Source organism: Odontesthes bonariensis, chromosome 10 (genome assembly GCF_027942865.1).
Source record: "Odontesthes bonariensis isolate fOdoBon6 chromosome 10, fOdoBon6.hap1, whole genome shotgun sequence".
Lineage (NCBI taxonomy): Eukaryota > Metazoa > Chordata > Actinopteri > Atheriniformes > Atherinopsidae > Odontesthes > Odontesthes bonariensis.
Genome location: NC_134515.1, coordinates 5,610,450 through 5,682,538, shown reverse-complemented (window position 1 = coordinate 5,682,538; position 72,089 = coordinate 5,610,450). Strand labels below are relative to the sequence as shown.

At 42.0% G+C, this 72,089-nt stretch overlaps 1 protein-coding gene and 1 long non-coding RNA gene across 3 annotated transcripts; both read left to right on the top strand.

The window, feature by feature from the left end:
• The first annotated feature begins 18,085 nt into the window (after nucleotides 1-18,085).
• On the top strand, nucleotides 18,086-18,936 carry LOC142390534 (uncharacterized). Its single transcript, XR_012770487.1, has 4 exons — nucleotides 18,086-18,206; nucleotides 18,377-18,526; nucleotides 18,633-18,720; nucleotides 18,828-18,936. It is a non-coding gene; the product is annotated as an uncharacterized LOC142390534 (long non-coding RNA).
• An 11,974-nt stretch (nucleotides 18,937-30,910) lies between these two features.
• LOC142390532 (tumor necrosis factor receptor superfamily member 14-like) lies at nucleotides 30,911-71,418 on the top strand. Of its 2 annotated transcripts, XM_075476020.1 has the most exons (11): nucleotides 55,598-55,761; nucleotides 63,540-63,624; nucleotides 64,548-64,690; nucleotides 65,842-65,935; nucleotides 67,689-67,814; nucleotides 67,980-68,129; nucleotides 68,236-68,323; nucleotides 68,431-68,618; nucleotides 68,696-68,727; nucleotides 68,836-68,920; nucleotides 69,012-71,418. In XM_075476020.1, the coding sequence occupies exons 3-11, from the start codon at nucleotides 64,646-64,648 to the stop codon at nucleotides 69,026-69,028; spliced, it is 825 nt and encodes a 274-aa protein (XP_075332135.1). In that variant the 5' UTR covers nucleotides 55,598-55,761; nucleotides 63,540-63,624; nucleotides 64,548-64,645; the 3' UTR covers nucleotides 69,029-71,418. The 2 variants fall into 2 exon arrangements, with proteins under 2 accessions (XP_075332134.1, XP_075332135.1); XM_075476019.1 differs by lacking the exons at nucleotides 55,598-55,761; nucleotides 63,540-63,624 and adding an exon at nucleotides 30,911-30,992.
• Nucleotides 71,419-72,089: the final 671 nt, after the last annotated feature.

The window sequence follows — 72,089 nt, the reverse complement described above, 5'->3', positions numbered from 1 at the left end:
AGCCAGGACCTGCTCACTTGGAATCAATTAAATCGATTTTGATTGATTGAATAGAGGAGACAGTTGCAACACTTTTTGCTTATGGCTCTGTTGCTTAGCAACCATTTGAATTTAACAAATGATATTTTAATAAAATAAACTTACATCTGTCAGCTGTTCATCAAGCCAATTTAAAGATGATTACCTTATGTATATTATTCACAGTTTTCATTTGAATGTAAGATGGCAAATGTTGTTGCAACTGTCCCCGTAATGACACCCATGATAAAAACTGATATGCTAGCTTATGATGTTCACCGTTATCAATGCTAAAGACTGTCACAAGCACCCTGACAACAATAGAGGGAATTTCACACGTCTGTGAGTTGGGTTAGCAGTTTGAATAGGTCACTTTTTCCCTCAATGTTGTTTTTGTGATATTGTCCTTTCTAAATGTGTTATTCGGCATACAGGGCATTTGAATAACGTTGATAACGGTCCAGAATCTCAACGCTGATAGGCTTTCTGACGCGAATATTTCGCCAAAGTTGGATTTTTTTAACTCGCGCGGATTCGCATCTTTTTATTCACGCGGCAGCATTCGCCTCATCGCACCACGGGCTCGAATCCGCGTCTATTTGCGTCTTTGCGTTGACTTTGTATGTAATCACGTCGCGCGAACGATTCCGGTGTGAACGCACCGTAAGAGCTCTGAACGGTCGGTTCGTTGAAGGCTTTAAACTTTCAGCTTCATCAAACAGCCTGTTCAGCACCAGTAAGATAACCAGCAGGATGTTATGAACTCGGTCAAAGTTATTCTCTGTTCCAGCAGCAACACAGAAGTGTGAACTTTACATGGAAGTTAAATTAAAATGTGCAGATGAATCTGTTGAATCTGAGGGGAAGGTACATTTAGGGTTGATTTAATAATGTTTTCTGAATGAGGGAGCTTTTTCAATTGTGTGAAACGTTCAGGAAAGGAAGTGGTTTATTTATTTAAGAAAGTAATAAAATAAATCTCTTCGTGTCATATTGAAACCAGTTAAAACCAGTACTCAACAATGTGCTGTAAGAAGAAAGAAAGAGACATTCAACTCAAAGTGAGCTCTGAAAACTTCAGACTGTGGCAGGAAAGAAACCGATAAAGTTAAACTAATCTGAACTTTGAGCTGAAAAAGCTTCATGGCAGATTGATTTTCACTTTGTCTCAAAGTGAAACGAACAATGTTTGCACCAAGTTTCAGGCTGTTAACCAGTAACCAGAGTTCCTGTGGGTTCATGCAGCTTATGCAGACATCCCAAGTCTCCCGGAAGTTCCGGGAGTCTCCCTGATACTGATAGTTAATCACGGATGCCCGCGAGTCGGATAAAATATCCCGGATTTTAGACTATGCGAGGGACTGTTTTTTTTTTGTTTTGTTTTGTTTTTTCAATGCGAGTGAGAGCGTGCAGGCAACACAATAACTCGTGCACCATGCGCGTTTCGACTGCGCAGGCGAGAGAGAGAGAGAGAGAGAGAGAGAGAGATCGACTGCGAGAGAGAGAGAGAGAGAGAGAGAGAGAGGTGTGGGCCGTGTGGAGAGGTTGCTTGTGAAACCTGTGCGTATCTGTCCAAAGCGATGCTCTGCTCAGGGCGACTGCTGGTCAGAGGGCGCGCTGATTGGTTTAGTCAGCAAAATAAGCCAATAATGTTCAGTGTGGGAGGGCTTCTATTTACCCTCTGACAGTCACCTAAGTTACCACTCAAAACTGTGCATCCTGCCAAATAGCAGAGGGTGAATCCTCGAGTAAAAAACGAAAATATAAGACTCATTTTACAGTAGAATATACTATATATCCATGTCTAGTGAAGGTGAAGAATGATGACACCGTGCGAGGTGCACTGTATGCAATAGTGACTTCAGTGTTGCCCACAGCGGACTTAATGACTGTAAAAACATGTGGATGTAGGTGAACACACCATCATCTGCATTTTATTTCTGTAGGTTAAATGCGGTTAGAAAATAAAGCAAAACGTATCAAAGACTTATTTAAAGTATCAAACACATTTAGTTACTAAATTGTGTAGGCCTATATCTAACTATCTATATCCAGCCTGTCTAAGCCTTTAAAAAAATCCCCAATTTAATTAAGGGCCGGGCGCGGGGGGGGGGGGGGGGGGGGGGGGGGGGTGTTTCGATAAGCATCTCCCTGAAACGAGTTTTTGGAACTTGGGATGTCTGCTTATGTGTAATTTCCTTTTTCTTTGCAGATTGTCGTTGGTGGTTTTTTCTCATTCCGACTAATTTCATCCCAAATCTCAGTGAGGTGGTGTCTCCAGCTGCAGGAAACTTTAAACCTGCATCATAAAATGATTTTAAGAGGAAAAGCTTTGGCAGCAGCTGCATCTGTGCTGGTAACGTTCCCTGTTACAGAAAGTAGACAGCAGACACTCTGATATGTCATAGAATCAGAATCAGTTTTATTGCCATTAGTGAACAATGTTCACTAACTAGAAATTTGCTGCGGCGTAAGGTGCAAACATATAACAGAGGAATACATTAAGGGGAGCTGAGCTATCCATAATGTAATTAATCCAACTTGTGGTTTTCTTGCTCTGAGAAGTTAAGATGTCTGCAGTTAGAAAGGATTATTAAGGAAAGTTTGGATTTAAAGTTTGTTTTCACACAAAAGTCAGTGAAAATAAGAGATTAAAGCTGCTGCTATGTTTTAAAAAGGGGCTCAATGCAGGATGAGGGAACATATCTGGTGTCTTCTAGTCTTTATTTCTCCATCATTGCTTTAAAACAGAATAAATATGGTGTCAGTAAAAGAAAACTTCAGTCATAATGAAAAACTGTGTTCTTCCTCCTCACAGATGGTTGTGATGAGAGCGTTCTCTGTCCATGCTCTCACATGTCATCCATCAGAGTATGAAATAGGAATAAATTGCTGTCCCATGTGTCCCCCTGGTGAGAGACTAACTCGTCATCTCTTTGGTTTTTACTCGTCTTCTCCTCCTGTTTTCTTTCTGCTATTTTAGCTGCTGTTTGTATTTGTATATTTTATAGTTATAGTAGTTTTTGACTACTTATTTCTATAATAATATGATTGCTCAGATTAAAATCCTTGACTTTCCAACAGGAAGTCGAGTCGAAATCGACTGCACAGAGTTCTGGAGCAGGTCATGTCTTCCCTGCACAGATGGAACATATATGGACAAACCAACTGGACGGAGGCAATGTTTTCAATGCACTACTTGTGATTCAGGTAAATGTACAGGCAGTCATATATCCATGTCAACATTTCTGTGGGTTTTACTTAAGAATTTATAAACCAGATAAGCTGCTGCATCACATTTCACCAAAGTAAAGATAATAAATCCTGTTTTATGTCTGTTGTGTCTGTATCATAACCTGTGCTTGTGTTCACGGGTTCAGGGCTGAAGGTAAAGCAGAGCTGTGCACCAACATCAGATACAGTTTGTGGAACAATGGAGGGATTCTTCTGTGTTGACCCTACAAAAAGTGGCTGTGCAGAAGCTCAGAAACACAAGAGTTGTGACCCGGGACAATACATCAGCAGCAGAGGTGTGTTTTCTAACGTTCACATTAAAGGTCACATGAGTTCAGGATCAGAGCTGAGTTTTAAACAGTGTGCTGAACTGTTTTCCACACATGATCTGTGATTGTTCAGGAACAGCCTCCACAGACTCTGAGTGCTCTGCCTGCAGCAGTGGAACATTTTCAGATGGAACATTAACATCTTGTCAGCCACACACTCAGTAAGTAGTTCCTCATCACAGGCGTGAACACCTTTAATCTGCTGGAACAGCAGGGAATCGGTTGCATCTGAACATCATCTTTAAATAACGTCCCTCTGTCATTCCAGATGTGAATCAGAAAACCTTCAGCTGATAAAAGCAGGAAATTCTTCAGCTGATGCAGAATGTGGAGAAAATACGTCCAACGGGACAGCAGTTGCTGTCGCTTTTCCAGTTGTTTTTTTCTTATTATCAGTATTACTAACAACCCTGGGTCTATTTGTAGTTTTCGGCAAAATGATCTATTCAAACAGAGGTGAGGACAATAGATTTCTGTTAATTTACTCATTTATTCTTTCAGCCCAGTCATGACAGTGTGTAAGATGTTTTATGTTTTACAGACGAACAAGCGAGTCCACAAACTCAACACCAGGTAAGAACTCCACCAGAGGTTTGTTTGTTTCTCACTTTTCTTCAACTTTGACTTTTATTACCACAATTTGTTAATCAAATGAATTAATTTAAGCTTTTTTTTTTTACCAAAAAGGTCGAATTATTGCAAAAACTGCCGTGAATTCAGAAGGAGAAGAAAAGGAGAATTTGAAGTGGATGGTTTGATTTATCGCTGACAGGAAGACAGAAGGATGTTCTGTGACTTGGTGACGACTGAAGGTCCGTTTATGGTTCGACTGTCCCCGTCAGGACTGATCTGTACTTAGTCCCTGACTCTGTTTCCTGCTGTTAGGTTTAAAACTCTCGTTTCTACCAAAAGAGAGTGAGGACAAAGAAGTACCTGGGTGTTCACCTAAAGAACAAGTTGGGCTGGACAGATAACACTGCACTGACTCTCTTTACAAGAAGGGTCAGTGTGGTTTCTACCTGCTGAGGAGGCTCTCATCTTAAAGCCAGGTTTATAGTCGGTAACGCAAGACGCAAAGCAAGACGCAAGAAGAAACGCAAGCCCTTGCGCGGTTGCAAGCCCCCCATTGCGAGCTTGCGTGTGTCACCTCAATTTTCTAAACTTCACGCAAGAAAAGACGCAAGCCTACTACTTGAAAACGGCATACTCATCGATCTGACAGTATGCAGAGCGTTTACACACAGTGCACTTCACTCCTGCCCGAGCCGAAATCAGCCAGCCTGAAAAGCTGATTTCCCTTAAGCTATAAACTCTGTAAATATATAACTTTAGCAACATTTGAAACATTTTCAGGCGAGAAAGTAGTCGTTTAGACCCCCAAGGTGTTGAAAATCTGACAAAATACCGGCTATTTACAAGAAGAAGAAGCATGAATCACTCGAAGAGGTCCTGGCGGTGAATTTCCTTTCATCATAGTAGGCTTGTCATTGAAAAAACCCGCTACTCCACCTACTGTCCTGGCGGTGAATCGTCACGCAGCACACGCAAGCGCCGGCAAAGCAAAATGAAGTATAAACGTCTCGAGCCATTAACATACGCGCAAGAAGAAAGCGCAAGGGCAGTTAAAAGAAGTATAACTCAGCCTTAAGCCTGGTTTATAGTCGGTAACGCAAGACGCAAAGCAAGACGCAAGGAGAAACGCAAGCCCTTGCGCGGTTGCAAGCCCCCCATTGCGAGCTTGCGTGTGTCACCTCATTTTTCTAAACTTTACGCAAGAAAAGACGCAAGCCTACTACTTGAAAACGGCATACTCATCGATCTGACAGTATGCAGAGCGTTTACACACAGTGCACTTCACTCCTGCCCGAGCCGAAATCAGCCGTGTAGGAGCCATACATTGATTTTGAGTTGTTTTACTTTGTATTATTCTATTTCTTGTGTGCACATGCATGACGTCAGCGGAGGCTGTCGCCGGTGTCTGTGGGTGGCACTTTGGGGGTGTTTTTCCTTTAAATGAGCAGGTGAGCTCAGCTGTGATGGGACGAGCTTGGATCATGGCGGCTGGGTGAGCTTGGGGAAAAACTTTTTGTTGACCGTAAACGTAAACGTAAACGTAAATGTAAACGTAAGCATAATAATAACTTGCACTGTCAGAGGCATCCTTGCACGGCTTGTGAAATGCATCAAATGAAGTAAGTGTCCTTTTATATACAAGCTTGTGAGATGGAGCAATAAACAACACCATTCGTGCAATAGTTCTGCGTGACGCGTCTTCAGTAGTAAAACCCCATGTCTTAGCCGGCCGCGGCGTTTGTATTGGTTTTTAAGATTTTACGCCGCAATAATTTGTCAACAAAAAAGGTTTTGTTTAAACGCAGATTTAAGTGTAATGTCGGGATACGCTGGATGTTTGAGATCGCCTTCCCAGTTACAAACATAGACGTGAATGCGCGCTAGACTCCCATTCATTCACAATACTGCTGCTACTACACTCATTTTGTCGTCACACTCGCCTCCGTTGAAAGTTACAGTAAACATTTTGGATTAGATTTGTTGTCAATGCATGAATGTATTCCCTGCTAGGCTAAGCGGTATATTCACATAAGGTGATGTGCTGGTTTATTTGTTTGGGACTTTTGCAGTTTTTCTTTCGTGTGTCAAGCGGGTGAAGCTTTGTGCTTGGGAGTACCGCCGTAGTTCTGGTTCAGACGACCAGTCTGGTTCGAGACTATCGGTATTTAGGTACATAAATACCCACTGCTAGTATGCACAGAAGACTAGGGTTGAGATAGCTTAGCTCCACTGGAAAGTTAGAGGGAACGACAACGCATTGTACATTTTTCACGTGGAAACACAGGCGCTGTGTGGTCAGTAAAGCAGCTATTTTTGAGATGTGTTTTTTGGATTAATTTTGTGATTTATAAAAAAAAAAAATGGAGTCAAGTGTTGGAAATGAAATGAGTGAGAAGAGACAAACAAAACTTACACCCAAGGCTTTTGAACTTAAATTGGAAAAGCTCCAAGAAGAGCGCCAAGCTAAAGTAAGAAAGATCAAAGGTGTAATAAAAGAAATTAATTGCCTAATGCAAAGTGCTGACAATGCTGAAAGGGTAAAATCATATCTTGAAAATATTTCAAGTTTGTTCATAGAAGCAGCTCATCTTCATAGTGTTGTGATTCCTATGCTCCCGCCGGAAGAACAAGAAAACCAAAACACATGGTTTCACAGTGTTGGAGAACATAAGACTGCGTTTGTGGAGGAAGCAAATAAATGGCTGTTTGAAATGCAAGATGTCCCAGATGCACTAGCAGAGGATGCTGTTGCACCATGTTTGGGGTCTGTTTCAAATAACAATGAATATATGGATAACACAGTTGAAGATGACATTAGACCAAGTGACAGTGTATCTAATGTGTCCGGGAGATCAAAGAAATGCAGTACAGGGGTGAGCAAATCTTTGTCCTCTACATCGTCAGCCAGGTGGAGGGCTGAGGCTGAAACAGCTGCTCTTATGGCTCGTCAGAAGCTGCTGAAGGAGAAGCATGCTATGGAGGAACAGCAGGAACAACTGAGGAGAAAAATGGAGGAGCAGCAGGAACAACTGAGGAGAAAAATGGAGGAACAGCAGGAACAACAGGAACAACTGAGGAGGAAAATGGAGGAGCAGCAGGAACTCTTGAGAAGAAAGAAGGAGGAGCTGGATTTAGATATAGAGCTGGCAGCTTCCATGGCTAAGGTGAGCGTGTTAAAAGCTTCAGAAGGGTCTCGTGTGTCACGCAGGTCTGCTAGGTCGGATGGGATGAACTCCTATTTGAAGGAAAGCAAGAGAACGCAGTTAAATGTTGATGCTGCAGCGTTTGTGTCTGAGCTCACCACACAGCCATCGACCATGAGGGCTGAAGATCTTGTTTTGCCCTCAAGTTATGCTGCTGTGAGGCCCAAGACGCACAACAAAATGGAGCTGCCCACTCTGCCCACTGCTGTGACTGCTCTGCCCACTCTGCCCACTGCTGTGACTGGTCTGCCCACTGCTGTGACTGGTCTGCCCACTCTGCCCACTGCTGTGACTGCTCTGCCCACTGCTGTGACTGCTCTGCCCACTCTGCCCACTGCTAGGATTGGAGCTGGTCTGCATGCATCACCTGAAGGTGCGTTACATCCATCACGTCCTCACCTTCAGCAGGACCCAGCTGCATCTGCAATGGAGAATAATTCGGAGCAGCGTTTTCTCACTGTTTTGGAGAGGCAAAATCAAATAACATCTTTATTGGTTGAACAACAGTCACTTTTCCTCTTACCTAAGCGAGATCTGCAGGTTTTTGATGGAGATCCACTGCAGTACCAAACTTTCATACGAGGATTTGAGCACAACATTGAAGGAAGAACACAGAGTCACAAGGACCGTCTGTATTACCTCGAGCAATATACTAGAGGTCAGCCCAAGGATTTGGTCAGAAGCTGCCAACATCTGCCATCTTCCCATGGATACACCAAGGCAAAGTCATTACTTCTGGAGCATTTTGGTGACCCATTCAAAGTGGCTGCCGCCTACATGGATAAAGTGCTTTTATGGCCAATCATTAAGGCTGAAGACATCAAGGCTTTACAGGCCTACAGTCTGCTGCTGCGTGAATGTTGTAACTCGATGGGAGCCACTGCAAGTGACTTGAACGTGCCTACAAATATGCAGACCATCGTGAAAAAGCTGCCTTATAAGCTGCGGGATCGGTGGAGGAGTGTGGCCTGTGATATTCAGGAGAAGTTCCATCATCGAGCCACATTTCCTAACATTGTGGATTTTGTGGAGAGGCAAGTCAAAATTGCAAGTGACCCGCTTTTCGGAAACATACAAGATACACCTGGGACTGGAAGAAAAGACACAAGACTGGTAAAACCTCAGGCTAGCTTAAGAGCTAGAGGCAGTAGTTTTGCCACGACTGTAGCACCTGCCAAGAAGAAATTTGATCCTGGAAACAATAAGGAGAGCTCACATGGTAAAGTGTGCCCGTTTTGTGGAGCTGGACATGGTTTGGATATTTGCCTTCTCTTGGACAAAAGGACACAAAATGAGAAGATGTCTTTTTTGAAGGAAAATAAGATGTGTTTTGGGTGTCTGTGCATTGGGCACATGAGTAAAGATTGCAGAAAACGTTTGTTGTGTAGAGTATGCAATCTTAAGCACCCCACATTGTTGCATATCCACTCCAACGCAAAACAAAAGAGCTCAACTCAGGCTAATGATGGCTCGGAAGTGGCCAGAGAAGGTGTAGTGGTTTCTGTGCAGTCCAGTGGCTTGACTGGGGCCGGTAAACAGGACTGTGCTCTCTCTATTCTGCCTGTCCAGGTGAAGTCCAAAAGGGGACAGGAGACTGTCATTACACATGCATTCTTGGATCCGGGGAGTACTGCCTCATTTTGCACAGAGCGATTAATGAACCGGCTGAATCTGACTGGTAAGAAGCTGGGAATACTCCTCAGAACTATGGGACAAGAAAAGGTGGTGGACAGCTACATGTTGACTGATCTGGAAGTGGCTGGGTTGGATTCTGACACCTTTTGTGGCTTACCCGAGATGTTCACACAAAGGAGCATGCCTGTAAATCGAGGGAACATACCACACTCAAAAGACCTTCAAAGATGGCCACACCTGAGACATATAAGAATCCCAGAGATTGACGCAGATGTAGACCTTCTGATCGGCACTAATGTACCTCAAGCTCTGGAACCGTGGGAGGTGATTCGTGCAGTGGATGGAGGCCCCTATGCTATCAAGACCATCCTGGGTTGGTCTGTGAATGGCCCGCTTCGAGGAGACTGCCAGATCAGTGAACAGTGTTTTCAGCCAGATATCACAGTCAATAGAATCTCTGTGGCGAGGCTTGATGAGCTTTGGGAGAAGCAGCTGAAAGTGGATTTCCCCGAGAGCCTGCAGAATGAGCAGTCTGGTCTGTCAAGGGAAGATCAGCGCTTCATGGAGTTCGTCTTGGAGTCTGCCAAGCTCACTGACGGTCATTACAGCATTGGTTTGCCATTAAGACAAAGATGCCTCAAATTGCCAAACAATAAGACAGTTGCAGTACAGCGTGCATTGGGCCTTAAAAGACGTTTAAATAAAGATCCATCCTTTTTCTCTGACTACACCACATTTATGTCGGGAATGCTGGCTAATGGCTTTGCGGAGAGAGTTCCAACTGAGCAGTTGGACCGTTGTGACGGAAGGTTGTGGTACATACCGCACCATGGGGTGTATCACCCGGCAAAGAAAAAACTGCGGGTGGTTTTTGACTGCGGTGCCACATTTCAAGGGACATCTTTGAACTCTCAACTTCTGCAAGGACCAGACCTCACAAGTTTGCTGGTGGGAGTCCTTGCGAGATTCCGCAAAGAACCTGTGGCGCTCATGGCAGATGTTGAGGCCATGTTTCATCAGGTCAGGGTGCCAGCTGAAGACGCTGACTTATTGAGGTTTTTGTGGTGGCCAGAAGGAGATTGCAGTCAGGAGCTGGTGGAGTACAGAATGGTGGCACATCTGTTCGGTGCTACTTCCTCCCCTAGTTGTGCCTGTTATGCCCTGAGGAAGTGTGCTGAGGACAATAAAAAGTGTTTCAGTTCTGTGGCTATTAACACCGTACTGCACCATTTTTATGTTGAAGATTGTTTGGTGTGTGTTGGCTCTGAAGGGGAAGCTGTGTCTTTATGTGGAGAGTTGACTGCCTTGTGCGCTGAAGGTGGATTTAAGCTCACTAAATGGATCAGTAACCGACGCACAGTTCTTGCTGCTATCCCTCAGGAGGAGCGAGCCAAAGAAGTGAAAGATCTGGATCTCGATAGTGATGCCTTGCCTGTAGAGCGTGCCTTGGGCGTGCAGTGGTGTGTCCAATCTGACACATTCAAGTTTAAAATCACACTCAAAACCCGACCAACCACAAGAAGAGGAATATTGTCTGTGGTTAGTTCAGTCTACGACCCACTTGGTTTCTTGGCACCTGTAGTCTTGTCTGCCAAGAAAATCCTCCAAGACCTTTGTCGGAGACGTCTGGGATGGGACGACCCTTTGCCTTGCTCTATTACCAAAGAATGGATGTCCTGGCTGGAAGATCTTCGTCACCTTGAGAATTGGGAAGTCAGAAGATGCTTGAAACCTGAGAACTTTGGTGACCTTGCCTCTGCTCAGCTCCATCACTTTGCTGATGCAAGTGAGGAGGGATTTGGAACAGTGACTTACCTACTACTCCATGACAGAGGGCATACTCACAGTGCATTTGTGATGGGGAAGGCACGTGTTGCTCCTTTAAAACCTGTCACCATTCCCCGTATGGAACTCACTGCGGCAGTAGTGGCTAGCAGGATGGACAAGCTGTGGAGAAAAGAACTGCAAATGGACCTTCAGGAGTCTGTTTTTTGGACAGACAGTACTTCTGTTTTGAAATATATAAAAAATGAAACATCCCGATTCAAAATCTTCGTGGCAAACAGAGTGTCAGAAATACTGAAACTGTCCAAAGTAACACAATGGAGGTATGTGAACACGTCCAATAACCCTGCAGATCTGGCCTCCAGAGGTGTTAAAGTTCAGGCTTTTATGAAGACTGGTGCGTGGGTTTGTGGTCCTGATTTTCTCTGTGAACCTGAGAGCACGTGGCCTAAAAACCCAGAGACCTTAGAAGACCCTCTTGTTGGAGACCCGGAGGTCAAGGCTGTGGTTGTAAGCGCTGCTCAAGTGGAGCAGGTCAGTCCAGTTGAGAAGCTCATTGGCTACTTTTCTTCGTGGATTCTCCTCAAAAGGGCTGTTTGTTGGCTTCTCAAGTTTAAGACCTTGCTGTTGTCTTTGGTGCAACATCGACGGATGCTGAGAGAAACCCTTACTCAGTCGGGTATAAGTGCTGAGCAGTTGGAGAAGGAAGTCCAGGTCCGGGTGAGAAACATCAAAGCCCAAGTGCCAAAGTCTGTTCTGTCCATTGAAGATATGGTTGTGGCAGAATCAGTTGTTATCCGTTTTTGTCAAAGAACAAGGTTTCCGGAGGAACTGGTCAACTTGGAAAAAGGAGAGAGTGTAAGGAGAACGAGTCATCTTTTCAAGCTTAGCCCGATCTTGGATGATGGTCTTATTAGGGTCGGAGGGCGGCTTAGTAGAGCAGCTATGCCAGTAGAGGCGAAGCATCCAGTAATACTCGCTAAAGACCTGCACATCTCCAATCTGATTCTCCGACATGTACATGAAGTGACAGGCCATGGTGGACGAAACCACATGCTGTCTCGCCTGCGTCAGAAATATTGGATTCCTGGTGCGTGTGTTGCCATACGAAAGGTTCTGTCCAAGTGTGTTATCTGCCGTCGATTGTCTGCTGCCCCGGGATATCAAAAAATGGCCGACCTTCCTCACAACAGAATAACTCCTGATGAGCCTCCTTTCAGTCGAGTTGGTTTGGACTGCTTTGGACCATTTGAGGTTAAGCGAGGAAGATCTGTAGTCAAGAGGTATGGGCTCATTTTTACCTGCCTGGCGATACGAGCCATACACCTTGAAGTGTTGGCATCTTTGGACACAGACTCATTTATCAATGGTCTCAGAAGGTTTATTGCACGTCGTGGTCAAGTCCTGGAAATCCGTTCAGATAATGGTACTAACTTTGTGGGCGCTGAACGAGAATTAAGGGTGGCCATTGAGAAGCTGAACCACAACCTCATAAACGACATGTTGCTGCATAAGAATGTGAAATGGGTTTTCAACACCCCAGCAGCGTCGCACCATGGAGGTGCTTGGGAGAGGTTAATCCGTTCCGTCCGTAAAGTGCTCCGCTCCATTTTGAAAACGCAGAACCTGGACGAAGAAGGTTTGGTAACTGTGTTTTGTGAGGCTGAAGCTATTGTTAACAGCCGTCCAATAACTAAAGCATCGACGGATCCTCAAGACCTGGAGGCATTGACTCCTAACCATCTACTTCTACTCAAAACACAGCCGTTGGTGCCACCTGGAGTGTTTGAGAAGGAGGATACGTATGCTCGTCGTCGCTGGAAACAAGTGCAGTACATGGTGGATCTGTTCTGGAAGCGCTGGGTGAAGGAGTACCTTCCTGGGCTTCAGGAGCGCCAGAAATGGAATACCGCAAAGAGAAACTTCGTTTCTGGAGACATCGTGGTGCTGGTGGACGATATGGCACCTCGCAGTGCTTGGATTACAGGAAGAATTGTGAATGCTGTTCCGGATAAAAATGGACTGGTTCGAAGTGTACGGATTAAAACTAAAACAAGCTGTTTGGACAGGCCGATAACCAAAGTCTGCCTTCTGCAGGAAGCAGAAGAGCAGTGAAGACCTTTTTGGATTATTTGGACATTCAGTCATGGACCTCTTTTTTGAGCCTTTTTACTTTGACTTGACTTGTATGTTCACTCTGCATTTTGGTGTCTCCTACAAGGTTATGGTGGTGGTGGTGAATTATTACCTTGCAATAATTTGGGGCCGGAATGTAGGAGCCATACATTGATTTTGAGTTGTTTTACTTTGTATTATTCTATTTCTTGTGTGCACATGCATGACGTCAGCGGAGGCTGTCGCCGGTGTCTGTGGGTGGCACTTTGGGGGTGTTTTTCCTTTAAATGAGCAGGTGAGCTCAGCTGTGATGGGACGAGCTTGGATCATGGCGGCTGGGTGAGCTTGGGGAAAAACTTTTTGTTGAACGTAAACGTAAATGTAAACGTAAGCATAATAATAACTTGCACTGTCAGAGGCATCCTTGCACGGCTTGTGAAATGCATCAAATGAAGTAAGTGTCCTTTTATATACAAGCTTGTGAGATGGAGCAATAAACAACACCATTCGTGCAATAGTTCTGCGTGACGCGTCTTCAGTAGTAAAACCCCATGTCTTAGCCGGCCGCGGCGTTTGTATTGGTTTTTAAGATTTTACGCCGCAATAAGCCGGCCTGAAAAGCTGATTTCCCTTGAGCTATACACTCTGTAAATATATAACTTTAGCAACATTTGAAACATTTTCAGGCAAGAAAGTAGTCGTTTAGACCCCCAAGGTGTTAAAAATCTGACAAAATACCGGCTATTTACAAGAAGAAGAAGAAGCATGACTCCACTTGAAGAGGTCCTGGCGGTGAATTTCCTTTCATCGTAGTAGGCTTGTCATTGAAAAAACCCGCTACTCCACCTACTGTGCTGGCGGTGAATCGCCACACAGCACACGCAAGCGCCGGCAAAGCTAAATGAAGTATAAACGTCTCGAGCCATTTACATAAACGCAAGAAGAAAGCGCAAGGGCAGTAAAAAGAAGTATAACTCAGCCTTTATGGTGTGCAGGCCACTGCTGAGGACCTTCTACAACACTGGTGGCATCTGTGGTGTCCTACGCTGGGGAGGGGGGGGCTCCGAGCGGGATAAGAACAGACTGATAAAAAGAGCCAGCTCAGTCTGTGACTCTCCCCTGGACCAATGGAGCAGCCACGAGACAAAAAATTACCGTCAGACTCCCCGCTGTGGGGAGTACACACGAAGTGCCAGCAAGTGTCAGAACCTCTGTTTCAAGTACTCCCCTCCCCCAGAAAAAGTGCCAATCTGTGTTTGTGAAAAAGTGACGTCACTTTTTCAGCAATCGCCCCCCCCCCCCCCCCCCCCCCCCCAAATCCACAGCCACCCCGTTTCAGACACGCCCCTTCGGCAAGAAACAGGAACAGGTGTGCCTTCCAAGGCTATGAAAGCGGACTACGATCTTACATATTCTTCCCCCGGAAAGCAATGTTCGCGATCAATGGCTTTTATTTATTTTTAACAGCATCCCCAGTAGGCTACATACAACCGCCGACTTTTCCTTTGCTCTGCGCATTTCACAGGGTACAGTTTCACAAACCTTGCACGATTCCGAGCAGGCTTCAGTCGGAATTTTGCTCAGTAGAGGGTCAGTGCCGAGACTGCAACTTGGAATTAGTGATGGCAAAATGAGGCTATTTGAAGCATTGAATGATTTTGAACCATTGTGTCATAAAGTGGTTCACTACCCGAAGCTTCATTCAATTCCCTTGGGTTACATCTACTGGCAGCGATTGTTGCACCAAATGAAGCCCTGCGAATGTGACTGCTTCATTATAACCAGGGCCGGGGTGGGCCATTTTCTCAGTCCGGGAATTTAATTCAAATTCAGGCCACTCTGATATGGAGGAGGAATTTGAGTCCATGAAAAAAAATAAAACAAACAAAAAACATTCGTGTTCAGTCCGAAATGGATAGAAATCAACAAGAAAACAGATTATTCCTTTCACATCAAAGCGTCGTGCCCGCGCGGTGTCCGGATAAGTGCTCATTGCAACTTGAAAATAGAACAGCCTATTCCCTGCACGGGCGTGAGCAGGCTCAGCTCACATTATAATAAATGGGAGGGGAAGGCTTGAACATGAAACATGATGCTGATTCCCGCGGATAGAACGCGCGTGCAGACTCTCCAGTAATTAAAAAAGGCAACTAAACACCCCAACGTGCTCGCGCTGCCCCTGCCCTGCCATACTGCCCCTGTCCCTGCGCACGCGAACCATGTACAATATTTGCATACAGCCCTTCTAAATAATTATATTTATTTTAATTGCATGTTTGAGATGCATTTAATAACAAATATCAAACAACAAATGTGATCGCCCCTATTTAATATTGCGTTAGTAACCACATGTGCGCGCCTGTGGGAATGCAGGCTACAGTTGATGAGGAGATAAAGCGTGATAAAGCGTTAAGCAATTGTTCATCAGAACTGGAATGTAAAGAAAGTGTTCGGTTCTTCTTTGAATATAGGAATACACTTCTAAATCATATAAATTGTGAGATTTTACATATTTAACAACAAAAGCTGTCAGATGACAGTTGAGTTGACATTGCAAACGTTCGCCACGTTATAGCCTATTTGATCAAATTCACAACCAGGCCTATTATCCATATCTCTCAGTAACCTACCAGCTTGTCTTGAGAAGATATCTGTCAATTTGGCACATTTGGCTGCCACCTCCTGTCTTTTTTTGAGCTTAGCCCTCTCTGTTCCACCTGGCCTCTTTCTACCCTCCATCACTGACGCGCTCTGTGTCGCGCCATTGTTATTTAAAAGACGAGCCATGGGCCAAACCATCTGAAACATTTGGGAGGACAGAATTCCCTTACATGGTAGAACCTATTTAATATGCTGTGATGCAGCAGGCGGCTGCGCTGCAATGGTGAATTTATGCAGACTAGAGTTCAATTGATATTAATGCAAGAATAAGATAAGTGACAAAAATTAGTTACAACTATTTTCCCCATGGGCCAAGCAGCCTAGGTCGATGGTTTGGGCCGGGATGGGACCCGGATAATACCATTGCCAAACAGGTGTTACTGTCGAGTTTGAAGCGTGCTTCGGTGTTGGAGGTAACATCACCACTTGGAATATCTTATCATTATCTACATTTTTTTTGGACGTTTTGGACCTTTTTGTACTGCGTAAACCCACAGTGTGTCACGTGGGTTTACGCAGTAAAGATGATCTCTTACTTTCTGAATCAATAAGTTGTTCAGAATCACACCAAATGTTTGTACTTTGTAAACAGACTTTATTTCAACAGAAAGATAATCATATCATGTTAAATCTCAGTTGATCCTGAATAACACTGAGCTCAGGTGAAAAACTAGTTGGGTAACTGCGGTCATAGTCCTCGCGTTTTTTATTCTTCGCTGTGCGCGCACACATTTTAGGATTCACGTTTTTTGTTTTACGTCTGGCTTTACTGTGTTAAACAGTGAGGGTGGGCTTGATCGCTGTCAGCTACATAAGAGGAGCTTATGAAACGAAAAGAAAATGATTTTTTTTTTCAGGACTAGGCCTCGCAGAGGGTTACGTTTCCAACTGAACATGTGACGCAGTGAAGTTCTGTTTTACACCATCCACGGTAAGAGTTCTGCATCACTCTGTGTTTAAGGCTTATTAAACAGTCTGTTCTGAATCAGCCTGATGTTATGAAGCCAGTAAAAATGATTTAATGTTCCAGCAGCAACACAAAACTGCGACGCAGGAAGTGTTTGTAACCCAGCGTTTTAGAGAAGAAAGAACTGCAGCTGTGGCTGAAATGTTTCTGTGTTCAGACGAACTAAAGATGTGGGAGAATACAGCAGTCTGATGTTTCAGTTTATAGCTGCAGAGCACATACATTTAAACGGGAAATGTACAGAGAAGGTCTCAGGAATCAGGAATGTGAACATCTTAGTGTGATGTTGTTGTTGGCATGGTAACAGTCAGAGGCGAACCTGGCTAGATCTACGCCCATCCCTTGCCCAAGTTTTGTTTCTTTTGGCTTGTGCGCCCTGGGCGGTCGCCCACATTGCCCATAGCAAAAAACAGCCCTGGTTACAGGCAAGAATAACCATTAATGCTCTATAATAAACCGACTGTTTGTGGAATAGCTCGTCATCATCCTTTCTGCACGTCCTGCCGGACGCTACAATCTCTAAAGCAAAATTAAACAAACAACGTTTGCAGCTCAAGTTTCAGGCTGTTAACCAGTAACCAGAGTCCCTGTGGGTTCATGCAGCTTATGTGTGATTTATTTTTCCTTTGCAGATTGTCGCCGGTGGATTTTGTCATTCCCAATAATTTCATCCCAAATCTCAGTGAGGTGGTGTCTCCAGCTGAAGGAAACTTTAAACCTGCATCATAAAATGATTTTAAGAGGAAAAGCTTTGACAGCAGCTGCATCTGTGCTGGTAACGTTCCCTGTTACAGAAAGTAGACAGCAGACACTCTGATATGTCACAGCAGGAAGTGTGGAGGTGTCCTGATAATGAATGCATTTAACTTTGGGAAGGTCCTATGTTGAGCGTGCTGGTTCACTTTCATACATGCTTACTGGTGCATTAAGGGGAGCTGAGTTATCCATAATGTAATTAATCCAACTTGTGGTTTTCTTTCTCTGAGAAGTTAAAATGTCTGCAGTTGGAAAGGATTATTAAGGAAAGTTTGGATTTAACAGGCAGCATCTAGTTTCTTCTCTCACTCTTTCTCTCCGACCCTGAATGTAAAGTTTAAGTTTTCACACAAAAGTCAGTGAAAATGAGAGATTAAAGCTGCTGCTATGTTTTAAAAAGGGCCTCTATGCAGGATGAGGGGACATATCTGGTGTCTTCTAGTCTTTATTTCTCCATCATTGCTTTAAAACAGAATAAATATGGTGTCAGTAAAAGAAAACTTCAGTCATAATGAAAAACTGTTCTTCCTCCTCACAGATGGTTGTGCTGAGAGCGTTCTCTGTCCATGCTGTCACATGCCGTCCATCAGAGTATAAAATACGGGACGATTGCTGTCCCATGTGTCCCCCTGGTGAGAGACTAACTCGTCATCTCCTTGGTTTTTACTCGTCTTCTCCTCCTGTTTTCTTTCTGCTATTTTAGCTGCTGTTTGTATTTGTATATTTTATAGTTAAAGTAGTTTTTGACTACTTATTTCTATAATAATATGATTACTCAGATTTAAATCCTTGACTTTCCAACAGGAAGCCGAGTTAAAACCGACTGCTCAGAGTTCAGAAACAGGTCGTGTGTTCCCTGCACAGATGGAACATATATGGACAAACCGACTAAACGGACGCAGTGTTTTCCATGCACTACTTGTGATTCAGGTAAATTAACAGGCAGTCCTATATCCATGACAACATTTCTGTGGGTTTTACTTTAGAATGTATAAACCATATAAGCTGCTGCATCACATTTCACCAAAGTAAAGATAATAAATCCTGTTTTATGTCAGTTGTGTCTGTATCATAACCTGTGCTTGTGTTCACGGGTTCAGGGCTGAAGGTAAAGCAGAGCTGTGCACCAACATCAGATACAGTTTGTGGAACAATGGAGGGATTCTTCTGTGTTGACCCTACAAAAAGTGGCTGTGCAGAAGCTCAGAAACACAAGAGTTGTGACCCGGGACAATACATCAGCAGCAGAGGTGTGTTTTCTAACGTTCACATTAAAGGTCACATGAGTTCAGGATCAGAGCTGAGTTTTAAACAGTGTGCTGAACTGTTTTCCACATATGATCTGTGATTGTTCAGGAACAGCCTCCACAGACTCTCAGTGCTCTGCCTGCAGCAGTGGAACATTTTCAGATGGAACATTAACATCTTGTCAGCCACACACTCAGTAAGTAGTTCCTCATCACAGGCGTGAACACCTTTAATCTCCTGGAACAGCAGCGAATCGGTTGCATCTGAACATCATCTTTAAATAACGTCCCTCTGTCATTCCAGATGTGAATCAGAAAACCTTCAGCTGATAAAAGCAGGAACTTCTTCAGCTGATGCAGAATGTGGAGAAAATACGTCCAACAGGACAGGAGTTGCTGTCGCTGTTTCAGTTTTTTTTAGTATTATCAGTAATAGTATTAGCCCTGGGTGTACTTTACTGCAGTAAGATGATGTGTTTCAACAGAGGTGAGGAAAATATATTTCTGTTAATTTACTCATTTATTCTTTCAGTCCAGTCATGACAGTGTGTAAGATGTTTTGTGTTTTACAGAAAAACAAGCGAGTCCACAAACTCAACACCAGGTAAGAACTCCATCAGAGGTTTGTTTGTTTCTCACTTTCCTTCAACTTTGACATGAACAGTCTTTTATTACCACAATTTGTTCATCAAATGAATTCATTTAAGCTTTTTATTTTTATTTTTTTAACCAAAAAGGACAAACCATTAAAAATATTGGGAGTGAATCCAGACGGAGAAGAAGAAGAGGAGAATTTGAGGCCAGCAGCAGCAGGTGAGACAGAAGATGTTTAATGACTGATGTCTAAATGATGGGATGTCTCAGTAAATCTCCAAACTGTTTGTGCTTTAAGACAATTTATTTCCCTCCACAGTATTACACCAAATTTAACTGAGACCAACAATATATGTTCACTGCAGAGTAAATGTGCTTTAGAATTGTCTTTGTCTTTGCAGAGTCCTGAATAAAACATCAATAAGCAGATTCTCCAGCTCCACCACAGTCAGGACCTTCATCTCACAGTGATCTCACTGTTCAGACTAAAATCTGCACGGCTTGTTCATCTCATCAAATTTAGAGTAGATGTGTATCATAAAGAGACATGTGACTGCTGAAGAAGCTAATCGATGACTTAAAGGTGGGGTATGAGATGTTTTCTGGAGCATTTTTTATCATATTGTCTGAAAACCTCCTCACGACCCCATTGCACCCACTAAAATAGAATGTTTGGAAAAAAACGGAATCTTTTAGTCCATTGTAGAGAGTGTAGCAAGAGGAAATGTCTGACCAATAGAAGTAATGATGAGAGTTACTTCTATTGGATTCTGACACGCCAATCAACCGTCAGCCCCCCTCCCCCCTGCGCGTTCACAGACTCGTGACTCGTTCATGTGTTTTGAAGGCGTGGTTTCGAGGGGTGGGCTGAAGGGAGAGGCAGGGTTGTGTATTTTCAAAAATATAGCTTGCAGGAACCGTTTTTCCAAGATCTCAGACCCCACCTTTAATGTACCAACTTTAGAGCTGCTCCAGGTTTGGACTGAAAGCCATTCAGCACAAAGTTGGTGAATCTGTTCTGTATAAAACTCATTTATGGTGAAAAACACACTGCGATGTGTACAAACTGAGTTCATAAGAAAAGTACAAAGGTTGAAGAATCTCATGATTGGTCACATTTTTATGGGCTGAGCGTGATGTTGCTGTCATAGATGTTTGCATGTGGTTTATTCCTCAGACACCTGGAAGTATTTTATTTATTTATTTATTAATTAAATTTATTAATTAATGATTTTTTTTGTTTGTTTTTTGGAATGATTTTATTGCCTTCTTGTGATTTTATGTAGCTGTAAAGCACTTTGAATTGCCTTGTGTACGAATTGTGCTCTACAAATTGCCTTGGATGCGTACATGGGTACAGTGTAGTGCACCGGTAACATTAGGGAAGCCTGAGGGAGATGATGAACTTAATGCAAATACTTCAGCCAGTAGGTTGTTTTACATTACCGGCTACTGTAACTGGAGCAGCAGCCTGAAAGGACAGAGGTCGTATTTTTAATATGGTAAGATGTTTTAATTCCTGCGTTTTATCTAATATCTTGTTTGTACAGTCCTTGACTGTACAAATAATTTGTATTATTAACATTATTACCTGTCCCCCATTTTTCTGAGTCTGGTCCTATGTGGGTGTAGATCGGATGTTTGTTAGGTATTGATTAGTTTTAATGAATACCATGTTCTCTCTCATTTAATTTCATGCTCAATACGTGTGTATAGTTGCGTTTCTTTAGTTGCACTGGCACTGACTGACTGATTGATTTTTCGAGACAGTGAAAGTGGTGATATGATAACCACAGTTTTTGCTTCGTTTTTTTAGACAAGACATGAGTTGCGGGAGCGCAGAATTCTTGGTGAACATTTCTTTTCGGAGTCCGTTTCAGCCGGTCGGACATTTTTTGAGTTGCAGCTAAGCTAAGCTTCAACTTTAGCCTGCCCGGGACCAGGCTAGTTTAGCAGCATAAGTTACCATGGTTACTCAGCGGGCGTTCAAATAAGCCACGTTTATGAAACGGAACTCTCTTTAAGTTTAGCCAGAAGTAGCGAGATAAGCCAGGCTTTCCGCTAAGCCAGCTTCATGGAATACCCCTCCGGTCCCGGAAGCCGTGAACTAAACTGAAACATGAACCGCTCAGCCGTGAATCAGTGAGGTGGGTCGGAGTCTCAGGCTCCTCCCGCCAAGCACTGAACGATTCGGTGAACGAATCTTTTTAGTGAACTGATTCTAATGTTTCAGTTCATCTAAAAGAGCTGCTGTTGCCCATCAATCAACCCCAGTATGTGAGGACTCAGAGCACTGTGTCAGGCAGGGTGGTCTGCAGCACAGGGGTCCCACAGGGAAAGCTTCTGGCTCCGTTCCTTCTCACCTCGCACACTGCGGACTCCTCCGACAGCTCGGTGACGACAGAGGGTACAAAGGACTGATACTGGACTCTATTTATTGATTTTTATTGAAACAGCACATGTTACTTGAAATATCTATTTTATTTTGTCTTCCAAGAAAAAAAATGTTTGTTCTGCATTTTCTAATAAAACTATTTTGACATTTTTGACTACCCCCCTCGATTGATTGAGGGGGGTAGTTGTGCTTGGATGAACGGGTGGGACATCGTGTTTTTAGGCAGAAATATACATTCTTGGGGAAGCGCATTACGCAATCGCAAAAAGTCTAAAACGGGAGGGTTGAAATCCTGTTGATAATTCAGTAAATGACCATCATTGTCCATTAAATGTGTTACAGACCAAATATTTCCCTCAAACCAGCCTTACTGATACTGGATGCACTAACAGAATCTGTGTCCCCTCTGCAACTCCACTAAATAAAGACAAATCTTCTTTAAATGACTGTAGTTATTCTATAGTATCTATGGAGAGAGAAGAGCCGATGGTAGGGTGTAATACAAACTATGCAGAGAGGATACCAGCAGCCTCGCAGATGAATCATCAGTATGTTTACTCAAACATTGCACTGGAAAAATGCCCCTCCAAAAATAAGTAAAAAAACAGCAAATAAAAGACGTTTTTGCTTGAAATAAGCAAAGAAATCTGCCAATGGAACTAGTGAAAATCGGCTTGTCAAGATTTCTTGAAATAAGATGTGATATTTAGGACTTTTGAGATAAAAGTGATCTTGAAATTAGCTTAAAAACCTCTTCAAATGAAAAAAAAGCTTGTTTCATATAAAATCCGACTCAAAACAATTTGTTTTCAAGACTTTTTCATTTAACAAGATATTCCAGATGTATTGTCTTCAAACAAGTCCCTATATCTGGCTGAAATTGTACTTGTTAGGCAGTTGTGTCTTATATTAAGTGTAATGAGATATTTGGACTAGAAATGAGACAAATATACTTGGTAAGACTTTGATTTTTTTCCAGTATGAAAAAGCATGAGACATGTGGAACTTGGATTTTATTGATTGTAAAACCAAACAAACCAACGTAAACATCACCACGTTCCTCTGCTTAACTTTTATTTAACAAGAAAAAGTCCCAGCTTCAACATAAGTAGGCTACGAGAGTACAGTTTACATTTTTATCCATATTTTAATCCCGAATATACTAATTGAACTTGAGACTGAAAATCACCGTGGAATATCGTGACAGTGGTGCAGTCCTAAACTTCTCACAGCGTCTCACAGGTTAAAAACATTTCTTTTCTCATGTGTCTATGCATGAAATCTGCACGATATCTTTTAATTTATCTGGACTGTTGCTTGTTTTTAATCATTTAAATGATTTTATTCGTTTCTCTTTATATTCTTTTATGTGTTTTTAATGCTTCTTCCACTCTCTGCTGCAATGCTTTTATTTTATGTGAAGCACTTTGAATTGTTTCGTACATGAAATGTGCTATAGAAATCAATTTGATTTGATTTGATTGGACACCGTTTCTGTGCAGTATTCGTGTGACCGACGTGAAGACACGCATGCATCAAACCAGTGCCGTAACCAGCATTGAGGACACACAGGTCATGACCTCGGTATTTTCCCCGGTGTTTTTTTTTTTTTTCATTCAGAGAAATGAAATTAATATAAGATGAAAATCGTTCTGACTTTGATTGGTGGAAAGATCAGCATGCATTCTCATTTGTTTTTCTGAAAATAAAGTCCACAGAATCCCTTTATTATCACGTTATATTTTAAAACTGAGCGGGAATACGCCACCCGACATTGGAAACATGTTTATCATATTACGCAGCTTCGACGCGAAAGTCAGCTAGGAAATGGAAGCAAGATGAAGAAATCTACTAAACAAACTAAACTCAGCTTTGGAAAGCCAACTGGCCAGGGGAAAAGAAAGAGAGAAGGAGGTGAGTTCATTTCGCCAATCGCCAGTGAGAATGAGTGACAGATCATAATGTTCATATTTGTTCAAAGCGCGGCTAGGAATAGGAGGATGCTAGATCGTTGTCCTCAGCATTTCAGGCAACAGTCACAAAGCCCCTTGGTTAGGATTTCGTTTTCCAGTCGGCACAAACACACTGCACACAAATCTCTCAATTCGATTTTCCAAAAAAAAAAGTTGCAACCAGCTAACTTTTTTTTTAAATCAGGGCTTGACCGTTTTGTGCCAACTGTGGCTAGTGGTCATTCAGCCTCACTAGCTACAGTTTTGTTCAGTGCTATATGGCTTCCTACATGTAAATAAAGCAGACTAATAGAAACTGGGTCAGAAACTTATATTTTTCTTTTACTTAAAACAATTGATGATGCACACGGGGCAAAATAACAGAATGAAATACCCCGTGTACTCTCTCATATGACACAATCTTGAGGTTAGTTGTGCTGCTCATGGTGCATGATGAAGCCAAGTTTTACCAGCATTTAGCTAGTTGTCAGGCCCAGCATGATACCTCTGTCTTCTCTGTGTTGAGTGAATGGATTGAATTGAGACAATACATCTAAAATACAGCCAACATCTTGTGGTCTGTTTGGCACATTCTACGATGTTAATTTAGTGGGTGGATTCAACCAGTTACTTAGGTAAAATGATTGCATTTTTCCTAATGAACCATTTGGATTTTATTGCAAATGGTGTCTAAAATTTTGCACATCGGTTAGACCAATAACCCAACTCATTCATTTGACCTTTTAGTGGGTCATGCACATGCATGGTGATGATGGTGACTATAGTAATAGTAGTAATAATAATAATGTAATATTTATAACAATAATAATGTAATATTAATAACAATAATATTAATGGTGCTGCTGCTGCTGATATTTTAAAACAGATGACACAGGAGAGGATGAGAATCAGGGAGTTGAAGAGAGAGAGTCAGTAGAGGAAGAAATAACAGAATCAGAAGATAAAGATAGGGAAATGACAGGTGAAGATGAAGACCGTCCAAGTACAAGTTTTTCCATCCATGATCCGGCAAGCTATAAATACAAAAATTCCTACACAGATGAGGAGAAAAGGAACATTCTACAGGGTAGATGGACTCACTGACTCACTCACTCACTCACTCACTCACTCACTCAAATACTCTACTTTTGTGATCACAAATTGTTATAATAAACTTGTTCAACTACATATTCACCTCCTTGATGGGCTTGTGATTTACCTCTGTTTATTCACGTTTCCAAACTGTATTTTAAAAAGTCACCATATTAGGATGTTTTTTTTGTCAAATAAGATTTATCGCTATATTTGACCTCGGTATTTGAAAAATCCTGGTTACGGCCCTGCATCAAACACCGTCAAAATATTATGAAACTGGTTTTTGAAGCATGTGTTAAATAACCAACAAACTGTTATTTTGTGTCTGGATTTGGGGGAAATAGTCTGTAAGAAGAGCTTCCAGGGTGAACCCCGCCTCTCGCCCGATGAGCGCTGGGATAGGCTCCAGCGAGATGGAGTTTGTAAAAGCTCATGGATGCATTATAGAGCTGCACTGAGTGGAATGCGCGCTCCCGTGTCAGGGGATACAAATCCTGGCGGGGACCGGGAAACAGAACAAAGTGCGAAGGTGCGTCATCGCCTCCCCAAATGACCAGTGCACTGGAGAAAATGCCCCTCCAAAAATAAGTAAAAAAACAACAAATACAAGACGTTTTTGCTTGAAATAAGCAAAAAAATCTGCCAATGGAACTAGTGAAAATCGGGTTGTCAAGATTTCTTGAAATAAGATGTGATATTTAGGACTTTTGAGATAAAGGTGATCTTGAAATTAGCTTAAAAACCTCTTCAAATGTAAAAGAAAAAAGCTTGTTTCATATGATATGTGACTCAAAACAATTTGTTTTCAAGACTTTTTCATTTAACAAGATATTCCAGATGTATTGTATTAAAACAAGTCCATGGGATTTTCCCTGTTTTTAGTTATGTTTTATCATGTTTTAGGTTGTGTTTTGGTTCTTGAGTTCATGTTTTGCCATATGCTTTTCCCCTCACTTCACATACCAGCTCATTAGTTTCACTCACATCACCTGTTCATTGTCCCCAGCTGCACTCATTCACAATCACCCAGTTCACTATTTAGTTTCCAGGCTCCCCTGTTGTTTTGTCAGATCTTTACCTGATTTTCACTCCTCATGCCAAGACGGCACGTTAGAGTTAAGTATGTATCCATGCCATGCCATGCCATGCCATGCCATGCCATGCCATGCCATGCCATGCCATGCCATGCCATGCCATGCCATGCCATGCCATGCCATGCCATGCCATGCTTAGTCGTTTGTTTTTGTCATAGTCCTGTTAATGTTTTGATTTCTCAGTTTAAGTTTTGTCATCCGGCTCAGCCGCGCCTTTTGTTTAACGTTTGTTTCTTGAATAAAACCAAGTTTGCTTTTTTTACATCCTCTGAGTGTCCGTGTCCTACCCCCCCCCCCCCCCCCCCCCCCCATCTCAACTCCCTATATCTGACTGAAATAGTACTCGTTAGGCAGTTGTGTCTTATATTAAGTGTAATGAGACAAATATACTTGGTAAGACTGATTTTTTTTTTTTTTTTTTCTCTCCAGTGTGTGGAAAGTAGAGCATATCCTAGCAGGAAATGCAGAGGTGTGCTGATAATGAACCCATTTCACTGACTTAGCTCCCACTGCTGTGCATATTGGTTTGCTTTCATAGTTCACTGGTACATAATGTATTTAATTCAGCCCGTGGTTTAACTGCTCTGAGAAGTAGGAAGTTTCTAAATGTGAGTTTCTTCTCTGACTCCGTCTGTCTGGGCCTGTGCTGCTTTTTGACTGCTGTTATTAACCCAGCTGTCTACTCCTCTTTAATGTTTCCATCCCCTGCTTTGGTTAATTGTCAATAAAAGTTCAGTTAAAAATGAAAAACTGTGTTCTTCCTCCTCACAGATGGTTGTGATGAGAGCGTTCACTCTCCATGCCTTCATATGTCATCTATCAGAGTATGAAATATGGGACGAATGCTGTCCCATGTGTCCCCCTGGTGAGATAACTTATTCTCCTTTTGCTATTTTCCCTCAGAAACACCAGAGCTTATTGTTACCACAAGAATACAATTGAAGGAATAATTTTAGATCACGACCTATTATGTAGATTTGAAATACTTAAAAATGACTGTAGTAGACGGTGAACTCAGCAAAGTATATAAATATTAGAGGTTTTATTTTAGTAATAAGATAACTCTGATTAAAATCCTTTGCTTTCCAACAGGAAGTCGAGTCAAACCGACAAATGGAACATATATGGACAAACAGAATGAAACTGTGTTCCACTTGTGATTGAGGTAAATGTACAGGCAGTCATATATCCATGTTCACTAAGAATGATATTTTTATTGTGTATGTTGACATAAACAGAAAAGCATGTATTGTTTCACTAACAGTGCTTAAATGCTCTCAACTCATTCTGATAAGAGCAGCTAAAACTTGTAAACATTTTTCAAACTGCGCGTTAGGTTTGAGTTGCTCATCAACTTATCAGCTCTCCTGCAGAAAACATCACAGCTTCCACATCACCTGTCTTCTGCTGTCACATCTGCTTACTGCACTGTGGGAGCTACACTGCCCCAAAACATTTCATCAGCTCATTTAATGCACATGTAGTTTAAATAGACTTTACAATGTGGGATCTTTTCTGCAAGAATACTTCTGTTTTACAGCTCGGAAACGGAGGAAATCCCTTCTCTGCCTTTTTCTGTTTTACTCATAAATCATTCTGCTGTGAAACACTGCCACCTAGTGGACAGAGTAGGGATTGATACTGGTGTTGAGTTATTAGTTTCTGGTTTCCACTGATGAATGATTTTTATTATTAATTTTATTGAATGTTGATAACTAATACACACCTAAGTCATTGCTAATAGCTAAGCTAGCTCCTTCACATCCCCAACAACAGTAATTAGTGAACACGTGCTGTTCACTGCAGAGTAAAAGGACCACAGGTGCAAATACATTCCAGTTGGATGCTGGCATGTTGTCTTTAAAAAGCCTGCTTCTCAGCAGTCAGCATCATCCATTCACACTGAGACCAAAACCAGCTGAGTTTTAGTCTCGCTACATAAATCTACCAAAAAGGTCCTGCTGACTGTTTGTTCACTGTGTCACAAGCTTCATGTAAACCTAGAAAAGGGCTGCAAAGTGTTGCTTGTTGTCCAGAGATTCTATTCATTCATTCTTAGGCCAGAAATATACCTGCTTTTGATCATGGATACACGTGTTTATCCCGGCTGCCTCTTTATTTCTGCCTCATCCCTTCTGCAACAATTAGCGCTACGTGCTTGCAAAGCTCATTTTGTGTAAAAAGGGTAAAAAAAGGGTGTACATTTCAGTTATTTTGTTTCATGGGGTCTCACAATTACACAAATTTTACCCAAAATTTAATTTAACCCAGTAGCGGAACTCGTGGAAATGTCGTTTTTCCAACCCAGTCTCACAGGAAAAACGTGTGTAGCTATTACACGTTTTTCTGTGAGACTGGGTTGGCTGAACGGAAAAACGACATTTCCGCTGGTTCCGCTGACGGGTTAAATTACATTTTGGGTTAATTTATTTATTATTATTATTTTTTTCAATGAAAACAAATAATTGAAATGTACAGCCTCTTTTTAGCCTTTTTACACAAAATGAGCTTAGCAAGTGCGTAGCGCTAATTGTTGCAGAAGGGATGAGGCAGAAATAAAGAGGCAGCCGGCATGATGCAGTGAAATAACCTGAAAATCACCACAGAGGTAGCTGGGGACATGTAGGACCAGATTCTGGTGGAGTTTGCAGAAAACAACTAGAATTTCTTTCTTTTTTTATCTGGCCATATACATCATGCATTAAGTATGATTGGCAATCCAACAATTGCACATTTTATAGCGTCTCTTTCACCTATTATTATATTATTGTGCAAATATTCCAAAGTAAGGGCCGGGACCAACACTTTTATAGTAAGCCCGAAAGACGGTTGCAGACATTTTCTATGAATATCAATCTTTACTCAGTATAGCCCAGATGAAAGAATCTAAGAATGAACCTAAAACTATGAAATATGATTCTTTCAATTTAAAGACAAATTTGAACTGAAATTCGCTTCTGTTAATTCAATCAGGTAAACAAATGATAATGTAGTTATATCATTCCATTCTCTCTTTAAAGCATGACCAGCAGGGGATGCATTTGTCGGCATAACACCGGTCTGATGTTGGGGCCGTAAGGGCCGGTGTTTTTATTTATTTTTATGTATATTTTTTTAATTTCCTTTTTATTTAAAAAAAATGTTTTACATTACAAATGAAACATTTCAATATTATACGCCAGGGGATAAAAGAGGTCACAATAAAATATTCAAGTGTTTACAGATATCAACAGTCTAAATCGCTTTCTGATTGTTTGAGAATTTAATGGAGGTCATATACTGCCTGAGCTCACCGAGAAAGGCAAGAAAATGTTTTTGTTTTTTCATGAATTTACATTTTTGGATATAAAATTTAGCCATTAAAATGATGAGGTTGATAATAAAAGTTATGTTGGCTTTTTCTTTGGATTTGTTAATGTCAGGGAGCCCAAACAATACACTCCAAGATAAATTAAAGTCATTATCAATATTGTTAGCGATAAAGTTACAGATATCACTCCACAGTCTTTGGACAGCAGGGCCAAAATAAATGGGAAACAGTTTCAGTCTGTATGGAACAGAAAGTACATTTCACTGTTCAATGTTGAACTCCGCTCATGTTAATTAATTATCAACTCAGTTTGTGTGCCCTCAAACCCAGAGAGGGCAGGTAGGATTACTCATTGAGTGAATACTATTAGAATGAATATAATGAAACAAGTATGGTGTAGACCTGCTCAATGAAAAGTGCCCTGAGATGCTGATTCAGCACCTCATTAATGAAACTGAGCTGAATTGATCAGAAGGTTTTGTAAAAAGGGAGATTTGAGCTGAGAATTATGACCTTTTTTAAAATGTGATTAAGTGTCAGAAGCAGAGCCAGCAGCCAGTAGCAATGGGACTGCTTCTGTCAGTATGGAAGGAACAGGTGAGCTTTCTATGCCCAAACCCGTTTTATTTTTTATCATTAAAGGTAAGATAGTAAATACACAAAGCCCACAGTTGACAGGCCCAAAGTAATATGAAATAAACTTGCATATTTTGCCATTGCACATATCTTAATTGGTTAAGTCAAAATGTGTTTATTTAGATTCGACTTTTTTTACTAATATTCTTATTTGTTTCGGATATTTAGATTTGCATGGTTAGTATTTTGGTTTATTTTTTGGTAAATGGGTCACACTGTGCACTGGAGGTTATTTGGGTTGCACTTGGGTGGGCCTATGTTTTTTTTGTTTTTTTGTTTTTTACCAGCGCAAAGGAGGCAGCAGCAGCCATGGTTTTCTTTATTCTTTTGTTTTTGTTTCACTATTTTTTCTTAATGAATCATCACAAAACACAAGAATTCAGCTTGGACATTTAACTTATTTTGCCTGCGTTAAACCACATCCCCCATGGTGCATCAGTGGCCTTTTGATTTTGTTTGGTTTAAAGTTTAATTAGTTTTTTATGGACAAATGGCCACATATTTACATGTACTGTAGATTCAATATGAAATTGCTTTTCCCTAAACAATCACCTGGATGTCATCCGTCTTGATCTGTGACTTCTGGGGGCAATTTATTTCACCAAATCTGTTATCATAGCAACAGGGATTGTTTTTTTTTTTTTTTTTTGTTTATGCATTTTTTCCAAATGTCATTTATTTTATTTTCCTTACACAATTTGGACTATTTTATAGATGTTTACATAATTTATGGCTGTATAAAAAATAATAAAACTAGCAGTTACTAATATAAAACTGTTATTTGATATTAGGCTGCCTCTTCAAGCTGAGTAAGTCTGAAAATTTAAGTATGAAGCATGTGGAAGAATGCCAGACCTGTTCCTGATAATGAAAGTTTAGTCACAGATCAGTAAATTTAATCCTCTTCTCCCACACTTTTGCACAATGGCTGATCTCTTACTTTTTGTTTCAATAAGTTGTTCAGAATCATCAAATGTTTGTAGTTTGGAAACAGACTTTACTTTAACAAAAAGATAAATAATCATATGATTAAACCGACCCAACCAAACTTGTTTTTTTCATGTAAGCTCAGTGTTATTCAGGTCTGATCCTGAATAACACTGCCACTGCAACCAACCAAACTTGTTTTTGGTAAATTCTTCGCATTTTTTTTTCCACTGTGCGCACAGCACAGAAAGTAGGGCTGGCTTTACTGTATTAAACTGTGAGGGCGGGTTTAAAAGCTGTCAGTGACACAAGAGGAGCAGATCTGGACTTGCTTTGCTCTCAGATGAAACGAAAATAAAATAAATGAAATGCCCACTTTCTTTTTATTTCAGGAATATTCCTCACAGAGGGTTACTTTTGCAACTGAACATGTGACGCAGTAAAGTTCTGTTTTGCACCATCCACGGTAAGAGTTCTGCATTACTCTGTGTTTTTAAGGCTTATTAAACAGTCTGTTCTGAATCAGCAACAGTAGGGCTGGGCGATATGGACCAAAAGTCATATCTCGATATATTTAGGTTGAATATCGATATACGATATATATCCCGATATTTTTTTCCGCAAAGTGAGAGCTCAGAGCTGTGATATGAAATGCTCAGTCAAAGTCAAAGCCAAGTACGAGTAGTTTTATTGAAAACTCACTATAAAATGTAAACATAAACACTGTATAACAAAGCTCCGTAAGGTGCACATTTAAATAAAAAAAATATCTTAAATAAAATTAGCCTATAAAATAAAATAGGTAAATCTTTTTCTGAGGGCAGCATTTATATATAAAGAGATAACAAAATAAAGTGTTCAGTTTAAGAAAAACGTTTTTAAACATCAGCTTGATTACCTGTTTATTTTTGTTAACTTAATAGCTTCTCTGAACAGTCTCAACCAGTTGCCAAGCCGTTTTCATCTCCCAGTCTTGCATGAAGTGAACTGTCACGCTCATATAAGGTTCGCACAGGTTCTGCTTGACCACATGTCGCTGGTCAACGCAAAATGGGTGACGTTAGCGAGCCGGCCCGCAACGTTCTGCCTGACTTCACTATACATTTGCGGCAATACTTCTCGTGCAAAATAGTTGCGACTGGGAAGCTCGTATCTCGGGCCCAGCTTTTTAATTAGCTCTTTGAACCCAACCTGTTCCACTGTTGCAACAGGGACCATGTCTTTGGCAATGTGAAAGGACACTTGTCGCTTTTCTTCTCATACGGCACACAGCGGGAAAATGAGGCTTGCAGTGAGCTTTGTCAGTTTGGGGACGGCTTGTGCCTGTGGCTGCTGCAGCGCGCAGTTTCACACACTCTTCATATTGCACTTTGTGCTACGTTTTTAAGTGATAAAAAAGATTCGTAGTGCTTCCACCACTGGCTGCAATGTGCTTATGGCACTCCCTACATATAGCTTGGTTTTGTTGCTCGTCTGACAATTTGTATCCGAACCATCTCCAAATGATTGAGCCACTGCTTTTTCTTTTACCAACCAAGGGGCTCTCCTCCGTACGCTCCGCAGGTGTTGTTGCCATCTCCATGTTTGTTTAAGAGTGCCGGAGTGTCCCTCCCCCTCCCCCCTCTGTGCATGAGAGAGGAGGGGCGGAGCCGGAGCGAGGGAAGCAGTGCAGAGAGCTCTGATCAACGGCTTGCCTGAAGCAAGTATTACAGCGCAAATATGAACAATATCGATATATGCGATATGGTCTAATTCCATATCTTATTTAAAAATCTATCGATATATCTTAAATATCGATATATCGCCCAGCCCTAAGCAACAGTTCGGTCATCAGCTCGATGTTATGAAGCCAGTAAAAATGATTTAATGTTCCAGCAGCAACACAAAACTGCGACGCAGGAAGTGTTTGTAACCCAGCGTTTTAGAGAAGAAAGAACTGCAGCTGTGGTTGAAATGTTTCTGTGTTCAGACGAACTAAAGATGTGGGAGAATACAGCAGTCTGATGTTTCAGTTTATAGCTGCAGAGCACATACATTTAAACGGGAAATGTACAGAGGTGGTCTCTGCTTTGCGAGGGAATATACTGAGTGTTGTTTGATAAAAGCTCTGGTCAAAGTGTTAAACGACATTAGGTTGAAAACTGATTCTGGTAATGTTTCAGTACTGGTTCTGTTGGACCTCAGCGCTGCGTTTGATACTGTAGATCACAGAATCCTGTTGCACACGCTGGAAAACTGGGTTGGACTTTCTGGAGCGGTCCTTAACTGGTTCAGATCCTACTTAGAAGGCCGGAGTTATTTTGTTACAATTGGCAGCTATGAATCTGAGCGAGTGGCCATGACTTGTGGAGTCCCCCAGGGGTCAATTCTTGGACCTCTTCTGTTTAACTTGTATATGCTCCCTTTGGGTCAGATATTGCAGAACTTTAACATCAATTATCACAGTTATGCAGACGATACACAACTTTATGTGTCTCTGTCACCATGGCGACTGCAGCCCAGCAGACATACTGTGTCAGTGTCTGGAGGAAGTAAACACCTGGATGAGAGAGAATTTTCTACAATTAAATGAAGACCAAACTGAGATCATTCTGTTTGGGAGCAAAGAGAAGAGGGTCAGCGTTGGTAGATATCTTGAGACTCGGGCCCTTACAATCACTGACCAAGTCGGTAACCTCGGAGTGTTGATAGACTCAGATCTGACTTTCAGCAGCCACATCAAAGCTGTCACCAAGGCAGCTTTTTACCACCTCAGAAATATCAACAGAATTAAAGGTTTCCTCTCCCAAACAGACCAGGAGAAACTCATCCATGCATTCATCTCCAGCAGACTCCATCACTGTAACGCTCTTTTAACTGGACTTCCCAAAAAGAGCATTAAACATCTGCAGCTCATCCAGAACGCTGCTGCTGGAGTTTTAACCCGGACTAAGAGATCTGAACACATCACAGCAGCTTTAAAATCTTTACTCTGGCTTCCAGTCAGTCACAGAATAGATTTTAAAAGCCTGCTGATGGTTTACATCTGTGACATGTTCAGAGAATATAAAGCCAGCAGAGCTCTTAGATCCAAGGACTCAGGTCAGCTGGTCCAGTCCAGAGTCCAGACTAAACATGGAGAAGCAGCATTTAGCTGTTATGCTGCAAACAAGTGGAACAAACTGCCAGTGGAGATTAAACTTTCACCAAATGGAGACATTTTTAAATCCAGGTTAAAGACATTTCTGTTCTCATGTGTCTATGCATGAAATATCTTTTAACTTATCTGGACTGTTGCCTGTTTTTAAATTCATCTAAATGATTTTATTTGTTTCTCTTTATATTCTTTTATGCATTTTTAATGCTTCTTGCACTCCCTGCTGCAATGCTTTTATTTTATGTAAAGCACTTTGAACTGTTTGTACATGAAATGTGCTATATAAATAAATTTGATTTGATTTGATTTAAGCTAGGGGGGAAGAAAACTCTTGAGAAACTTTTCCAAACTCTGAACGGTGTGGGCGTGGCCAGGCAGTGAAAATCGTGTGATGGCGTTTGTGATTTGAAAGCCTTATCATCATCGCAAGATCATGAAACTTGGCACACACGTCCACCCTAACGACCTCGTACGTATGTAAAGGGTATCGTGTGTGGGCGGAGATAAATGGCTCAGTGGCGCCCCCTAGAAATTTTCAAAAACTCCTCCGCATTGGGGTTATTTTGTGCTCATACATACGCAGAGGGTATCATGCGTGTGGGCAGAGCTGCAGCTCCAGCGTCCAGCGCATGCCCCAACGTACGCACATCCCAACGTACGCACATCCCAACGTACGCACATCCCAACGTACGCAAATCCCAACGTACGCACATCCCAACGTACGCACACCTCGGTCCCGCTCACAGCTGCTTGCAGCTTTCTAGTTTAGTGTTTTTGTCTGTCTGATTGAATGCTTGTGTTAACAAATAAATCAGACGTTACTCAACAGTTACTCAGTACTTGAGTAGTTTTTTCGACGAGCATTTTTTTACTCTTACTCAAGTAATTATTTGGATGAATACTTTTTACCTTTACTCGAGTAAATTTTTTGGATGCTCTACCCACCTCTGGTGATGCCTGTTTAAACTTCTCCAACTATGTGAACTCTGTGAAAATAAAGCATGAAAACCAGCCAAACTGGCCTCTTTTGTTCAGCTTCCTGCGGCTAAAAGAGGCTCCGCCTTCTGTGGCGTGTACCTGAGGTCTTTGATGGACAGCGTCCCCCTGAAGTCCCTCAGGATCTCCAGCAGCACCCAGGACCAGTAACTTCTGTAGCTCAGCTTCCCCAGATCAGACAGCGGCTTCTCAGGGGAGCCCACCGTGTTCTCCAGCTTGGACAGCTCATAGCCTGCACACATTACACGTGAAACCCTCCAGATATTTAGCTTTATGGTCTGAAAAGTGTCCACGCTGATTGATTTCATAGCAGCTTCATTTTCTCCGACAACTTGATCAGAAACCAAAAACAGATTCAAAGTGTGTCACTAAAAGAGAGAAAACGACATGAACGCAGAGTTTTGTGCATCTCAGGTCAGAGTAAAGGTGCTGATGGTTTTACTCACTGAACGCGATGAGGAACTTTCCGTAGCCTCTGCGCTGGTAAGGCGGCAGCGTGAGAATGCACGCCACGTTATTTCCATCCGGAGACTCTTTCTCCTGAAAAACAAACCAGAGGCGACAGCGAGAGCTGCAGCTGGAGTGCAGAGCCCTGCGGGAGGTTTGCAGACGGGATTCAAATCCAGACTTCAGCTTTAAAGGGACAGTTCGCCTCTTTTGACATGAAGCTGTATGACATCCCATATCAGCAACATCATTTATGAACATCTTCTTACCCCCTGCTGCGTCCTGTGAGCCGAGTTCCAGCCTCGTTTTGGTGTTGATGAAGGTAGTCCGGCTAGTTGGCTGGGGTTTAAAAAATAATAGCTGTGGGGACGTAGTTACCACAAGAACACAATACAACTCCAAGTCTGTGCTGAACATTTTCCACTGAAATGCTCAGGGTACGCCAAACACAGTCAGCTTAAAACTAAAGGGAACAAAAACAGCCTGAAGCAGGTTTAAATGATCAGCGTTTGTGTTGCGCACACTGTCACTGGTGGTGGGTATAGGCAACGCGAAGTCATTGGTGATCAAACGAAATGCGGCACAGCTGATTAGGTGGGAGTGGCCCCTACCTGGTTAGTAGCACGGTGTCGGCTGGTCGTTGGGTTTTGCATGCTGTCAATCCCAATAGCGCGCACATAAACGGGAGCGTGCACGCACAGAGGAACGAACAGAATCAGATTGCATGCCTCGAAGCAACACACGCTACCGGTAAGGTGCTGGTTTTAAATCTCCTCTCTCGCTGGTTACAAATTGCTTGGTCGGCTGCTGCCGTGCCTTTTACTGGTCGGATGTTGGTTCACTTTTATCACCGCTGTCACTTGGCAGATGCATCGTTTTAATCCTCTGATCGCTGTTTAAGCTTGTTGTTGGAGTTTTGTTGTTTTGACTTTTGAAACGCAGCGCGTTAAGGATGACAAGCGCACTTCCTGACTCGCGGTGAACACTGGTTGTTGTAGTCGGGCCATAGTCGGTTACTTCCTGTGATGCATGATGGGAAATGTGGTTTCTCACTGGGTATTGATGAGGGTTCCCGTTTTCTGCCTTTTGAATAGTATGTAATGCAATGGTGATGTTTGTGTATACAATTCAATAGCTGCTGTGTATAATGTTGCCTATCTTTTGAGTAATGTAGAGTTTTGGGTTATTGGTGCTCATCTAAATTGCCTGCATGCATTTCTATTGTCTACATTTATAGTGGAGTAACTTGTTGTGGTTTAAAGTCACATTTTATATTTATGTGAATTACTTCTATGCTTAATGCTGGTGCTTTATGAATGCTCTTGAGTTATTTGCATAGCTTATGGATATTGTGTGGCTATATTTATATGGGTGCATATTAATTAATTAATCTATTTATACTGGCTTCATATTATATTATATTTTTATATTGTATTCATATTTAGATGGAAATTATAGGACACATTTGCTTTGCTTCAGGTTTATAACCTGCTGCTGCTGCTGGTGCTGTAACTGCTTTATTGAAGAGAAAATACAAAGCAAAATAAAAGCCCAAGCTTGAGTTGTAACCACGTCTGTTGCCTTCCTGGCTCCCTCTTCGGCGGGGAAAAAAACCAAAGAGCCGAACAGTTTGAGTTTGTAGATACAATCCAATAAAGTATAAGGGTGTCGTGTGCACACTCTGCCACCGGGTGTTCTGGGTAAGTTGTGTAGCCGTCGGGTCAGAAGAAGAAGAAGAGTTGTGGACTAAAACAATGTGAGCAGCGCGACTGAGAGCATCTGAGATTACAGCAGAATGTCTGTTTGGTAAATCTGCTCAGTACCTGATTGTGTGAGTAACTGAGCAGTTGTAGAAGCAACAAACAGATCAGTTCAGTTTTCTCGTGTTAAACGGTTCAATTCAAAGTACCGTTAGCCTGCTTAGCTGCCTTTTCCCTCAGTGCAGACATGACGTTTGGACTAAAATGCGTTCACACGTCTGATTCCAACACAACAGACATTTGAAAGAGTTTCACAGCTTGAAGTTGAGCCTCGTGCCCTTTTAGTGTTGGAACAGCCTTAACTTTCAGCTTCAGTCATGAGCATCATACAGCTGTCTGGGAAGTACAGGGAACAACTCCAAACCTTTTTCAGACTGCGTTAAAGATTTCTGGGTCTTTGGGGACGATGATAAGGGTCAACTTTCCCTCGTAACCAAACACACATTTTCTTCAAAAAATATCTGTAGCAAGAACAGGAAAAGCATGAGAAAAGTTAACATCTGACCTTTAATGAACTGCAGAACAATGAAATACAGACGAGTGTAAAGCTCGACTTCACATCAAACATCGAACATCGGGAGATCCGTCCCCAGTTAAAACAATCCCAACAAATCATAAAGCACTTTCAATCGTTCTTCAAACATGTGCTGCCCACAGAACATTCAGAACTAAAGTCCTAACAAGAGAAGGTGGTAATCCACAAAGAACATTTTTAATCTGAACAAATGCAAGGCTTCTGATTGGTAGTTCCTCTTGCTGCTCTCAGGTGAATGTTTGCTTATCTGCCGTGAAAATTGTTGTTGATTTAAGCCAATCATTTCTCTGCAGTGTGACTACGTTGGTGTCTCTTTAGATGACCTAATGTAGTGAAAGCTGCCCCGCACTGACCACAGCTGTAAGGCTTCTCTCCTGTGTGAATGCGTTGGTGTTTCTTTAGATTAGATAATGTAGTGAAAGCTGCCCCACACTGACCACAGCTGAAAGGTTTCTCTCCTGTGTGAATACGTTGGTGTGTCTTTAGATGAGATAATTGAGTGAAAGCTGCCCCACACTGACCACAGCTGAAAGGCTTCTCTCCTGTGTGAATACGTTGGTGTGTCTTTAGACTACCTAATTCAGTGAAAGCTGCCCCACACTGACCACAGCTGTAAGGCTTCTCTCCTGTGTGAATACGTTGGTGTTTCTTTAGATCAGATGATGTAGTGAAAGCTGCCCCACACTGACCACAGCTGAAAGGTTTCTCTCCTGTGTGAATACGTTGGTGTGTCTTTAGATGAGATAATTGAGTGAAAGCTGCCCCACACTGACCACAGCTGAAAGGTTTCTCTCCTGTGTGAATACGTTGGTGTGTCTTTAGATTAGATAATTGAGTGAAAGCTGCCCCACACTGACCACAGCTGAAAGGTTTCTTTCCTGTGTGAATACGTTGGTGTGTCTTTAGATTAGATAATTGAGTGAAAGCTGCCCCACACTGACCACAGCTGAAAGGTTTCTTTCCTGTGTGAATACGTTGGTGTGTCTTTAGAGTACCTAATTCAGTAAAAGCTGCCCCACACTGACCACAGCTGAAAGGTTTCTCTCCTGTGTGAATACGTTGGTGTCTCTTTAGACTAGATAATTGAGTGAAAGCTGCCCCACACTGACCACAGCTGAAAGGTTTCTCTCCTGTGTGAATACGTTGGTGTGTCTTTAGATGAGATAATTGAGTGAAAGCTGCCCCACACTGACCACAGCTGAAAGGTTTCTCTCCTGTGTGAATACGTTGGTGTGTCCTTAGAGTACCTAATTCAGTAAAAGCTGCCCCACACTGACCACAGCTGAAAGGCTTCTCTCCTGTGTGAATACGTTGGTGTGTCTTTAGACTACCTAATTCAGTGAAAGCTGCACCACACTGGTCACAGCTGTAAGGCTTCTCTCCTGTGTGAATACGTTGGTGTGTCTTTAGACTACCTAATTTAGTGAAAGCTGCCCCACACTGGTCACAGCTGTATGGCTTCTCTCCAGTATGAATTCTCTGATGATACCTCAGACGAGATCGTTTGATAACTTTCCCACAGTCCTTACAGCAGTGCCCTCTGGATCCCTCTTGGGCTCTATGTTTCTGCAATGACAGAGTGCAAGAAGACTTAAATCCTTTTGAAGTACACCCAAAAGATTTCTCTAAGCTAACCTACGCTAGCCAACATATTCTAACTGGACCTGGACAGACCGAGCCACACAGGTCTCAATATCTCAGCTCAAACGTGAACGCTGAGGGTGCGTTTATAAGTGCCCTCAGCTATCAGCACTGTGCTCTGTGTTCTGCACACGTTCAGCTTTTTAAGCAGTAAACTCTTGCTTTTTGCTCTTTCACTAATTATTTTTGTCATGATGAAACTCTGATAAGGAACTTGAGCTACAATATTTCTAAATGATGGAAGGAACCAGAGTCTTGTCCAAGTTGTTCACTTAAACACCATGTAGGTTGGGCTGAAAAAGGTTGATGACCACTGGTTTAAACGAATAACTCAACCTTTGTTTCTTTTTAACCAGGAAAAACACAAACTGAGCTAATGGAACATTTATTAAGTGACTTGGAATATCTGAAAGTTGGTTGACACATTCATCATCATCTACAGCAGCAACCAGCATTCCAGGATATAATGTATTTAGAAAGGCTAGAGAAGCAGGGCGAGGTGGGGGAGTATTAATCTGTCAGAGAGAAGTTTCAACGTGAACTAATAAGGTGGCCTAAAGACGTTAACGCTGAGTGTATTGGTCTAAATGCATCACTCTGCTCTGCAATGTCTTTTACTGTGATTATTGTGGATCCACCTCAGCAAAGGATGTGTTTTATGATCATCTTCAGACAATCTTAAATCACTGCAACTCGAAAAAGGAAATCATCCTACTCGCTGATTTTAATATCAACTGGGACATCAAGTCAGGAAAAAACGTAAACAGCTGATGGATGAGAACAATTTGACACAAATTGGGGTGGGACGAAATGCTTTGGTCACGATTCGATTGTATCACGATTCTTGATAATTGTGATTCTACAAGTATTGCGATTCGATATAATCAGTAGGGGTGGGAATTATTTTTTTTTTTCTTTGTTCCAAAGGCATCTGGTGCAACTGGTGACCTCTGGCATCCACCAGAGGTCACCAGTTCTACTTCATACCCAAAAGCCAGCAACACTTCCTGAATGAGGAAATCCAAAATCTAGATTGGTCTAATATTCTGGAAAATAACGACATTGAGGCTAGCTCAGGTAACTTTATTAAAAAAGTCAATGATATTATAACGCACTTCACAAAAAAAAAGGTAAATCCAAGCAACATAGAAATAATCTGTTCTGGTTGAACAATGAAATTATAAAATGAATGAAAAATAGAGATAAAGTCTTATGGATGACCCGTAAGGTGAAGGCAGATTCTATATTGAGGCCATAAATGGGGCAAATGGTAATTAAAAGCTAATATGGAACAATCTAAATGAGTTATCTCCCCATCTTAGTGATCTACAGCTCCAGGTAAATGATGAGCTAACTGACAATCTGGAGATTGCTGCGAGTTATCAATAGATTTTTCATTGGCTCAGTTGAGGACCTTGCGAAGCCCTTTAAATGCTCACATATTTCATCTCTAAAAAGGCCAGAGATTCATTGGTGACCTTTTAAAGACCAATAAACAGGCTCTTGCTGACCCAGTTGCACATCGGTACCATCGACATGGAAGATTGCTCGGGTCACCCCCGTCTTTAAGGGCGTATTCAGACCAGGAAAGTCCGATAGTTCACTTGCTTTGGTCCGAACCTTTTTTTTTTCATTTTGGTGCGGTTCGCTTTCAGATTGTACATTTCAGTAAACGGACCAAAATATGTCAACAAAGCCACGCGCCCTGAAGTCGTTCGGCTATTGGTCAGAATCGACACGCGCAACACAAAGTGCTAAGTTCAAAAGTGAATGTAGTCATGGACGCTTTCCGTGCCGTTATTGCTTTTAATATAATCAAAACTATATGTTTTTTCAACGTTTTGCTATTTTCACAACTGTGTAATTACTATGCTGCTGTACAAGTAATTCATCAACAACAACGACGACAAAGGGCAAGGCGGCTACGGAGGATAACGCTGATGTGTGCTCATCAAGCTGAGACAATTCGGGCTACTCCTACTCATTTTCGGTCTTTCGTTAGCTTTACCACAGCCGGTCCAGTAATTAGAAGAACAATGCTCTGTTCTGTTACCTAGCAGCAGACAAACGACGGATGCTCCCGAGGTACAAAAAAGCAAAAAGTCTGGGATTAGGTCCTGTCTGCTTTCACAACTCCAAAAGATCCGCACCAGGGTTCGTTTGATCCGGACCGAGTCCGACCTTTCAGCTTGGTCTCGGTCCGCTTGTTTGGTCCGGACCAGAGTTCGGTGGTTTGTATTCAGACCATCCCAAAAGGTCCGAACCAACGAAAATCTGGTCCGTTTGGTCCGGACCAAACGAGGTAGGTGTGAATACGCCCTAAGGCCGACAAAATCTATCGACCCATAAGTATTTTACTTAGAATTTCCAAAGTGGCGGAGAAATGGGTTACCACAGAACTGACTGAACTCTGAAATAATGGCCATGCCACTCTTCATCCAATGCAGTTTGGATTTAGGAAATTTCATTCAGCAGAGACAGCTCCCTGTTATTTCCTAGAAAACTTTAAGAGCTTGTTGGATCAGGGTGGCTTTGTAGCTGCCGTATTTCTTGATTTAAAGCGTGCTTTTGACACCATTAATCATGATGTGCTTATTGGTAGACGTGGGAGGGACCGCTGGCAAGACTTTATTGCTGACCACAACCAAGACATTCTATGCCTCACTGAGACCTGGCAACAACCACATGACTTGTTCCATCTCAACGCCGCTGTCCCGCCTGGTTTTTCTTTTATTAGTGAAGCCCGTGCTACTGGAAGGGGGGGTGGTCTCGCTCTCCTTCACCGCGATAACATCAAAGTCACTGCTGTCACAGTCCCCCCGTAACTCCTCTTTTGAATGTTTAGCTATAAAACTCACAGGCCCCAAACCCGCTATGATTGTGACAATTCACCACCAACTGGCCTCGTCCTGCACCTCCCCAAACGATCCACCCTGGATAATCACCACTGGACAACCTCTCATCAGCTCCCTCTCTGACTTCACCCCAGCATCAGAACACACCATGGAAGCTGAGAGAGGTAGGTGCGCTGTTTTTGAAATCTCAAAATGTATAATGTCTGTGCTAGCTAATGGTATTGTTAGCCCCTGGGTTGAATTGTATTGCTACTGACAGCATGGCCAATTCGGTAAAAAGTATTTTGATACACGTTAAGAGCCTCAGGAAAGGTTAAAAGCTTGCCCGATAGAGCCCGTTTTCATGGAAATCAGCGCAATTGGACAACTTTGCGCAGCGGGCATGAAAATTTCTCGCGTTTTTCCCTTTGGCCAACTTTCCTGGGTCTTCAACAGATGGGATATGTTTGTAAAATAGCCGGAATTCTCCTTTAACCATCAAAAAGCCTCCATTTTCCCTCTTTCTCTGTTTTAATGTTGTCCTTCAGCCTTTGATGGGTCACAGTCTCATAATTCCCACCTGCGCAACTGCGTTAACAGCGAAATATGGGGTTCTCTGAGGATTTTTTTTTAAATAATTGTTTTTAGGTATAGAGTTTGCCTCTGTATTATGAAATGAGTGCATACAAACTACTGATATAGTAAATTAAATTATTATTACAATAATAACGTATGGTTGTAACAAAATCCCAAGGTACACCTGGACTTGCCTCACGGCACACCAGTGTGCTGCGGCACACAGTTTGGGAACCACTGGACTATTGCAATGCCCTGCTCACCGGACTCCCCACCAAACTCATCAACAGACTGCAAATCATTCAGAATTCAGCCGCCCGGATCATCACCGGTACCAAATCTTCGGACCACATCACCCCTGTTCTCATTCAACTTCAAATCTTCTCCTCACCTACAAAGCTCTCCACAACCCAGCCCCCACCTACCTCAGCCACCTCCTTCACCAACACACTCCCTCCCGCACCCTCCGCTCAGCCTCTGCTGGACTACTAACCATCCCCACGTCACGCCTCTGCACCATGGGTGACCGAGCCTTCAGCTGCTCAGCACCCAGGCTCTGGAACTCCCTCCCCCCACTCAAAAGACAGTCAGACTCCATCACATCATTCAAATCTCAACTTAAAACTCACCTATTCAAACTGGCATTCTCCCTATAACTGGACGCTGTGCACTACTGTTTTATGTTGTCTCATGTTTTTATGCTTTTATTATTTTCTATGCTCTTATTGCTAATGTAAGGTGACCTTGGGTGACCTGAAAGGCGCCTCCAAATAAAATGTATCATTATTATTATTATTATTATTATTATTATTGCTAAATCTACTCATTTCAACTTTTCAAATAGTGCCCTCTGCTGGATGAAATCATACCTCTCGCACAGGAAACAGGCAGTTCAAATTGGTGATTCGCCATCTTCATACCTCACTTCTTCGGCTGGAGTACCACAGGGCTCAATATTGGGTCCTGTTTTATTCAGCCTAAATGTCCATAACTTACCAAATGTCTGTAGAAATATAAAGATGCAACCATATGCTGACGACACAGCATTATACTGTCATGCCAATTCAATTCAAGAAGCTGCTGCAATTCTCTCAGGAGCCACGGTGCCAGTGTCCCATTGGCTCCAAAACTGTTGTTTACATTTGAATAAAAACCAGCAACCATCAGTCATGGTGGATGCAGAGACACTTGATGTGGTTCAACACTTTAAGTACCTCGGGGTAATCTCTGATTCTAATCTTAATTTCAAGCAACACGTTAAAAAAGTCACAAATACAATTAAATTTAACTTATCAAATTTCAAACATATGAGACCCTTCCTGACTATGGAGTCAGCGAAGACTTCTACGCATGCAGTGATACTTCCTCGTATTTCCTGCTGTTATACAACATGGTCACATACATCAGAGTGCAAAATCTTGGACTTTGATAGCTATCAGCTGTTTTTGGATGTCTGTCTCATCTTTAAGGTTTCCAAAGGATTAGCCCCTCCACTATTGCAGGATTTCATAAAGACAGAATCCTCTAGAGTAAACACCAGAGCACTAGAGGAGACTGATGTGCAATGATGCAGGACTAAGTTTGGCCAAATGGTGGAGTCCATCAGAGGAACAGTGCTGGAACACACTGCCAACTCGTGTTAGAAGCTGGGACAATTCCACCACCTTTAAAAAGAGCCTTAAACAGTGGTTGAAAACAGCCAGAGCTGCTCTCATGGGTCACCTCTCCGTCTTTTCCCTTTTGTGTACGGACTCTTAACTTTGATGTGAATCTTTCAAAATATTTTCTGTTTGTTTGTTCTTTAGGTTTTTGTCATGGTGTATTGTCTGTATGTTTTTATGATACCTGCCTGAGGACAACGGATAAAATTTAGCAACTGTGCTAACTCCGGCATATTTACATGGATGCTTTGCTGATATGTTGATTAATGTGCAGTGTCCTAACCAAATAAATAAGAAATAAAATAAAAACGTCCTCCACACTGACCTGTGGCCCGGTGGACGCAGAGGATGAGCGGGCTCGTTTCCAGGTGGTGGGGTTCTGCTCCTGGTTCTGCTCCTGGTTCTGTTCCTGGTACAGCTCCTGGTTCTGCTCCTGGTACTGCTCCTGCTTCAGCTCCTGGTTCAGTTCCTGGTACTGCTCCTGGTTCTGCTCCTGCTTCAGCTCCTGGTACTGCTCCTGGTACTGCTCCTGGTTCTGCTCCTGCTTCAGCTCCTGGTTCAGCTCCAGGTACTGCTCCTGCTTCAGCTCCTGGTTCAGTTCCTGGTACTGCTCCTGGTTCTCCTCCTGCTTCAGCTCCTGGTACTGCTCCTGCTTCAGCTCCTGGTTCAGCTCCTGGTACTGCTCCTGGTTATGCTCCTGCTTTAGCTCCTGGTTCTTCTCCTGGTACTGCTCCTGCTTCAGCTCCTGGTTCAGTTCCTGGTACTGCTCCTGGTTCTGCTCCTGCTTCAGCTCCTGGTACTGCTCCTGTTTCAGCTCCTGGTTCAGCTCCTGGTACTGCTCCTGGTTCAGCTCCTGGTTCAGCTCCTGGTTCAGCTCCTGGTACTGCTCCTGGTTCTGCTCCTGGTTCTGCTCCTGGTTCTGCTCCTGCTTCAGCTCCTGGTTCAGTTCCTGGTACTGCTCCTGGTTCTGCTCCTGCTTCAGCTCCTGGTACTGCTCCTGGTTCTGCTCCTGGTTCTGCTCCATTCTGGTTCTCCGACTGATGGACTCTGCAACAGTCAGCACATACGATAAGATCCAGCTGTGGCGTGCAGCGTGTTAAACCACACCCACTTTTCTTCTTCTCTTGATAACCTTTCTGCACAGTTTTTAACCATCCAGTCACATTCCATTAAACTCATTATTTTGGTTTTTATTTATTTTTCCCTGTGAACTTTAAAATGCTTCTTTAAAGACCCACTAGGGTCACAGCTCAAAATATTTGTAGCTTTTTGATCAAATTCAGAAAAAAAATTTAATAATATACTCTGTAGACCTACACCCACTGTGTGCAATATCCCATAAATCTCATCTGAGTCAGTGTAAGGCTTTGCGGTAAGACGTGTTGCATCACTTCCTGTTACCTTGCTTGTGTACTGTGGAATTTCTTTCTCCTCTTGGACTACTGAGAATCACTTTATTTCTACCTATAACTTACACAATTTTGCATCGTTAACTCAATAGGTTATCGTTCTGCTCTAACACACTCCTACAGATCTTTAATCTTTATTCTCACTTTTTAGCGGTGTGTCTGGTTCTCTAGCTTAGCGTGGCTACCAGTTCTCTCCCTCCATCTCCTGCTTTCACCTGCTCCGTGTGTCAGATGTTTAGTTACTCCTCTGCCTCCTTTAGCGATAATGCTACATGTAACAAATGTAGTCTTTTTGTAGTTTTGGAGGCGAGGTTATCTGAATTGGAAGCTCGGCTCTGCACTGTTGAACATCACCCGATAGCGAGCCAGGTCCCTTTAGTCAATGCGGAGCCACCTAGCGTAGCTAGCTTCATTAGCCTCCCCCAGGCAGAACCCGAGCAGCCGGGATCACAGGGTGGCTGGGTGACTGTCAGGAAGAGGCATAGCTCTAAAGTCAAGCCCGTGGTTCACCATCGACCTGTCCACGCTTCAAACAGATTTTCCCCACTCAGCGACACACCCGCTGAGGACAAAACCCTGGTAACTGGCAGCTCTATAGTCAGAAACGTGGCATTAGAGGCACCAGCGGCCATAGTCAAATGCATTCCAGGGGCCAGAGCGGGCGACGTAGAATCCTATTTAAAACTGCTGGCTAAGGATAAACGTAAATACGGTAAAATAGTTATTCACGTCGGCGTTAATGACACCCGGTTACGCCAATCGGAGGTCACTAAAATGAATGTTGCATCGATGTGTAATTTTGCCAAAACAATGTGGGACTCCGTAGTTTTTTCTGGACCCCTGCCAAATCTGACCAGTAATGACATGTTTAGCCGCATGTCCTCCTTCAATCGCTGGTTGTCCAGATGGTGTCCAACAAACAACGTGGGCTACAGAGATAATACGTGAGTTCGCAATTACTAGTGCGCCTGCGCGAAATTGACCTAGCAACGCAAAACGGTAGATAAACAAATGCGTGGATACCCGATCCTGCCTTCCCAAAGCGGTAGGACACTGAGCTGCACACCAGTAAACGAGGTAAATAAATGTCATAATTTGTGGATTTCGTAGTATTAGCAACGAGGCTGCTAGGCTTGCTAAATCGGTAAGCATTAGGCTACTGAAGAAAGCTAGTCTTTTTAGCTACGTTATATTATCATCTTTCTTCTCGGCTATAACCTTTGTTTACGGCCACTGGCCCTAACCTGACAAGCTAGCTGTCAAATCACCGGAAGTTTTCACCGGAAGTACTGGCGCACACACAAAAGCTCTCTCCAGACATATCTTTCTTTCATTCCGCCCAGATGAAATTTAATGCCACTCTTCGAAAATCGGCGAAATTTAAGACATTTTATCTGCCGGTGAACCCAAGTGTCCATTGTCCTGATAAAGATCTAGCCTATACCAGCTGTTGTGAGGCTTCACTTTGACAGCATTCTCAGTTGTTTAAGGTAAAATAAATTGAGGCAATTGTCACAAAAACAAATAGCATCCGTTTTACACTGCCAAATGAAATATTGGCTACACAACGAGCCCCTCGTCAGCCCTCATCATCAGTAAATTTCTGTCGGTATGTCGGAATGGCAGCATGTAACCGGAGCACTCTGCTAAGCGCTCTCTCTCTCTTTTTTTTTTTTTTTTTAAACAATGTTATTTACACCAGCGTATGTGGATTGATCGTGCCCTGTCCTCTGCTACCTCGTCGGGCTTTACTGGCGTACGGTTCTGCACGGCGCAGTATGCTAACGCTTGCAGGTCGGCTTTCCTGCCTGTTGTTTTCAGTCCTCTGAATCTTAAAAAAGTTTTCAATTCTGGCACACACCAGAACTGGATTTCATCCAAGGAAGGACCATCACAGTCGTCATCCATTACGGTACGAAATCTTCACTTAACTTATATTTTCACGCAACAAAACAGAGTGAGCAAAGGAATAGCATGCGCGTTTAAATGTATCCCGGGGCAACGCTGTTTTGTTTATCTCTCAAAATGGCGAATATTACCCATAATGCATTTCGCGCCGGTAATTGCGAACTCACTTATTGGATATCTTTCTGGAGAAAACCTGGTCTGATGAGGAGAGACGGCATCCATCCCACTTTGGAAGCAGCGGCTCTCATTTCTAGAAATATGGACAAATTTATTTGTCACCCTAAAACATGACAACCCAGGGCTCAGAGCAGGATGCAGTTGTAGTCTGACACATTTCTCTGCAGCATCCCACCTGCTGCTACCCCTTCAATCAATTAACACAAAAGGAGCAAATCCTCTTGTGCAAAAAAAAAAATAAAAAACAAAAACCTTTAAAAAACTGAATAATGAAGCTTTCATGAGACACTTCTGAAGAGGACAGTCAGACTGTCTTTTAATGGGCTTCTGAGTGTAAATCTGAGAAATCAGACACTGATACTGAGGAGAACTGTATTTCTACTGCTCCTATGATACTTTCCTGGATCACCGACAAGTCTTTATAATAATGCTATGACTCCTCTTCACACAACTTAAACTCTTAATGTAATTAAACTATTTATATTTACCATAATTAAGTCATTTTAAGATCTAATCATGAAATATGGCATATTGTGTTCGTTAAACACATCAAATCACATGTTTTGGCTGCAGACTTCTATCAAAAAGCCAAATGATACTCAGATAAATCTGGAAAAAAAACATTCTAAATTTGACATAGTTCATCAAACTTTTTAAATCACAAAAGATTTCAGCAAAACTACAGAAAGAAGTTAAGAAAACTGCAGCTTTAGTGGAAAATGTGAGAGGATGGTCAAAAACTGCCCCAAAAGGTTAGAAAAGAGGAAGAATAGGGCCCAAAAGTATGTTTCACACACAAATAAAAGGATAAAACTCCATTTTATTTGGCGGTTAACGGTTAACGGTCGTTAGCGTTAGCATTAGCGGGGCGTGCTAACTGTGAATAGCAGCCAGGTTATTTGAACGTTTTACTCTCTGCTGCATGTTCTGACTGCCCGTGTCCAGGAGCAGGAATCAAACCAATGACACAGAGCACTTTGAAAACATTTCTGCTAACGTCTGACCGCTAAATTCATTATTTGTCTGGACTCACCTGCTTGTAGCTTTCTGTTGCTATGTTCACAGAAATGTAGAATGGCGAGATGTCTCGTCCGCGTTGCTGGGCAACGGAGTCGAACGTCCGCAGATGGCCGCCATCTTACCACAGGCAGCTCTCTCGCCGACTACATTGTGTTGATGGTGAAACATTCAAGACATAACTTGCTTAATTCTCAAACGTTTATGTTATTATAAACATCAAAGTAGTAAGCTAATTATCACACTACAGACGAAGCCCATATTTATTTCTGAAAATGTGTTATCGATGAATTATATTAGAGACAAAGCCCCGCCCCTGCTGTTGGGCATTCCAGCCCTGTGTCGTTTCTGGTCTCTACCTTTCCGACGGAAGCGAGCCCCCCATCGCGGCAAATATTTTTAAATTAAATGATATTAAATTATTATATTATATGGGTGATTCTTTTTTTGCGGCAACATTTTAGGTTTGTAAAGTTGGGGGAGGAAATGCTAGTGGAATATATTTTTTCATATTGTTTTTTAATATTGACATGTTTAACTATAAGAAATGCATAAAAGTCAAGCTCAGGGATGAATATAGTAATAATTACAGGTAGTTTTATTAAATGTTGTTGCTGAAAGTGTTCCACCCTGTTAGGGACATTAACCTATAAATTGCATATAGTTCAATATGTTAATATTGATGAATAAGAACATTTTCATAGTAATAATTTGTCCCTTATGATCCCATAATAGGATTTAGTTTTAATCTATAAAAAGTTATTTGATAATAAAACAGTATATGGGTGTATCCTATATGAAATTACTTTTTTGAACATACCTTTTACTGATATCACTGAACAAATTGTCATCTCTTCAAACCTACATATATAGGTGCATTTAATATTCCTAACCTTCCAATGTAGCACAAACATATAAACAAGATTTAGTGATTATGTCAAAATATTTTAAAAAAACATTTAACTTAACAGGGTGGAATGTGGAATCAGTGTTTCAGTAGGCCTATTTAAAATAATACAACACCACCTATTTCACACAATACTTATTTTTTATTTAGTTATGTAATCCTTAAAAGATGTGAATAAAAGTTTGAGGAACAAACATTTAAAAGTTATCAATGAAAAACACAAATCATCACATATTTCATTTCATCTGCGGTATGGCACACGTTTCAATTTAGCCATTATAACAATAATAAAAACAACAACATTTAGCTATTATAGCCTAACAATAATAATAACACAAATCACATATACTGTATCATCACATATCATCATACATATCATTTCATTCACATATCAGTTAATCATTATGGTTCATTACATTTGCTCTTCAATGAGTTTCCATGTGGCTGTATTAAGCTGCAAGTATCTTGCATGAGCTGTTGGTTCGGCTGTTGGCTCGATGAGGCAGAGCACCTGGCTTTCATCGTACCAGCTTATATCTCGCCTTGGGCTTGGCCAGTAAAATTTGTTGATCCTTTTTTGTGTAGACAGTCCACCTCCACATTTCCATCTTCTACCCGAGTTATGACTCCAGGGTAGAAGTCGTGGTCGTATTCGACCACAACCCACCTTCCGACATGGTCGGCGCCGAATACCTCTGGCCGAGAGGCTCTCGTCGTCTCTTGCCCTTGAGCTTCCTCCTCTTCCTCCTCTTCCTCCTCTTGCAAGACTGCCTCTTTCAGGGCATAGCAGGGGCAGTCGATCACCCCCTGCTGTCTTCTACAGAAACAAGAGACATCTCTGTAGAGGATCTTGCTTCTCTGTTTGCTGAGGACCTGGTGTATGCGCATGGTCCCTTTGATGGCTGTCAATGGGGGTAGCTATTTAAAAGACAACAGAAAGATGGCAAATGAATGAGAGTGCATATCAATACAAGTCTGAAACGCCATTAGAGGTGGGTGTGGCACAAGTCTGGGGTAAAATAAAACTCTTACCTGTAACATTTCATGCACTTTGGCCTCCACATTCTCCTCCCTTGTAAAAAACAGCTGCACAGCCGATTCCCGCTCCTTCAGTTTTGTGTAGAGCATTTCAGCAGATGGTGTGTCAGTGCCCATGCAAACAAGCCTGTCTGCTGAACGTTTGAAGGTGCCCCCAACACCGTCTGGAGCCCCTTTGTCGTGATTGGCCTCAAAAAAACTCCAGGTCACCTCTTGAAACCCATTTTTGAATGGTTCCCTGGATAGAAGAAAAAAGTTCCCCTTCTGCCGATACTGTGTCGCTGGGCCATCACTGAAAAAGTGCAGGCAGCTGACTTCGGGGAACTTTGTCTTGATCATATCCAGCACTGGGTGGAGGTGTGCCCATATTGCCGGCGGGTCATGCCGTCTGCTGGGTGAGATTGAGCAGAACGGAAGGGGAGGATTCTGTGCTGTATAAAGCACGCCTGTGTGGAGGGTGGCCTGCTGGTGGGACCCCCCAAAATGCACAGACTGCACCTCATCACTGTATTGGCACACATAATTTTCACTAAAGTCTATGTGCAGCAGGCACTTGTGGCTCAGCAGATTCTCCCTCAGCTCCCTGTATGCCCTGTATTGCCAGCGGATGTTAAAAAGGTGGCATCTGAATTTCACCATCCTGTCTTGGAATTCCGTTACAGCCTCATCCTCTGTTGTGGTACGCTCTTTCTTCACTGTTATGATGGATTTCTTTTCTTCTGATGAAATGCATTCCGTTGCCCATTGTTGGAATTTCAGTATAATATATATATTATATCATACATATGTTATTCCATCACACATAATACTGAGTCATTATGTTATATTATATATTATGGTATTTATATTAGACTATTTAAATATTTTGAGATATGCATACTTTACTGCTATAGAAATATAGAAAGCTGCAGCTGTTTTGATGTTTGTTCACCATTGTCTTTTTTGTAATGTTGGTTTGTCAAATTACTGTTCAAGGTGGTTTCTCAATGCACACATTTGAAACGCAACTATAAAAAACAGACTGACTGCCAGTGTCTCACTATTTGATTTGTAGGCTATTTCTCTTAATGATGGTCCATACGTAGTAGCTAAAGAAGCACCATTTCGATAGTTTAGATTTGTGCACGAGCTGTGGGAGTACAAGAAAAGTGAGCGTCTATCAGCGATTATCATAGACATATGCACATGTGTCTACTATGGAGGTTATAGCCTAATTAGCGAGATTCAAAGATTCAAACATTGAGATAAATCTTTTGGGGGGTACTCCATGTAGAAAATATCCAGTGAAAATGCCTTGTTGTTTTGAGAGGTCAGAGGAGAATGGGCAGACTGGTTCTGGTGATAGGAAGGCAACAGCAACTCCAATAAGCGCTCGTTCCAACCAAGGAAGGCAGAAGGAGCTGCGCTGCTGCAGCAGGAGACCCAACAAGCCCTCCAACTCAAACGACCACATAGGTCGTTTGAACAAGCAGCGTATTACGACTGCCTGTTACGTTTCAAAGTTAAGCGACCTCTAGCGGTTGAGTAAATAGTATATTAATTTTCGCGGGAGGAATTTCATTCAGAGCATTTCTTGATTACTATAAAACATAAGCAAATAAAATTAAATTTACAAACTTGTTGGACTTACCAATGCTACGACGTTCAATCAAGAAAGCCCACTGATATCTCCGTCTTTGAGGTTTACTTCCTGGAGGTGTGTTTTCATGGAGTGCATACCTGGGGGCAGCATGAACAGACTTTTTTTTTAAACTTTATTAACAATCATATACATAATAATATTGTTTAGCCAGGGGAAGAAAAAAAAATATATATAAAAGTATAAATGTGACATCCCCGGCCACTTCCTCCAGCTCTTCTGGGGGGACCCCGAGGCGTTCCCAGGCCAGCCGAGAAACATAGTCTCTCCAACCCTAACCAGATGCCTGAGCCACCTCATCTGACTCCTCTCGATGCGGAGGAGCAGCGGTTCTACTCCGAGCCCCTCCCGGATGACCGAGCTTCTCACCCTATCTCTAAGGGAGAGCCCAGACACCCTGCGGAGGAAACTCATTTTGGCCGCTTGTATTCACGATCTTATTTTCTCGGTCACTACCTACAGCTTGTGACCATAGGTGAGGGTAGGAACATAGACTGACCGGTAAATCGAGAGCTTCGCCTTCTGGCTCAGCTCCTTCTTCACCACGACGGGCCGGTGCAGAGCCCGCATCACTGCAGACGCCGCACCGATCCGTCTGTCAACCTACTGCTCCATTCGTCCCTCACTCGTGAACAAGACCCCGAGATACTTTAACTCCTCCATCATTACAAACACTGTCAGTGAATCCAGAAGGAGAAGAAAAGGAGAATTTGAAGTTGATGGTTTGATTTATCCCTGACAGGAAGACAGAAGGATGTTCTGTGACTTGGTGACGACTGAAGGTCCGTTTATGGTTCGACTGTCCCCGTCAGGACTGATCTGTACTTAGTCCCTGACTCTGTTTCCTGCTGTTAGGTTTAAAACTCTCGTTTCTACCAAAAGAGAGTGAGGACAAAGAAGTACCTGGGTGTTCACCTAAAGAACAAGTTGGGCTGGACAGATAACACTGCACTGACTCTTTTTACAAGAAGGGTCAGTGTGGTTTCTACCTGCTGAGGAGGCTCTCATCTTATGGTGTGCAGGCCACTGCTGAGGACCTTCTACAACACTGGTGGCATCTGTGGTGTCCTACGCTGGGGAGGGGGGGGCTCTGAGCGGGATAAGAACAGACCCCATGACTCTAAAGAGGTGGTGGGGGAGAGGAGGGCTCTGGTCAAACTGTCTGCCATAATGAATAACACCTCCCACCCTCTGCATCAGACTCTGAGAGCCTTCAGCAGCAGACTGTCACACCCCAAGTGAAAGAAGGATTATCAGACTGTATAATGCTGCACTGCAACCATACATGCATGCAATAATCTGCTAAAATGTCATATTGAAATGTCATCGTTTGTATATATTTAAAAAAACATTTGTTATTGTATTTATAACAAGAGTATAACACGAGAGCTCCCTTTTCTATTTATTATGACAAAACGTTCCTCTGGGAAACACTGCCACCTAGTGGACAATATAAGGATGTGCTGGTGTTTGGTTATTAGTCTGTGGTTTCCACTGTTGCAGAGTTATTATGATTTATAGTAATTCTTATTCATCTAATGGGACGTCAGGGGACATTTTATGCAGATTTGTTGGAGGAAAACACAAGATTATTGCTCAGAGGTTCGTATCTGTCCATTTCTGGCTCTGGAGCTGTTTACGTCTTATGTTTCTGCTGCAGATACGATGAGCCTTCGCAGTGCACATCCGCTGCTTCCAGAGATGTACAGTAACGAAGTAGAACTACTTCACTACTCTACTTAAGTACTAAAATGCTGTATCTGTACTCTACTGGAGTATTATTTTTTTTCTCCTACTTCCACTTTTACTTCAGTACATATTTTCAATGAGTTTAGTACTTTTACTCCGATACATTTTTTATGTGCTGCATCGTTACTCGTTATTATAAACGCACACACACACATACAAACGTACACTCATTCATGCACAAACACACCCACACGCATACAAACACACAAACATACATATAAAAACACACAGAGAGACACACAAGCGTGCACACAGTTTAAGAAGGGGAAATGTTGTAGAGAAAAAAAAGCACAAGCAGGGAAGAGAGGGGAGGGATGCTTTAAATGGAGAGGGGACATGCTTGATCTGTTTGTTCACAAAGAGTTAAGCCCAGTGTTTTCAGGTGTTCTAATCACTTTTTGTTTTTACATGACATTTGTATTTGTATGTGGCCTACTGGCCTTGAGATTTTTTTAACAAGTTGAAAGAAAATGACAAGGATGAAAAGAAAATGTGTGAAGTGATGGGAGATGCTTTAAAGGGGGAAGGGACAAATACATATTCTTTTGTTCAAAAGAGTTAAGCTCAATGTTTTACACCCAAACATTTTGAATGATATAAACACTTTGATTTTCAAACTTTCGACTGATTTCTTTAATAACTACATTACACAATACTTTTACTTTTACTTTCAGTACTTGAGTAGTAATTTAAAAAAATAAACTACTTGCAATACTTAAGTACAAAATATGTTTAATACTTTAGTACTTCCACTTAAGTACGGTGCTTAAAGAGCACTTCTACTCAAATCACTTTTTTGATTCAGTACTTGTACTTCTACTCAAGTCTGAGTCGCTAGTACTTTATACATGAATGCTGCTTGCTTCTCTCTTCTTGTTCCCAGCCGGTTTAGGCAGAAAGCCACCCTCCCAGACTTTGCTTCTGGTAAGGAATGTTCTTGTAAAGATAAGGGAGGATTGTCTTTTCCCCTCCCCGCTGCTCCCAAGGAATGGTTTGCTCTTTTCCTCCTACGTAATAGGCCCTCAGATGGCTTTCTGGTTTCTCTGCAGCGTCCCCGTCACTGAGGGGAAAACATTGAGACACTTTATGTTTATCCTTGTAGAAACGGTCTTACTGGTGGACACTGATGCTGGTTAGTCACAGAATGTTTGCTTTGCTGCATAAGGTGTGATCTGCTCATTCTGGGAAGCTTCCTGTTATAGAACTGACCTTTGTGCCATTCTGTGTTGTACTTTGGTAGAATAAAGAAACTTGGACTAAGACCCGGCCGATTGATTTATTACACATAACTCCAAGACTTTTACACAACAAAGTTTGTGCTTTTGTTCTATTATTTCAAAGCCCACTGATATCTCGTCTTTGAGGTTTACTTCCTGGAGGTGTGTTTTCATGGAGTGCATACCTGAGGGCAGCATGAACAAACTCAGACTGAGCTGAACTCAATTACACGAGTTTGTTTTATATTTATTATGTAAATATTATATTTGACCTTCTTAAAAGTGGAATTTTCTGACCAAATGTAAAATTCTATCAGAAGAAACTTGTGCGTGGATACCGTAATACTGAGTGTATGCGCGCACAACACGGAAAGTAGGAGGTTAACTGACGAGGGCGGGTTTAATAGCTGTCAGTGACATTAGAGGAGCAGGTCTGGACTTGCTTCGTTCGTTGGCTTGATCGCTGTCAGCTACATAAAAGGAGCTTATGAAACGAAAATATTTTTTTTTTCAGGACTATTCCTCACAGAGGGTTACGTTTCCAACTGAGCATGTGACTCAGTAAAGTTCTGTTGTACACCGGCCACGGTAAGAGCTCTGCATCACTCTGTGTGTTTAAGGCTTATTAAACAGTCTGCTTCTTTTTAAAATTAGTTTAAAAAAATGTATTCGTCAAATGCATGTTGTATGAACAGAGTAACCTGTTCCAGAATGAACTTTCTCATTTATTTAGTATATTAAACAGTGTGAGGGCTGAGTGAGGTTGTTTTGTCCTTGGCTAAATGTGTGAGAGTGGCAGACTGGAAGGTTACTTTGTGTTTATATCTACTGACAAACCTGTGGTCATGAATACTCTTTAAAACTTCTGTTTTATTTTCTGTTTAAGGGGTTTTCAACAGTTAGGAAGTAAGAATATAGAAGTGAAATGTGGGTTAATATTTATAGATGCAGAAATGGCACAAAGAAGCTGACTTGTCTCTGATATTTTGCTGACGTGGCACATTCATGCTGACTTGTCATATGTGCAGGTTTTCTGAGGTCTTGATCCTCCATAGTTTGGTAGATTTGATCCTCCCAGTTTGGCTTGACTGGAGCATTTTTCCATAAATGTTCCACAGATATGAAGCTTCCATTACAGACGCCTGTTCTTGCCTTTCAACGCTTTCATTTTCAGTGAGGTGAGCCAGTTTGTACAGTTGGAACATATCTTGGTGTGTTTTCAGTAAATTAAAACTGTGTTTGGACTGGAGGATTATCAAAACAAACCATGCGGGGCTGAAAAAGTGATGGATAGACGTGGTGTTCAACAGCCGGAAACACACAACAGGCTGATAAGTGAGAGCAGCAGAGGTCAGATAAGAGTTCACAGCAACACAGGAAAGCTGGCTGCAGTAAAGCGTTTATACATAACAGGGTTAGCTAAAGCTAAAGCTAAAGCTAACCTGAGCTAAAATGCCCATTCTGAGTCACTCCACCACTCAGACCCTTTTCCACTCTGCAGGCCTCACAGCGTGCAGTCGGGGCCCTTTGGCATCAGAGGTGAACGCATTGGGACGACTTTAGAGTCAGTCAGTCTGAGTATTTCTTATTATCCAGTGTTCAAGGTCAAGTTCATGTCATTCCAGAGCACAATGTTTTCTGCTGCTCTGATAGCAGTTTAGTTTCTTTTGGTCAGCAAGATAACAGGAAATGAAAAAAGGAAAGAAATGAACCACTCCAAACTGGTTTCATACGCATGATAAGACCTGTGACTTTCAGTCACACTTCCTCCAGCAGTTTTTTAAGTTATATGAACACTCGAGTCCAGTGTGACATTTAATCATGTGCCAGATCAGCTGCTGGTTGTGAAGGAACAACAGTATTTCAAAAGGTTGTATTTTAAACCAAAATAGTGGTTAAACCTAGCCTGGGAATTCCCATGCTGCTTTGCGCGTAATTTCATTCTCACTGCAAAGGCAGCCTGGAAACCACCGCCCTTATTTTTGCGGACACAACGTTACGCAACGTTATATGCCTTCTACCCTCATATTAACGCCATCGTCTTCTCATACACAGTAAAGCGTCTTCTTCTTCCTCGTCGAATTTCAGTCGCTCTACATACGTCATCTGGTATAAGTGATACAATTGGCTATGAATCGCGCGCAAAGCAGCATGGGAAGAACCAGACGCCATTTGATAGACATTCGTAGCGCCCGATAAACGGCTCTGGGCATTCGTAAACCACGCCTCAAATACGAGAAAATGCACACCTAGTTCCCAGACCACCATCTCATCGAGATGTGGACGCGTCAGCCAGGCTAGGTTAAACCTGCACTAACATTCTCACTGCACAATAATTGCTGCATACAGAATTAATGACCATAATATTAATAGAACATGTGCCTATAACTGTCCCTCTTATTTGGTGTGTAAACACCAGAACTGCAGTATGTAAAAACGTTACTTTTAGTTTATTTCTATTCTGTCTTCGGCCTCTTCGGGACTTCTGCTCGTTTTCATTCGAACATTTTACATCTCAGCTCCACTCATTCTAATCTATTAGGAAAGCTGTTTTGTTTGGGAGGTAATTACGCTTTAACTGAATGTTCTCAGTTGACATAATTCAGCAGTCAGTTGGAGATTAAACACACACTGGGTCTACATGATGAGATTTATTGGATTATAGCTATAGTTGGGTTATGCTCCTTATCTGAGCAAGGGTAATTCTCCTTGGATATGTGGCGGTGAATGAATGGGATCAGAGGCACAAAGCGTGTCATACCGGTATGATAGGTGGCGCTGTACCCATTCCAGCTGTTGCTAATAGAGCCACTTCCTGTTGACCTCTTTTCAGATTAAGGTGTCTCCATGAACTTAATAACTCAGTCTTATTGTAATTTAGCCCTTAATCAGATGCAGTGCTGTGTAACCCCACTGAGTGAAAGGTCACTGAATATTGTCTTTTCTCATGATTTAATTTAACTTTTGAAATGCCAAAGTTTTATAAATATCTAATTGTGATCCGCTGACTGACTTTTAAAATCATTAAAGTTATTGATTTTGCTGTTTGTGAAACATCGATTATTTTACTTTAGATGTTGTTACCATGTTAAACATCAACCTTCAGAGCTGGACAGCATTTAAATGCTGTTTCGGTCTGAAACAAAGCTTAACATAAGTTACCATGGTGATCCAGCAGGTTAAACTGGCTGCCAGCTCAACTGACAAAGCTTTGCATCTCGTTTCACATTTCATCCCTCTGGTCAGGGGCGTGGTTAGGGTTTAATGTTCCACTCTATGTGCAATCTGTGGGTTAATGTTCCACTCTATGTGTTCCACTCTATGTGCAATCTGTGGGTGAGTTCATGTGGCACAACATTGAAATAGTTTGGGGGTGAAGGTTTTAACTTGGAGCCGTACATGCAGGTAGTCAGAACTTCAACAAGGAGGTGAAGCGATTCAATATGGACGTTGTGACAATACAATTCTGTATATATTCTGCACATATGGCATTGACAAGAAAAATTGACTTGAAACGTCTGCATTTCGTCACTACTTCTGCTAAATGACCGCAGCTGTGTTTGTGGTTATCTTGTGTTCATCAAAGCCAAAGGTGACAAAGGTGACTTCACATGATTCAGAATCAACTCCCAGGATGACTGTTTGAGAGTGAAAGTGTTTGCAATGGAAATACGGGGTTTAGTAAAGAAGTATTAACTAAATTAGTAACTTGTTGACGCTCACAAAAATGAACACAAAGGCTAAATGAAACACATGCTGAACAATTTATTCAGTTTTTATTTTTAGGGCTTTTAGTTATCATGACTGCGCTGTGACTGCCTTCACACGGATAAAGCACCCAGAATATTGACTTCAAGTTGATTTTAACTAGGGCTGGGCGAGTTAACTTGTTATTATCGCGTTAACGCATTGATTATTTAACGCCGATAATTATTTTATTGCGCATTAACAGTTTTATTTATTTATTTATTTTAAAAATAATAATTTTTTGGGGGGCTTTTGTGCCTTTAATGGATAGGAAAGTTCAGAGAGACAGGAAGCAGGGGGCAGAGAGAGGGGGAACGACACGCAGCACAGGGCCGTCCGATGCGGGACTATAGCCTCTGTACATGGGGCGCCTGCTCAACCCACTACACCACGGACCACCCCTGTTTTATAGGCTTTTATTTTGTAAAAGTCTGTTGCTCACAGGCTTTTATTTTGTAAAAGTCTGTTGCTGTCTGCTGTGGAACCGGAAAAGAAAGTAATCGGCGGATCCACCAAACATGGAGAAGGGTACGGAACTTTTACTCGGCCATTTTCATGTTAAAGTTCTTCCAGACGGCGGAGTCGACAGAACCAAAGTCATCTGTAAACACTGCCAAGTTGAATTGTCTTCTCAGCGTAGTAGTTCCAGGCTAAAATATCACTTAAAGGCAAAACACACAACTGATAGCAGCAAGTCATTCAAGGAAACAGACAGTGGAGCGAGGCTTCTACATAAAAACTACAGAAAGATGCTGATGTTAAAAGTGTGTTTGCACAACAAATGTTATGGCACTTTCATTCATATGGCAGCACATTTAAAATAAAGCTAAATGCTAAAAGCTATACGCTACTTTTGGATTCATTTTTGGATTTTGCGTACAAATGCAATTAATTAGATTAAAACTTTTAATCGTTGCCCAGTCCTAATTTTAACTTAAATACTCTTCATGATTTGACTATATTCCAGATTGGGTTAGTTCATGTATTGCTGTTCTTAATTGTTTAGAATCTCCTTTTACAGGAAGAGGATCCAAACTTAAGTCTAAAGTAAAAGCAAATGCAGGGAGTGGTGTGTCAGCACATGAAGCACATATTTTTAAATGTACATTTATGCCCTTATTTGTGTTTATTGTAGCCCTTTTCATGTGATATTGCATTCATAAATGTGTATTGACCTCATTACGTGTCTTTTAAATCACTTTATTGTGTTTTTGTCTCGTCTCCAACTCTAAGTTGAGATTTCTCGATTCTCCAAAAAGGGTTTTGTCTGCAAATAAAGAGGATGTTGATGTTACCAGAATCTTCCTGGTTTCTCTCTAACATCCTAATTTAAAATGTCATACCACATTTTCCTGCTTCCCCTCCCAACTCAGCTGATACTGAGAGTGTTGAGATTGAAACAAGCTGTTTACAAGGACTCTCACGGCATCATTAGCTGCTGCTTCCAAATCAAACTATCTGGAGTCCATCGTTCTACAGAGAGAAAGATTATTCACAAGTGGAAAACATTCAGGACAGCTGTCAATCTTCCCAGGAGTGGACGTCCCAGCAAGGTCACCCCAAGGTCAGAAACCCAAGAGCTACATCTCAGACTCTGCAGGCCTCAGTCAGCATGTTAAAGGTTAAAGGTCCTGACAGCACAGTTAGAAACAGACTGAACAGGTTTGGCTTGTGTGGAAGGGCTGCAGGAGAAAGCCTCTTCTCTCTAAAAAGAACATGGCAGCACAGCTTAGGTTTGCAAAGCTGCATCTGAACAAACCACAAGACTTCTGGAACAATGTCCTTTGGACAGACCAGAGCAAAGTGGAGATGTTTGCTCATAATGCACAGCAGCACGTTTGGAGGAAACCAAACACAGCATATCAGCACAAACACCTCACACCAGCTGTCAAGCACGGTGGTGGAGGGCTGATGATCTGGGCTGGTTCTGCAGCCACAGGACCTGGGCACCTCGCAGCCATTGAGTCCACCATGAACTCCTCTGGATACCAAAGTGTTCCAGAGTCAGATGTGAGGCCGTCTGTTCGACAGCTGAAGCTGGGCTGAAACTGGCTCATCAGCAGGACAAAGATCCCAAACACAGCAGCAGATCTACAGCAGAATGTGTGAAGAAGAGAAGAATCAAGGTGTTGCAACGGTCCAGTCAGAGTCCAGAGCTCAGCCTGCCTGAGATGCTGTGGTCAATGGTAGCATGAATGTTGATACTCTCCACCTGCGCTCCTACTTTCTCCAGAGAGATTTTTGTGTACAACATGAGGTCATGAATCTAGTGTAAAAGCACAACATCCTGAAATATTTGCAGATGTATTAGTTAGCGACAAACCTATGATTGCCTTGCTGTAGTGATCCTAAATATGAGAAATGGCTCATCTTACCAAAGTCTCCCCTTCTGCTCGCCGGGTGAGCCAAAAGTTATTATAGTTATTATTAGTTATTAAAAGGACTATTTTAGAGATGTTTACAAGATTTCTGGCTATGCAAAAAATAATAAGTGATAGCAGTGAAGCAGTTAGTGATATAAAACTGTTATTTAATATTAGGCTCCCTCTTCAAACTGAATAAGTCTGAAAGTGAAAGTATGGACCTGGAATTCCCCACCACAGAATGCCAGACCTGCTGTTCCTGATAATTAAAGTCACAGATCAGTAAATTTAATCCTCTTCTCCCTTTTGTATAATGGCTAATCTCTTACTTTCTGTTTCAATAAGTGTTTCAGAATCACCAAATGTTTGTAGTTTGTAAACAGACTTTTCTTTAACAAAAAGATAAAGAATCATATGATGCTTAGTATCAGCTGATCCTGAATAACACTGAGCTTACTTGACAAACAAGTTTGTCGACTGCGCTCAAAGTCCTTCGCTTTTTTCACACACAGTGACAGTAAATATATCAGAATTAAAAATATAAATTCCTTTTTGGCGCTCAAGTCGTGATAAGCCTACTAATATACTCACTAAAAATAAAGCAATATTTTTATTATTATTATCTTAAGCAGCTCCAATCCACTGTACCGCAGGGCAATGAGATAATACAGATGATCTCGGAGAAAAACAAGCTTCTCCCAAGCGGCCTGCTTTGTCCGAATTCCCCTCAAAACTTTTTGGCAGCATAGAGCGATCTTTTTCCACTATTATAAGAATCTATGGAAGTTTTTCTGTGCCATCAGAGTTTGAATACGAATTTCTGATATTGAATTTTTACAGCATCAAAATCAGACTTTGAATTTGAAAAACCAACAGTGTAAAAAAATAAAATAAATAATCTATTTCTAAAAACAAAAATCAGTGTAAAAAAATTCAACATCTAATTGAATTTTTTTTCCACTTAATTTTTTTTAGATGTTGAATTTTTTTACACTGATTTTTGTTTTTAGAAATAGATTATTTATTTAATTTTTTTACACTGTTGGTTTTTCAAATTCAAAGTCTGATTTTGATGCTGTAAAAATTCAATATCAGAAATTCGTATTCAAACTCTGATGGCACAGAAAAACTTCCATAAGAATCACCATTGGCTTGAGTATTCAGTTAGAAAGTACGCAGTTTTTCCTGCTTTGCATGTCCCCATTTCCAAACTGATAGCACAGAGGACGCCTTCAGAAAGGGCACGAGTGACCGGAAAAGACTGAGTAACAAACTAGAAAAACATGCAAAATCACAGGCCCACCTGAACTGCGTGAGTAAATGAGATAACTTCAAAGCCTGAGTATCCGACTGCGGTCGCGCTCTCTACACTTGAAAATCGAGTGCCCGTCTACATCGCGTCGTACGGTAAAGCGTGTGCGCGGGTTTATGGTGCATTCATGTGCAACCCCGTAAACTCATAAATCTATATCGAAGTTGCTTTTTCTTATTATTTTCATTTGTTGGAATACATACATCTGTCATTACTTTGTTGTTTTACTACATTCTTTTTAATGATTAAAACAAAATTATTGAAGCACATTCAGAAAACTCATTTCTGCATACTCAGATTTAAAAACTCAAAGGCGGGGTAGGGGATCTTTTTCTGGAGCATTTTTTTTACATATTGCTTGAAATACTCTTCACACCCCCTTTTGCAACCAATGAATTAAAAGTTTTGACACAAATATGAAAAGTTTTAGTGGCCTCTAGAACGTACAATCCAGGAAAAAATCCAATCATACTGAACGGAGTGTTAACGATGATTGGATTCAAACTGCAATCTGCTCCTCCCTCCCCCTGAATAAAGGGTTGGGACTTTTTACCTGTGTATTTTCAAAATGCAGCTTCGCTAGACTCAAATTCCAGGATCTCCTACCCTACCTTTTAATTTAGAACCAAATCAAAATGATTCTTGTTCTACATGTCCTCAGCTATCTCTGTGGTGATTTTCAAGTTATTTCACTGCATCATTTTCTAATAATCTGATGCTGAAACCATACTTAATGCATGATGTATATGGTCAAATTATATCAAGAGGAAACGCGCTCAAACGTGAATCCTGAATGCAAAACAGAAAGTATAAGGTTTTACCGTATGAAACTGTGAGCGGGCTTGATCGCTGTCAGTTACACAAGAGAAGCAGAGCTGGACTTGCTTCGTTCTCAGATGAAACGGAAAGAAAATTAATAAAATGTCCACATTTTTTTTTTTCAGAACTGTTCCTCACAGAAGCTGACATTTCCGACGACACTTTAACTGAGCGTGAGACGCAGTAAAGTTTTGTTGTACACCATCCACGGTAAGAGTTCTGCATCACTCTGTGTTTTTAAGGCTTATTAAACAGTCTGTTCTGAATCAGCAACAGTTCGGTCATCAGCTCGATGTTATGAAGCCAGTAAAAATGATTTAATGTTCCAGCAGCAACACAAAACTGCGACGCAGGAAGAGTTTTAACCCAGCGTTTTAGAGAAGAAAGAACTGCAGCTGTGGTTGAAATGTTTCCGTGTTCAGACGAACTAAAGATGTGGGAGAATACAGCAGTCTGATGTTTCAGTTTATAGCTGCAGAGCAGATACATTTAAACGGGAAATGTACAGAGAAGGTCTCTGCTTTGCGAGGGAATATACTGAATGTTGTTTGATAAAAGAGTTCAGACGGTTGTTCTACAGGAAATCTATTTAGGGCGGGGTTAGAGTTTTGTAAGAGAGAGCTATTTGTCTTTGAAAACAAGTTCAGGCTGTTCATACATAATTATATGACGGGAAAAAGTCAACTAAATATGTCATGTGACCTTTTCATCATGTTGAAACACACAGGCATAAACAACCTGAGTAAACAGAGCGTTTTTATGTTATATTTTTATGTTTAGATTTCTGTCCAGAGGTTAAACCAGTATTTAGAAATGTGCTATAATAATGTTAGTTCTTCTAATCTAATCTTTAAATCAAGCTGAGCTCTGAAAACTTAGTTTCAGTTACATAAAGAGCAGAACAGACTGTGGCAGGACAGAAACAGATAAAGTTATACTCATGTGGACTTTGAGCTGAACTATGAGCTGTATAAGCTTCATGGCAGATAGATTTTCTCTTTCTCTAAAGCAAAGTGAAACGAACAACGTTTGCAGCTCAAGTTTCAGGCTGTTAACCAGTAACCCACAGTAACCAGTAACCAGAGTCCCTGTGGGTTCATGCAGCTTATGTGTGATCTCTTTTTTCTTTGCAGATTGCCGCCGGTGGATTTTGTCATTCCGACTAATTTCATCCCAAATCTCAGTGAGATGGTGTTACCAGCTGAAGGAAACTTTAAACCTGCATCATAAAATGATTTTAAGAGGAAAAGCTTTGGCAGCAGCTGCATCTGTGCTGGTAACGTTCCCTGTTACAGAAAGTAGACAGCAGACACTCTGATATGTCACAGCAGGAAGTGTGGAGGTGTTCTGATAATGAATGCATTTAACTTTGGGAAGGTTCCACTTCTTAGCATGCTGGTTCACTTTCATAGGTACTTTTTTTATACATGCTTACTGGTGCATTGAGTTATCCATAATGTCATTAATCCAACAAAATTCAGTGAAAATTAGAGATTAAAGCTGCTGCTAAGTCTTCAAAAGGGCCCTGTAGTGGCTATTCGTCCTCAGTGTCAATAATCAAAAACTCAAAAATATCAAAACCATAATAAACTAAATCAAATCAAACGGCCACTGAGACACCAAGGGAGGGAATTTACGCAGGATAAATGAGTCCATTGTCTATGAGTCCAGGTTTATTGTTCCAAACGAACAAAGAACAATGGGCCTTCACCGCCTCTCTTGCCCTGATTTAAAAAAACAAAAAAAAATTCATTAGCCCTCCCAGGTACCCTGTGCCTTCAAAATAAAAGCATAGTTAAATACCCAAATGAACTCAAACAATACTAAATAACATAAACAACTAAAAAGGTGTATTCCCCAAACTAAACCCCCAAAAGATAACTAAATAATAAGTGAGCCAAATATTACAAAATAACAAATGGCTCCGACAGGCCTCAATCCAATGTGAAAGTGGGCGTATGGAGGTGTTGGTGGGTTTATTTTAACGAGCGGTTTCAGGAAGTAACACCATGTGCATGTCGGGGGTTGTATGATCTTTTTATTCTTTTTTTTTTTATGTACTTGTTAACTACCTCCATCTTTACTCGTGTTATCGTCACGGAAACCAGCACCTCTGACTCACGATGTAAAATCTAATTTTCTCAGTTTGATTTCATCCCATAAATGGCAAATAAAATTAAATCAAATGAATAGAAATGAATCGTGTGGGAGGAGTTGGCTTTAACTGAGACCTTAGAAGAAGTGAAAAGAACCTCTGAAATACTTCAAATGAAATAACAATACTGACTGACCTTAAAGAAAGGATGAGGGAACATATCTGGTGTCTTCTTGTCTTTATTTCTCCATCATTGCTTTAAAACAGAATAAAAATGGTGTCAGTAAAAGAAAACTTCAGTCATAATGAAAAACTGTTCTTCCTCCTCACAGATGGTTGTGCTGAGAGCGTTCTCTGTCCATGCTGTCACATGTCATCCATCAGAGTATAAAATTGAAGGCGAATGCTGTCCCATGTGTCCTCCTGGTGAGAGACTAACTCGTCATCTCTTTGGTTTTTACTCGTGTTTTGCTCCTGTTTTCTTTCAGCTTAAGTACTCAGTACTTATCCTGCTCAACTTATCGGCTGCATTTGACACAGTCAACCACGGCATCCTTTAGTCCATGATCTCCAGCGTGGGCATCACAGGATGAGCTCACTCCTGGTTTGAATCATACCTCACAGGTCGGTCATTCAAAGTATCCTGGCTTGGTCACACTTCTGCAGCTCAACACCTCGCCACAGGGGTACCCCAAGGTTCAGTACTGGGACCTCTTCCTTTTGCCTTATACAACATCGCTGGGCTTCTCATACCGCTGCTATGCTGACGATACCCAGCTCTATCTGTCGTTCCCACCTGACGACCACACGGTCTCAGCACGAATCTCAGACCGTCTCTCTGACATATCGAAATGGCCCATCACCTCCAACTAAACCTCTCTAAAACTGAACTGCTCGTCTTCCCAGCCAAACCAACCACACACCACGGCATCTGCATCCAAACTGAATCTCTATTTCTTGCTCCATCAAAGGTAGCTAGAAACTTGGGTTTCATGATTGATGACTAAAGCCTGATTTATAGTCGTCCGGGAAAGGCCACGGAGACGCTCTCCGTCACTTGCGTGCGTCGGCCAACATTCCTATCTATCTATCCGTCGAGGCGACTGAGGCAATGGTTGTGATTGGTCGGCTAACAACATAATTTCCGGAATCACTTTTCCGGTTTAGCCCCTTCCTCTCAGAACAACAACACCGCCATTTTCTGAAAGAGTTTACTGTGTGGCTGGTCAACATTTGGTCAAAGTTATTTGCATTTCAACATCAACAAGCTCCAACAACAGTCTTTCTCTCTCGGTCGCCATCGTACTAAGTGAGGAGTGGAACGGAGCCGGAAGGTGAACAATCAATCAACGACTTTCACCATAGACGTAAGAGATTGGGACGCCTGCTGATCGGGAGGTGAACTGCCTTGCGTATCCGATATCCTGACGGAGAACTTCGAAAGGTTTAATAGCCTCTGCGTGACCACGGAGTCGGATTGGCAGATAGCGACGGAGAAGCATACCGAGGCCTTTACTGACCTTTAAAGATCATGTTGGCTTCGTTGCTCAATCTTGCCGCTTTGCATTGTTAAACAAGATCAGGCCGAGAGTCCAGAGTCCTTAATGGAACGGCTCCCATCTACCTGAATGCTCTCTCAAAGGCTGACGTCACGACTCGGTCACTCCGGTCGTTTAAAGGATTGTCGTCTAAGCGCCTACACCACGCTGAAGACCATCCAGACTCTGTTCATGTGTCGTTCCACGATGGTGGAATGACCTGCCGAGCGCTACCAGAACAGGGGCATCCCTGAATATCTTCAAGAAACTGTTGAAGACCCAGCTCTGCAGAGAGCATCTCCTTCCCTGTACTTCCCTCTATGCCTGCTCTCTATCTCTACCTTGTCACCCCATCAGCTTCCATCTATGTAGCTTATTGTTAGCTTTGATGCTAGCTGCATTGTTAAATCCTCATTTGTAAGTTGCTTTGGATAAGAGAGTCTGTTAAATAGAATAGAAAAATACTTTATTCAAATTAGTCAAGTAGCTAAAAGAAAATTACATATTTACAATGATTGTATATTAGACAAAAATAATAATAATAAATGACTAAATAAATAAATAGAATGCATAAACATAATATTACATATTTTATTTCAGTAATAAGATTGCTCAGATTAAAATCTTTTGCTTTCCAACAGGAAGTCGAGTCAAAACCGACTGCACAGAGTACAGAAGTACGTCGTGTCTTCCCTGCACAGATGGAACATATATGGACAAACCGAATGGACTGAAGAACTGTGTTCCATGCACTACTTGTGATTCAGGTAAATGTACAGGCAGTCCTATGTCCATGTCAACATTTCTGTGAGTTTTACTTAAGAACTTATAACCCAGATAAGCTGCTGCATCGGACTAAAACCATGTTTAATATCAGATAACATAAAGTTTTGTGTCTGTATCATAACCTGTGCTTGTGTTCACGGGTTCAGGGCTGAAGGTAAAGCAGAGCTGTGCACCAACATCAGATACAGTTTGTGGAACAATGGAGGGATTCTTCTGTGTTGACCCTACAAAAAGTGGCTGTGCAGAAGCTCAGAAACACAAGAGTTGTGACCCGGGACAATACATCAGCAGCAGAGGTGTGTTTTCTAACGTTCACATTAAAGGTCACATGAGTTCAGGATCAGAGCTGAGTTTTAAACAGTGTGCTGAACTGTTTTCCACATATGATCTGTGATTGTTCAGGAACAGCCTCCACAGACTCTGAGTGCTCTGCCTGCAGCAGTGGAACATTTTCAGATGGAACATTAACATCTTGTCAGCCACACACTCAGTAAGTAGTTCCTCATCACAGGCGTGAACACCTTTAATCTCCTGGAACAGCAGGGAATCGGTTGCATCTGAACATCATCTTTAAATAACATCCCTCTGTCATTCCAGATGTGAATCAGAAAACCTTCAGCTGATAAAAGCAGGAACTTCTTCAGCTGATGCAGAATGTGGAGAAAATAGTTCCAACGGGACAGCAGTTGCTGTCGCTGTTTCAGTTGTTTTAGTATTATCAATAATAGTAACAGCCCTGGGTGTATATGTACTTTACCACAACAAGAAGATGTGTTTCAACAGAGGTGAGGACAATAGATTTCTGTTCATTTATTCTTTCAGTCCAGTCATGACAGTGTGTAAGATGTTTTGTGTTTTACAGACAAACAAGCGAGTCCACAAACTCCATCAGAGGTTTGTTTGTTTCTCACTTTCCTTCAACTTTGACTTGAACAGTCTTTTATTACCACAATTTGTTAATCAAATGAATTCATTTAAGCTTTTTTTTTTTTAACCAAAAAGGACAAACCATTAAAAATATTGAGAGTGACTCCAGAAGGAGAAGAAGAAAAGGAGAATTTGAGGCCAGCAGTAGCAGCAGCAGAAGGTGAGACAGAATATGTTTAATGACTGATGTCTAAATGATGGGATGTCTCAGTAAATCTCCAAAAAATAAGTAAATTTATTTCCCTCCACAGTATTACACCATATTTAATTGAGACCAACAATATAGTCCGTTTTGGGGACCTCAGAATCGGGTCCCTGCTCTTTGCGGATGATGTGGTTCTGTTGGCGTCGTCGGGCCGTGACCTTCAGCTCTCACTGGAGCGGTTCGCAGCCGAGTGTGAAGCGGCTGGGATGAGAATCAGCACCTCCAAATCCGAGACCATGGTCCTCAGCCGGAAAAAGGTGGAACGCCGTCTCCGGGTCGGGAATGAGATCCCCAAGTGGAGGAGTTCAAGTATCGATGGGTTTTGTTCACGAGTGAGGGACGAATGGAGATCTGGGTTTCTCTGCTCAAGCTGCTGCCCCCGACCCCCGGAGAAGCAGCAGATAATGGATGGATGGATGGAGTATATGTTCACTGCAGAGTAAATGTGCTTTAGAATCCAGTTATGTTGCAGTTGGATGCTGGCACATTGTCTTTGCAGAGTCCTGAATAAATCGTCAATAAGCAGATTCTCCAGCTCCACCACAGTCAGGACCATCATCTCACAGTGATCTCACTGTTCAGACTAAAATCTGCACGGCTTGTTCATCTCTTCAAATTTAGAGTAGATGTGTATCATAAAGAGAGACATGTGACTGCTGAAGAAGCTAATCGATGACTTAATGTAACTTTAGAGCTGCTCCAGGTTTTGGACTGAAAGCCATTCAGCACAAAGTTGTTAAAATGTTTTGTATAAAATGTATTTATGGTGAAAAACACAAGGGTTCGTAAGAAAAGTACAAAGGTTGAAGAATCTCATGATTGGTCACATTTTTATGGGCTGAGCGTGATGTTGCTGTCATAGATGTTTGCATGTGGTTTATTCCTCATGTTCAGTTTCTGACACCTCCCTCCCTAACATGTTTATGTTTATGCATTTAGCAGACGCTTTTATCCAAAACGACTTACAATTGAAAAAAATATATAACATTACAGCTAGCATCAAAGCTAACAATAAGCTACATAGAAGGGAGCTGATGGGGTGACAGTGTAATAGAGAGCAGGCATAGAGGGAAGTACAGGGAAGGAGATGCTCTCTGCAGAGCTGGGTCTTCAACAGTTTGTTGAAGATATTCAGGGACACCCCCGTTCTGGTAGCGCTCGGCAGGTCATTCCACCATCGTGGAACGACACATGAACAGAGTCTGGATGGTCTTCAGTGTGGTGTAGGCGCTGTTGGACGACCGGAGTGACCGAGTCGTGACGTCAGTCTTTGTGAGAGCATTCAGGTAGATGGGAGCCGTTCCATTAAGCACTCTGTAGGCTAACAGGAGTTCTTCAGGAGAACCCACACTCAGCATGCTCCTCTATCCATCAATGGAGTTGCTGTGAAGAGGGTAAGGCCTCTTCAGCCTGCTGCCGTCTGGACAGAGACTCCGGAGCCTCACAGTGAGGACAAGCAGACTGAGGGACTCTTTTGTCCTTCAGGCTGTACAGAATCTGAACTCACTTCCTGCTCTACCCCCCCTCGGTCTTCCTGATCACCCCAAACCCCCCTCCCACACTGGGTCTTTTAAGAACTGGCATGCACTATAATACCCCTATTAGGACCCACCACATTCTCCATCCATTCAAGACTTAATTTTAGCATAGTTATGCATTGACCACTTTAGCCAGCCTTAAGCTATTTACAAATTTCTTGCACCTTAATCCACAAAATTTTATACTGGTATTATTGCAATATTGTGTAACCGTTATAACCTCCATATACTATATACTACCTCCTTATTCCTCCGAGTGCACATGGGAGGAACGCACTGTCCATATTGTCTTAAGTGTTTGGTGTCCACATTGTCTTAGGTATGTCTTTTCTTATTTTAGTGCCTTATTTTTGATATTTTATTTAATTTATTTAGCTTAGATGTTCTTAGTGTTTGTATAAATGTTTCTTTATGTATGTATAAATGTCTCTTTTTAGCTAAAGCCTTGGTAGGAGAGTAACGTAATTTCAATCCTTGTATGTCCTGTACATATGCAGAATTGACAATAAACTACTTGAATACATCAGTGACTTGAATTAGATGCGGGCGGCTAAGGGTAGCCAGTGGAGCTCAATGAGCAGAGGGGTGACGCTCTTTTAGGCCGATCGAAGACCAGACGCGCCACCACGTTCTGGAGCATCTGCACAGGCTGGGAGACCAGTTAGGAGGGAGATGAGCACAGCCTGCACCAGGACCTGGAGGGCGTGTTGGGTTAGCTACGGCCTGATCTTTCTTATGTTTAACAATGCAAAGCGGCATGATCGATGACATCATTTTGCCCTTTGGCTGAATGTAATAAATGAATGTAAAATATAATTTATTTCTATATGACATAAGGGATTTGTCGGTATCTCTTCTAGAGAACTGTTGGGCTTTAAATTTAAAACACTGAATAAAGTATATATATTTTTTAAACTAATCTGGATCTGAGTTTGTGCAAACAACCACTGACCAGGATGCATTTCAGTTCACTTTATGACCGGGGCACGGTTGGATTTATTGCACCCACTGATGCCTGGAACAGCCTGGAAGTCGACCTACACCTGGAAGCTTTTGGTGTTCCTGTGCTCGGTGGCAGCTGAAGGTCTCTTCGTGGTTCGACTGTCAGGGACTGATCTGTGCTCGTGCATTTACCTGGTGGGACAACGAGGAAAAGTCTAAAAGATTCCATCTGTGGGGCCAGATCTATTTATTGAAAATTGTATAAACCTCCATCCATCCATCCATCATCTTCCGCTTGTCCGGGGATCGGGTCGCGGGGGCAGCAGCCTGAGCAGACCTGTATAAACAGATTGTATAAACCTATTAAGCTTAAAGCAGGCTTCACATAGAGATCTGAGATGTTTATTTATATGGCAGATGCTTTTATACAAAGCTACTCACACTGGTAGAGTAAGGGGGTCTTGCCTCAGGACTCCAACCGGAGGTAATACCTTTCATGCAGGGGATGTGAACCCAGGTCATATGAAAGGGGGCAATCTTACCACTACACGAGCCACTATCAAAGATATATGTGGGTGGGACATGGGTTGGCCTGACTGGCTCTATTGCTGGCAGAGTCTAGCTGGGCTGCACAGTTTCTGCTG

Excerpts from the sequence above, each read along its gene's own strand:
- LOC142390532 (XM_075476019.1), top strand. The coding sequence starts at position 64,646 with ATGATTTTAAGAGGAAAAGCTTTGGCAGCAGCTGCATCTGTGCTG. Across the intron at positions 68,619-68,695 it reads GAAGATGTGTTTCAACAGAG|ACAAACAAGCGAGTCCACAA; the intron begins GTGAGGACAATA and ends TGTGTTTTACAG. Across the intron at positions 68,728-68,835 it reads GTCCACAAACTCCATCAGAG|GACAAACCATTAAAAATATT; the intron begins GTTTGTTTGTTT and ends TTAACCAAAAAG.